The sequence below is a fragment of the Callithrix jacchus genome, chromosome 5 (assembly GCF_049354715.1).
Source record: "Callithrix jacchus isolate 240 chromosome 5, calJac240_pri, whole genome shotgun sequence".
NCBI lineage: Eukaryota > Metazoa > Chordata > Mammalia > Primates > Cebidae > Callithrix > Callithrix jacchus.
Window position 1 is genome coordinate 58241546 of NC_133506.1, and position 69886 is coordinate 58311431.

Consider the following 69886-nt stretch of genomic DNA (forward strand, 5'->3'; position numbering starts at 1 on the left):
AGAGGCTAGCCTCTCCCTTGGGCTTGGCTGCTCTGCTGTGCTGGGCCCTGGATGGGATGCCTGTGCCCTGGTCTTCTGCCCACTGGACTCAGTTTCCCCTGACAGGGGAGCAGGGTGTCTGGGCCTGCCTTCCAGGCATCCTCATTCCCTAGGAGGTGAATGAATGATGGAGGCATCTCCTAAATTCATGACTGTTCCAGGACATTGGGGCAAGTAGCAAAAACCCAAGTGAAACAGCTCCAGAAAATAAATGTTCCATGGGATCGAAAGTCCAGCGGGGAGCAGGGGCTGGCCCAGGCCTCAAATGGTATCCTCAGGAAGCTGCAGGCTCCACTTGGCTCCAGGAATGGTCCCAGGAGGGCAGGGGTCCCCAGAAGGCATGGAGTTCAGACCCAGTGAGGGGCTCCGTAATCAGATGCATGCCTACGGCTTCTCCAATTCCTCTTAGGATCCCAGGTCCCCAGGCAAGCATGTGAGAGGTGGGGCCTTTGGGAGGGTATGTGGTGGTGAAGGTGGGGCCCTCATGAATGAGATTAGTGCCCTTACACAAGGCTCTCCAAGGGAAGAAGGCACCCTCTGTGAACCAGGAAGCAGCCTCCGCAGACCCTGAATCTTCACTTGGTCTTGGCCATGTAGCCCCGGAATGTGAGAAGGGATTTCTGAGGTTTTTGGAGCCACCCAGCCTCGGGGTTCTACGTCTGGAGCACAGTGGACTGAGACAGGCTTCCTCACTTGCTGACCCATTTAAGGTTTTGCTTTTGGAACTCCTAGGAAGCCGCTAGTACGCGGAGATTTTTCCTGTTTCAGTGCATCTAAGCATCTAGGACTCCTGACCGTGGATCCAGGTGCGCACTTTGGATCTCTGAAGATGCAGAAGTCGTGTTTATGAAAACTCCATCCTCAGCCCGAGGAGGAAAGGAGTTTGAAAGACAGAGGGAAGAGATGGCTGAACCCTGCGCCCAGTCCTGCCTCACCCAGAGAGCAGCCTGGCAGAGCAGTGCAGGAGGAGGGGCAAGGCGCAACGAGACCTCAGGCTCCTGCTACAGCCCTGCCTCATGCGTCCCGCACCTCCTCCAGGCTGGGCAGCTGGGCTGAGAATTCACGAGAATCCAAGAGCCGCCCGTCCCTTCCTTCCTGACAATAAACGGAAGGCTAATATCAGCCAAATGTGGCCCTCTTAGCTTTCCATCACTGAGCGTGCTCACAAGCGTGCCTGGAAAGTTCACTGCAAATCAGTACATTTAGATGAGCCATCAGCCTGAAGCTTCTGGGTGAGAGCAGACAGAAGCTGCTTCTCCTATGCAGATGGAGCAGATGGGCTGGCTCGGCCCTCTGCGTGGCGTGTGCTGCCTGTGTTGTCTTTTTCCCAAGAGCAAATTGCAAAAAGAAAATGGCTTTCTTCGGGGGGCGCCGCAGTCAGCAGCCTCCTTCCAGCAGGAGGAGGCAGGAGGGAAAGAGGAGGGTAAAGATGGGGCCGGGGAGGGCGGTGAGGGAAAAGGGAACGGGCATGGGGGTCTGAGGGTTCCTGTTCACCAGTTTCAAACCTTCTGGTCTAGAGACGTCAGTGGGAGCATCACAGGAACTTCTAAGGGCCACCCCTTGTGTCCCCAGGCCAGAAGTTCGAGTCATAGCCAGCCCCTCCCAGGAATGATTTCTAGCAAATGGGGCTACAATGAAACCTGTTTTGGAAATGGGTCTCCCTTCCTCGAAAAGAGAATCAACTGCGTTGCCCATTTCCTCCAGAACATCAGCTCTCTTCGCAGGACTCTTGGCTGATGCCTTTAAAGTCCTTAATAGGTCTCACAATCCAAGGTGACTCAAGGCGTTCTCTGCTTCACCCTTACAAGCCATTCTGCTCAGCAGGCCCGGAGGGTGCACGGCGAGGTTGCCGGGCTGGACATGAGACCGGGCGGTGCTTCCTTGAGGAGTAGTAGTCAGAGCCATGGCGATGAGTCCCTGTTCCCTCCTCCCCTCCTGTCATCCTACTGCGTGTGGCCTCGGAGGGGTCCCAGAGCCACCAGCCCTGACCCAGGGCCCAAGGACGTTGGAGTGCCGGAGGCCGGGGTGCAGGGACATTGGGGTGCAGGATGCCAGGGTGCAGGGACACTTGGGTGCAAGGATATTAGGGTGCAGGGTGCCTGGGTGTGGGGATGTTGGGGTGCAAGGACACTGGGGTACAGGGATGTCGGGGTGCAGGGCCCAAGGACATTGGGGTGCAGGATGCCGGGGTGCAGGTCGTCAGGGTACAGGATGCTGAAGTGCAGGGTGCCAGGATGCAGGATGCCAGTCCTTGCTCCTGTTCACAGTCCAGCAAGCTGGGAAGGGACGTGGAGCCTCGTGGGCAAGGTTTCTCTCTGACTGCCTGGCCCTGCTCCACACGGAGAACCGCTCTCTGGGCCCACCTCCTAGACACCCACCTCCAGGTGTGGAGCAGCTGCAGCCACCTAGACTGTGGCCTCTGCCTGCTCTGTCCTCGTGCTGGGCATGCCTGTCCTGAGAGGCCCCTTCTGTCCTCATGCCCCGCAGCACCATCTGAGACACCAGTGCTGGACAGGAGGAGGGGGAGTGGTCTCTGAGCCATGTGGAGCCAGGCTGTGGTCCTTAGCACCTCCTGCTTGGAGGCGAAGGTCAGCACAGATGCAGCCAGGGTGGGCAGAGGGAGCCTGGGAGACCCTGAGCCCCTCATGCTGTCTTAGGGGGGAGAGGTCTGGCGCATGGCAGGGACTGGGCCCCAGCAGCCTCTTCCACTTCTCCAGCCCACACCTGCCATCCTTCACTCTCTCACCATTCAGTCAGGCTCTCTGGACATGGCCAAGTGTGGAATGCTCATAGCTGGCCTGCTCTGGGGACAGCACCCCAGCTCCCTGAGTGTCCAGTGCACCAAAGATTCTTTTGGAGAAATTTAGGGGACTCCAAGGACAAGCACTGGCTTGGAGCTGTGGGGCCAAAGGCCTGGTTTACAGGGGGGTCCCTTGAGCTCAAGGCTGGATCTCCCAGCACATCCTTGGCACAGGAGGGGGCCAGCGGGTGAGCAGGGAACAGGGAAGGAGTGCAGAAGGAGCCCCCACCCCTCAGACACCCTGGGTGCAGCCAAATTGGAAGGCCCTCAGTGTCTGTGTGGCCACCCTACTCTCCTGCAGGCTGCAGCCCTACACGGTAGCACACTTCAGCCCCCCCACCGCCCGCCTCTCTCCCAGTGCTCCCCTCTCTCCCAGTGCTCCTCTCTCTTAGTGCTCCCCTCTCTCCCAGTGCTCCTCTTGCCTCTGCATCAGGCACTCACTCCAGCCTTCCTGCCAGGTGTCCTCACTCCTGTCCACCGAGCAAATGGACCTGAGCTGGGGCCCTGAGGGGCCACGTCTGCTGCATGCACATGGCTTAGAGCCCCCTGCACAGTGCCATGCTCCCCACTGGGCTCCACGCCTCTTTTTTTTTTTTTGAGACACATTCTCTGCCACCCAGGCTGGAGTGCAGGGGCTCAGTCTCGGCTCACTGCAACCTCCACCTCCTGGGTTCAAGCCATTTTCCAGACTCAGCCTCCTGAGTAGCTGGGACTACAGGCATGCATCATCACTCCCAGCTGATTTTTGTATCTTTAGTAGAGATGGGGCTTCACCATGTTGGCCAGGCTGGTCTCAAACTCCTGACTTCAAGTGTTAGGATGACAGGTGTGAGCCCTGCCCTCGTCTGCACCTCTTGTGAGAGCCTTTGTTCTGACAGCCTGCATGTGCTGCTGCTTTCACGTTTGGAGTGCCACCTGGAGCTCTGTCAGTGCGGCACCCCATCTTCTGCCACTGCTGCAGTGAATTCCATGTGATGAACACCTCGCCACTCTGGAGATCAGGGTCTGAATGGGGCTCCCTGGGCTGAAGCAAAGTGCTCAGCTCCCTCTGGGGCTGCAGAGGAGACCCCGTTCTGTTGCCTTTCCCCTTGTGTAGGGCCCCCTGTATCCCTCAGCATCTGGCCGCCCGTGTGGCTGCTGCTCACCTCTCTCAGGCTGCTATCATTCTGGTTCTCCTTCTGCCTCTCTTCCTCATTTAAGGACTTTTGTGACTTCTCTGGGCCTAGCACGGCCTCCCTATTTCATGGCTGATGAGCTGCCTTAATCCACCTGCCCCCAATCCCCTTTGCCAGGCACCCCAACAATACTCACAGGTTCTGAGGAGTCTGACGTGAACATCCTTGGGGTCCTTACACTCCCCACGGTGTGGGCTGCCCCATCTCATCCACACCCATGAACATTAGGCACAATTAACATCCCCATATTTCAGACGAGGAAACTGAAGCTTGGGGTCACCTAAGGCCACTCACTGTGAAGGTGGCAGAGCCAAGATGTGAAACCCCGGGTCAGACTGCAGATCCCGAGCCCTCTGCCTGGCTGGGTGGAGCAGTTTCATTCATGCTGAGAAAACAGCCCCAAGAGGAGAGGGTCCCAGGAGCTCCAGCCAGGAGACGGGGCTCCGTGCATCTGAGCAGAGAGAACACAAAGCGTGGCAGGGCGGGCGGAGGACACCCTCCTTCCTCCCCGCTGGGCACAGCTTTCTTTGCCAGGTGCATGCCAGCTCTGGGGAGAGGCAGCAGAGCCTCCCATGGGGTCTCAGAGCAAGGACAGGACACAAGACCGGAAAGACCTGCTCCTGCCAGCGGGACCCTTTGAGCCCCTGTGCCTGGGAGCCCAACACACACGCCGGTGTCCACACGTGTGCACACATAGACTATGTGGACAGCAGGCAGCTCACAGGAAGACTTGGGGGTGCTGGTGCCCAGGCAAGGGGAGAGGCTGAGCAGGTGAAGTGCCAGCTGTCCCCTCCAGGTGCTCACGATCTGCTCAACACACCTCCCTATCCACCGGGTACCCAGCCTGTGCCAGATCCCTGCAGAGCCAGGTGGAAGGCAGATGGCTCTTGGGGGCACATGAATTAAGGGAACTTGGCTGCTTCTGCCCACTAGGTGTGAGCCCTTGAGCCAAGGCTCCCTAGGAGGCTCTGGCCTCCAGGCAGATGGCAGACACACTTGTTGATATATGTTTGACGACTGCATGAGTCAGACCATCCTGCTGAATCAGAGCCCAGAGGAAATGTATGATTAAAAAGTGGGCCGGTTACAGAGCAGCCAGCTCTCCACGAGCCATGGTGGGTTTGAACTAGAAGATTCCTGGCTTCTTAGCCATGGGAGGTGAAGGAGCCCTGGATGTTTTGGGATTTGGCAGGAGTGCTGAGACCTGGTCCCAGAGGGGGAGACCTGGGCTGGGAGATCAACAGAGCAGGAGAGAGCACGGGAAGGGAGGGGAGCTACAAGAGCAAGCTCCCACAGCCACGGCCAGGGCCACCGCAGCCCCTCCCACAGCCACTGCCAGGGCCACCTCAGCCCCTCCCACAGCCACTGCCAGGCCACCCTCAGCCCCTCCCACAGCCACAGCCAGGGCCACCTCAGCCCCTCCTACAGCCATGGCCAGGGCCACCTCAGCCTCTCCCACAGCACCCAGCCAGTGCCACCTCAGCCCATCCCTCAGCCACAGCCAGGGCCACCCTCAGCCCCTCCCACAGCACACGGCCAGGGGACCCTCAGCCCCTCCCACAGCACCCAGCCAGGGGACCCTCAGCCCCAGCTGCTTGAGACTGAGAGGGCTCCAGCTTCCAGTCTCTGGACTTTGTCTTAAAACCTTGAAAGTCTGAGGAAAACTAGAGTGAGTTGTTTGTCCTACCCCAAGCCTCCCAGCCTGCCAGTGCCATCTTTCTCAGGTGACCTGGGGGATGGTGGAATGGCCACCCCGGCTTGCCTGAGGCGGGACAGGATCGCTGAGTGTCTGTGACACTGACGGAGACCTCACATAACTCTGGTGGCCGATCACTCTCCATCCTCAGCCAAGCATACCAGACAGCTACCACAGCGTCCGGAACGTGTCCCCACCCGGGCAAAGGCGGAGTGTGGGGCGGCACTCCGGGCCATCCTCCTCCCACACAGCCTCTCCAGCTCCCTGCGGCCACCAGGCTGAGCCCTGGCCTCTGCGGAATGAAGTGTGTGCACACCATGAGATGCTCACTGCAGCCTGCTGACCAAGGGGCCCTGTTGTGCATTTCACATACAGGGAACTGGGGGTCCAGGCCTGGTGAAGCTGGGATTCGAAACCACCTCCTCTCCAGCCTGTCACCCCGACCTGCCCTTGGCATCCCTGGCCTTCCGGGGAACTCTCCCCTGCAGCGGCTGCTGTGCTCATGGGCAGCGCACCTGCTCTGTCTTCTGTTCTCAGAACACAGTTCATGTTTCCAGAAAGCTGGCCGAGGTCCAAGGGGCGACCTGGGGATGTGGGGCACAAGGATGCCGATGACTGGGGCTTGATCCGCCTGTAGGGCAACCGCCAGAATCTGCCAATGGCCCCAGAGATGGCAGGGGTGCAGCCAGCTCGAGGCTGGAAATGGCTCCGCCCTCCTCGCTGGCCTGCTAACAGTTCTCTACGTGAATATATGGGCACCTGTCACTCGATTCTTAAAGATCCTCCTTGGAACACCATGCGTCCTGGAACATGTGCAATTTCCATGCTGTGGGTGGGAAAATCTACAGCCAAACTTTACCGATTATGTATGTTATGTGTCTTCTGTGCCCCTAATTCCCCACCCGCCTTCATCCCCATAGGAAATCGGCTACTGATGAAATAATAGGGCTGGGCGCAGTGGCTCAAGTCTGTAATCCCAGCACTTTGGGAGGCCAAGGCGGGTGGATCACGAGGTCAAGAGATCGAGACCATCCTGGTCAACATGGTGAAACCCCGTCTCTACTAAAAATACAAAAAATTAGCTGGGCATGGTGGTGCGTGCCTGTAATCCCAGCTACTGAGAAGGCTGAGGCAGAATTGCCTGAACCCAGGAGGCGGAGGTTGCGGTGAGCCGAGATCGCACCATTGCACTCCAGCCTGGGTAACAAGAGCGAAACTCCATCTCAAAAAAAAAAGAAAAAGAAATAATAAATGCTTGTGGTTTTCAGCCACTGCTGAAAACAGTGGGGCATTTTGTTACACAGCAATAGATACTGAGAGAGGTGCTACTGTAAACTCACTTAATTTTTTTCAATATAGCAAGAAGGCTTCCTGCTAGCAACAGTGGTTGGGGGCCTGAGAGAAGGGAAGCCTGCTGGTGTGGCCTCGCTCAGTTCACCCTCACATCTTCTCCACGAGTGCAACAGCAACCCACTGAGCGCCAACTACCTACCAGGCAGCGTTGGAGGGACTCAGGGTAAGCTGGTTAACAAAACAAGCAGAGACACCCCCCCCCTCCCCCCCCCCCCCCCCCCCCCCGCTTAGGAGCAGCTCCCAGGGACTGTTCATGTGGTGAATCTTTGGACGTGATTGTCACCCCAGGCACAATGTCATTACTTGCTTGGTAATGAGGACATGGCCTTGCTCATACCACTCGGAGAATCACAGAAAGCCAGAATTGTCCCCTGCATGCTGGCTGCCCCTCGTCAGCACTCCCACTGCACCCTAGAATCTAAACCGTGGTGTCAGCAGGTCTTGGCCCTCGCTGCTCACGGGACCAGCTGGCTCCCCTCCAGCAGGCAGCATTGGGAGTGTTGGGATCGGGGGAGCATATCCCCAAGGCTCTCCAACTTGCAGGAGACACTTGCCCCTGCAGCCCTGCCCCCCACAAGGCCATGCCCAGCTTCACCTGTCAGTGAAGGCATCAGCCTGGCCAAAGGCGTGACTGCATCACCAATGGGCACAACAGGGCCCAGCCTAGCCCTTTGCCTCAGCACAGCATAAGGCTCACCCCACGACCCTATGGGGCCATCAGCCCTACACCAGGTGCCTCACCAGCACTTTCTTTAAAGAGTCTCAGCTGTTTAGGAAGGGCTCCTGTCTGCAGAAATCGGGAGAGAAAGAGGCAAACAACGTGAGGTTAAAAGCTTCCAGCTGCTGAGCCATTCGGCTCGCGCGTGCACAGGAGAGCTCAGAATGGCCGAGCGCGCAGTGTGGCCGCCGGGGACCCTCACCAGGGGCCCACTATACACCTTGTTTAGAGCAAGGCCTTTCAAGTGACATTTTCCTATGTGCTTTTAAGCAAATGCTCCATCACAATATTTGCACTAAGTTGCCTTTTATGATTTTTTAAGCTCCCAGGCTAACTCAAAGATAAATCTTTGAAAATAAGGGCGGCTTAGTCAAAAGGTCAGGGGATTGAAAACCAAACAATGAGCTTTGGCAGAGGGAGGGCACGATTCTGCTGCATCCTGCTCTGGCTGGCAGAGCGACAGACCCCAGTGCCCATTACTGTGGCCTTCCTCTTTGTGGGGGTCTCAACAGAGGCACCTGATGGCCCAACCCATGGTCAGTCCCCAGGGTTATGAAGACAGTGGTGAGTGCCTGGACCTGACACGGTCCAGCCCCTGGACTCCCTAGTGTGGCGTGGACACTAAGGTCCCCTCTGTACGCAACCGGTGAATTGCCTTCCAGAGGACAAATCCAGCCTATGCTAGCCTACAGTGATGGATCACCTCACCTCACACCTGACAACCCATTCAACCTCGTTCATTCCCCATGGAGACCCATCAGGAACAGCCCTGCCCTTCATTCAGCTGCTATTCCCATTTTACAGACAACTCAGTTCAGGCACAGAGCCGCTAAGGACACTCATCCAAATCTGAAGTAGCAGGGCTAGCGTTCAAACCCCATCTGCTGGCTTCTGAGCCTACTGTCCTGGCTTCCAGCAAAGGGACCAGTGGCGTTTCCTTTGATGCCAGGATTTCTAACCTCAGATTTTTGTGAGCTGCAGCTCCCTGAGAAGAGTATCAGCTTTGGTTGAACAGACCAGCCCAAATCGGGGTAAGAACAGAGTCCCGCTGCCAGCCATCAGTTCAGGAGCCTCGAATTCTCCCAGCTGCGCGGGTCTGGGAGGGGGTTTCTCAGCCTCCTGCTTCCCTCAACATCCTGCATCCGCCACACCAGCCTGGCCAGGTCTCCTGCTCCCAGCATAGCAGTTGCAGCCAGCGAAGTCCACGAAGGCCAGGCTGGTTCCTGGGCTGCACCCAAGAAGCCCCTCCAGCCCCTGCACACAGGGAGCAGCAGCTCTATCCAACCTCTCCCCGGGGTTCTGGGAGGAGGGAGCAGGGGAGGGGGCGGGGAGGGCCTAGAGAAGTGACAGTTGGTGCCCTGGGGGCCCCTGGGCAACCCAGACGTGGGGGGCAAGCTTGTGCCTGACCACCTATGCCAGTGCTGCCAGGTGATGGGAAGCAGGTAAAGGACAAGAATCTCACCGTCACCTGGCTCCCAACTGGGGACAGAGGCCACCCTGTGAGGACACTCAGTGGTAGGAAGGGTGTCCGGTGCTGGGACTGCCCCTCCCAAATCCTGCTGGGGCTCGGGCTCTCAGGATGACTTTGATGACAAATCCAGGCAGTAATAAGGGGCCCAGAGGGTGCCCACTCACACCCCATAGCGTCATGAGACCAGCCCAGGGTGCCAGGTGTGGGCCCTGAGTGGGGAGGGTGCTGTTCTGGGTGCCTGCGTTCTGCCTTCCCCCATTCACCCCTCCCCAGACTTTGATGAAACCAGACGTGGCTCCTGCCCTCTGCAGGACCCAGCTGCTCAGCCCCTGCAGGTGTCCTCAGTACTGCCTCAGGCCATGCTGCCCCAGGTGATACCTATGCCCGGAGCCCCCACCATTCCCACTGGGCAGGTCCCAGAGATAATGCATTCACAGACCATGCGTGCCCATGACGCCAGATTTTAAAAGGAATTGCAAGAAATGTAATCTCCAGTGGTCCTAGAGTCCTCCTGGCACCCAGCTTCTGGCACCCTGTGGACACCCAGAAGTGGGGGGTGGCCCAGTCAGCTGTGCAGCCGCCCAGCCCTATCAGCGGGAGCTTCCTCTTTCCCTGCCCTCCGATACACCCTCACTGGCACTGAGCGAGCCCGGGTAGGGGGAGGTGCACAGTTCCCTTCCTGTGGGGAGCGAGAAATTGCGGAGAACAGGGAGGAGGGTGGCGAGAAGGGTCAGGTGCACGGTACCGGCCGCACCCGCCCGGAATTCTGATTCCCTGGAGCGCTCACCCAGCTCGCACTGTCCCAGGGGAGTGCCAGTGGGGGGGGGGTGACTCTCCAGGATGCACCCGGGCGGGATGGGGATGGCTGCGGAGGCTGCCTCCCTCCTCCTCCGCCCCCCATTGTTGGGCGCGGCGCGCGGCCTCGGGCTCCATGGAGACGTGCACAGCCGGGAGGGCGGGGACGCGGCGGGAGGTGTGCGGGGTCCGGGGGCGCGGAGAGCGCGAGGGAGGAGATTGGGAGCGGCGGAGGGAGCGCGCCGGGGCAGCCTTGCGTGCGCTCCTCCCGGCGCCAGCAGCCCGCCCTGTGCAGCCCAAATCGGCCCGGACGCTGCCTCCCGGGGGCCTGGGGATCCGCGGGGTTTGGAGATCCGAGACAGCGCGGAGCCGGCGACCAGCACCGAGCCTGGAGACAGCCTGAGGAACCTCAAGGTCTGGAGCCGGGAGTCCGGAGGAACGCGGAGCCCGAGGCTGCGCGTCTGGGTCTGCGCTTCCCGGCTGGACGGCGCGCCCGCTGTCTTCGCCACGAGCCCTCCCCTGGGCTCCCTCTCCTGGGTCCCCGCCGGAGGCGCGCCCACTCCCGCCCGGACTTCCAGCCCCGGAGGCGCGGGACAGAGCCTCGGACCCCGCCTCCCGATGCACCTCAACAGCTCCACGCCAGGGGTCCCGGGCGCACCGGCCGCCGACCCCTTCCAGCGGGCGCAGGCGGGACTGGAGGCGGCACTCCGGGCCCCGGGCTTCGGCAACGGCTCGGGCAACGCGTCGGAGCGTGTCCTGGAGGCGCCCAGCAGCCATCTGGACGTGAACACCGACATCTACTCCAAGGCGCTGGTAACCGCCGTGTACCTGGCGCTCTTCGCGGTGGGCACGGTGGGCAACGCAGTGACGGCATTCACACTGGCGCGGAAGAAGTCGCTGCAGAGCCTGCAGAGCACCGTGCACTACCACCTGGGCAGCCTGGCGCTGTCGGACCTGCTCACGCTGCTGCTGGCGATGCCCGTGGAGCTGTACAACTTCATCTGGGTGCACCACCCCTGGGCCTTCGGTGACGCTGGCTGCCGCGGCTACTACTTCGTGCGCGACGCCTGCACCTACGCCACCGCCCTCAACGTGGCCAGCCTGAGCGTGGAGCGCTACCTGGCCATCTGCCACCCCTTCAAGGCCAAGACCCTGATGTCCCGAAGCCGCACCAAGAAGTTCATCAGCGCCATCTGGCTGGCCTCGGGCCTGCTGGCGGTGCCCATGCTGTTCACCATGGGCCAGCAGAACCGCAGCGCCGATGGCCAGCACCCTGGGGGCCTGGTGTGCACGCCCACCATCCACACGGCCACGGTCAAGACTGTCATCCAGGTGAGCATGGGTAACCACCCGCCAGAGCCCTCCCTTTTCCCCAAACGCAGTGCCAGTGGCGTGCCTTCTGGGTGCAGGGCATGGGAGAGGTCACAGAGACAGTCTCCTTCTGCGAGGCTGGGAAGGTGGTTGGGGCAACTTGGGGCAGCTCCAGAGTTGCTAGGCTCAGCTCCTGTCTTCTCCCCTCCTGTTGAGGGGATGGAGCCCGTGCCTGTCCCTGGAGTCCATGGCCGGCCTCGGATGTCTCTGAATTCCTTAAGATCTAATGGAAACTCATGTGTGCTGGCACCAGTGTCATGGAAGGAAGAGGCCCCTTTCATCAGCTTCTCAAAAGGCTTTGTGCCCCCAACAGGTGATGTTCCTCTCCTCTGTAGAGTGGCCCCAGACTGGCTCTGCCAGTGCCTCCCAGCTGCCTCCCCTGGCCCAAACATGGGAGTCAGCGGAACCTGATGCCACCTTGGGCCAGTTCCTAGTTTAGCCTCAGCTTTCCAGTCTGCATGATGGGGTAGTCATGGCATTGACTTCAGAAGGTTGAGCATTCAAGAGACAACGTGTGGGAAGTGTTTGCATGGCCCCTGACATGTAGAAGCGCTCACAGGTGCCATTAGTGCTGGATGGTGGGGATGGTATTTCTGCTGGGAAGGTTATGAGGATCTCCATGTAGCGGTGGCATGTGGTAAGGTGCATAAAACTGGAGCCGAGTGGCCAACGGCCCTCCAAGGATCAGAGCAAAGCGCTGTGGGAATGCAGGTGGGAAGCCCCCTTGGGAATCAGTTTGGCTGAGAGGTGCATGGCATGGGGGGTTCCAGCACTGGAGGAGAGGGCTGGTCAAACCAAAGCCCTTAGCAGGAGGCTGATGTCCAGGGAGGAAGTCAGGGCCAGTTGGCACTTTGAATGACATCTTGGACTTGAGCAGCCTTGGAGGTGTGGAGTTTCCTCCATTCTGGGTGGGCTAGGAAGCCACAGGATGAAGGATCCAGGCAGAGTTGCCCACCTCTGCCCAGCTTGGGTGGCTGGCATTTCCCCCAGCTCCCCCGACACCAGCATCGGCAACCTCCCAGCTGACTTTCTGTAGCTGCCTGGGCATCTCACATATGCCAGTTTGCCCAGTGGGGGGAGGAAGCAGTGCCAGGCAGGGCATCACCTGCCTATTACTCACTGGGCCCTAACTGACACCCCACTGGCCACCACCCTGGTGGGCTGGGGGTTGGGGGGTTGGAACTAAGTTCCTAGTTCCCCCAGCTGCATGTAGAACTCGTGGCTATAGGTGTCCCATTGGGGAGGCCTCTCCCACAGGCACTGGTGGGAGCAAGAGTCTGCAGTGAGAGGCCCTCCCCCACCAGAGGCAGCAACAGGCACGGCCCTCGAGGCGAACAGTGAGAAATGACCTCTTGCTCCCCTTGAGCCTTCGTCTGCTCTCCCCAACCAAGCTCCTGTCTTTGGGGTAGCCTCTCCCCAGTGTGCATGGAAGGGCCCCAGGAGCAGCAGCCACTCAGCCCTTCAGACAGTGGGCAGTGGAGGGGTCAGCGCTGTCACTGCTCACCCAGCAGGTGCCCCTGCTCAGACAACCACTCTGCCCTCTCCCCTGGCAAAAGGCCAGGAGCTCACAGGCCTCCTGCAATCCTCAAAAACAGCCGCAAAGCACAGGGGTGTAAGCACAGCTCAGCTCCGCCCCCAGAAAGCGTCCTCCCCTGCGCCCGGCCTCTCTGCCAGCCGGTCACTTGGGACTGGGCACCTACAGGACATCCCTTCACCTCCCAAAGCGCCACCTGCCCAGCCTTATTGCTCAGAGGCTGCGAGGCAGATTGGGCTAAGTCACGCTACGTCCAGCCACAGTCACTCATCAACTCTAAGAGGCCGCATCAACCCTGGGACAGACCCCAGCCCTGCAGACACGGTGCTGGCCGAGCATTGCTGAGTGCTCCTGGCATCCTCCACACCCTTGGAGAACATAGTTTCCATTTTTCTTTAACGGGCTCAGCCGCGTGCCTGGGAGTGGCTGATTACAAGGGCGCTCCTCCATCTGAGGCTGACGGCCAGGGGCTTACCAGGCCCCTGATGCCAGCTGCTATGTGGCTCAAAAAGAACATTCCTCGTCAGAGAGGCCTGGCCTTCTCCACCCCGCCCTGCCATCCGCCATTTTACAAGAGGTTTTTCCGGATGAGGGGGTTTATGTCCCCGCGTGGGCTTCTGGGCCGCTGGCAGATCTGCGTGAACAGCTGCTATTTTCAAACGGTGATATCTGGCTGAAGAGGCCTGGATACCCTCAGGGAAGTGTCTCCCTCTCAGCGACGAATTTGGAAGTGCTGGGGCAGTGGCCAAGCAAACAGCCCTCTTTCCAAAACAGGGGTCCTTTCCTGCCCCGGTGTCTCCGAGGAGTTTTGGCCTGGGCACCTGCAAACAGAAATTGTGTTTGGAAATGAGGCGGCTTCATGAGAACATTCTGGAGCAACAGGATGATCCTCCCTGAAGTTGGCAGGACACTTTCCGAGTGTGTAGCCAGGGACAGGAGTAGATAGTGGAGCTGGGCTCTCAGGCCAGCAGGCAGGACCTGGTGCCCAGGACCCCCCCAAAGGCCCCAGACCTGGCCCCGGTGTAGCAGGGCGACTGGGAGGAGGTGCTGGGGACTCGGGGACCTCCAGGATGCCCGACCCCTTCTCGAACCCACCTGCACACGTGACCCCACACAGGCAGATGGACCTTGCTCCTCCATGGTCCCCCATGGCCTGGGCCCAACCTCCAGCTTTGACCTCAGCTATGAAGGGTCCTAATGGCACGGGCTTTGTGTGACAGGGCTTAGGGCTGATGGCACAGGTTGTGGACCAGCAGAGTCCCACACTCATCTGTCCAGGGAGTGTGTACTGAACGTGTGTGTGCCCAGGACCCACAGTGGCAGGGTCCTGTGAGTTCCGGTGTCAGATTCAAATCCGATGAGATGGCTGCAGCCTTTGAAATGGTTTTAGAGACCCGCCGCCCACCATGGCCACACACAAAAGCAACCCCCCCCCAGCCTCGAAGGCACGAGTCCATTAGACCCTCCTGAGTGGCCATAAGGATGCCTTTCATCATGCTTTCATCACTGCCATTTTCTGCACCAAGGGAGCCCTGTTCCTGCGGGCTCGGCCTCCCTGTCTGCTCCTTTGTTTCCTCAGAAAGCCTCCTTCATACTTACTTAGTACAAACAGGAGTGTTCCTCACTGGCTTAGAGTCAGAGGGCACCCCCTCCCTCAGGGGACGGAGGGGGCCTCCATTCCTGCAGGAGAAACTGGTGACCCACAGCCCCTGCTACGGAGGCGTCCAGGAGCAGACAGATTGCAGGGCAACTGGGCCAACACCCTGGCCGTTCAGGACAGGCAGAACCCTGGGAAAGGAGCAGCACTGAGGCAGGGAAGGAGACGGAGTCCAGTGAACTCTGGCCATGGATTGTTTCAGGGCTCCGTCCCGTGCCCCAGGCTGCACCCAGCAACCTCTGAAGGCAGAACCCTTGTTCTTAGAAAAGATACAGGGGTGTTCAGAGTGTGGAGTCTGCAACTGATTCTCAGATCGTTCAGAAAAAAAGGCCAAGTGAAAGGAGAGCAAGCAGGTAATGAATCAAGTGAGGAGACTGCTCCCGGGGCTACGGGCGTTGGGCTGCAGATCTGCGCGGGGCAGTTGAGGGGTCTTCCTCCTACAATTGTTCTGCAGCAGGAACTTTTTCAAGTTAGAAAGTTGCAGGAAAGGACGGGCGAGGTGGCTCACGCCTGTAATCCCAGCACTTGGGGAGGCCGAGGCGGATAGATCACCTGAGGTCAGGAGTTCGAGACCAGCCTGGCAAACATGGCGAAACCTCATATTTACTAAAAATACAAAAATTGGTTTGGTGTGGTGAAGGACGCCTGTAATCCCAGCTACTCGGGAGGCTGAGGCAGGAGAGTCACTTGAACTCACAGAGGTTGCAGTGAGCCAAGATCGCACCACCACACTCCAGCCTGGACAACAAGAGAAAAACTCAGTCTCAATTAAAAAAAAAGAAAGTTGCAGAAGAAGGAGTTCTTGAAGGGGTCGTTAGGGACAGAGGCGTTTACACCAGGGAACAGCCTGCCCAACTCTGACCTCCCCTAGGGACGGGAAGGAGGACCTACACCATGCAGCCCCGGGCAGCTCCCGCTCTGGCTGTGGCAGCCACAGTGTCCTCATCTCCAGCCCAGGGCATCGAGTGCTGTTGGTGCAGGGCCAAGAGCCACGCACTTCCTCTAGTCTGAAAAGGCCAGGACCCTTTAGAAGAAAAGAAGGGAGGCTGGGCGCGGTGGCTCACGCCTGTAATCCCAGCACTTTGGGAGGCTGAGGCGGGTGGATCATGAGGTCAAGAGATCGAGACCATCATGGTCAACATGGTGAAACCCTGTCTCTACTAAAAATACAAAAAAAAAAATTAGCTGGGCATGGTGGCACGTGCCTGTAATCCCAGCTACTCAGGAGGCTGAGGCAGGAGAATTGCCTGAACCCAGGAGGCGGAGGTTGCAGTGAGCTGAGATCGCGCCATTGCACTCCAGTCTGGGTAACAAGAGCGAAACTCCGTCTCAAAAAAAAAGAAGGGAGCATTTTTCCTGCCTTTTCTATTCAAAAGGTAGTTTAGAGTAACCCAAGAGTAGAGGACGGGCACTGTGTCAGCACAGAAACATCCCAGTCAATACGTGAAGAAGGAGTGGGATATTTATTAGGATACCACCCATCGGGTGCAAGGCTGATACATTAATGGATGCAGCCACCAATTCTTGACAGCCACTACTGTCATGAAGGGGAGAGAGTTAGGCGTGAGGTGAGTCCTGGTGTGCACACACCCCATGACATCCTTGGATCAAAGTCATTGAATCTGATGGAGCCCCTGATGCTGCTGCCACACACAGGACACACCAGAGACAGAGGAACTGGACAAAGGCACCGTTAGGATGCAGCCAGCTAAACCTCCGGACAAACGGTTCATTCTGTCCTACAAACAGTGAGGGAACCGGAGATGGTGGCCTTGAATTTTTAGTTATTTATTTTTTTTGAGATGGAGTCTTGCTCTGTCACCCAGGCTGGCATGTGATGGTGTGATCTCAGCTCACTGCAACCTCCGCCTCCCAGGTTCAACAGATTCTCCTGCCTCAGCCTCTGTAGTAGCTGGGATTACAGGCACCCACCGCCATGCCTGGCTAATTTTTGTATTTTTAGTAGAGACAGAGTTTTCTTATGTTGGCCAGGCTGGTCTTGAACTCCTGACCTCAGGTGATCCACCCATCTCGGCCTCCCAGGCAGCCTTGATTTTTAGCAAAGACTTGGACAAGTCAACCTGTCACACAATCCTGGAACCAAAGCCAGTCATTCTTCATGCCAAAAAGCAGCTAAAGAGTTTGGGGAGTTGAAGTAAATTCTTGTTGTCCAGAGTTATTGTGGGTATGGTTTTCAAAACGGTCCTGATCTCTTAGAGGTACATACGGAAGTGTTTACAGATGAAATGATGCAGTGTCTCAGATTTGCTGAAGCATGATCTGGGGGAACGGGCCCTAGGATGGCCACAGAGGGACAAGATTGGTCTGAAGTCTGTGAGGAAAGTGGGTGTTGATGACATTCTAGGTATATGTTTGAAAAACGTTGTAATTAAAAGTTTTCAAAAGGTTAAGGTGCTATATGTTGGAATAAAGAATTTGGCGTCTGAAATCAGATGTTCAGACTGTGGCTCTGAGGCCTCCGGGAGTAAGAGGCCAGGATGGGACAGGGAGGTGGCCTTGGGCTTGTTCCAGACACCAGACCTGCCCGTTGGGGCCAGGTGGGAGATGGCAGGTGAGGACGTGCAGACGGACCACATGTGTCCCCGTCTGTACCCCGTAACCCCTTTTCCCAGATGAAGCCGAGGACGGACCACCTGTGCACATCACGTGGCTGGAGAGAGACAGGGCCTAGAGGGGCTCTCAGCTGGGGAGGCCTAGGCTGACCCTGAGGTCTCTCCATGGGATGACACTCAGGCTTTTGGGTGTGACAGGCAAGGGTGGGAGAGTGAGGGGCTCAGAGCTGGCCACAGCGGCTCTGAGTGGGCTTGGAGTCCTCGGGAGTGACTTGCTCCAGAGAAGTTCAGGCTCACCTGTTCACAATTCTGCACTGGGACCCAGGGTCAGCTCTCCCGTGCTGTCCTGTACTCAGACTGACAGCATTCTGAGGACATTCAACTCCAGGGACAAATGGGGTCCCGGGGCTGTGCCTGCAGTTCTGTAGGTGCTGAGGGCAGCAAGCAGGTGCGGCCACCTGTACTTGCCACCCCACAGGCGAGGTGAGGCCTCAGGCAGCAGCCCTCAGATCTCCAGGGCTGTTCTCAGAGGTACCGGGGCTCCCATCTGGTCACATCTGCTGATGGGCACAGAGGGCCTAGGCTGAGCAGGGCCCGAGAGGGCGTCCAGCCTGTGCACAAGCCCGGGGCTGCCTTCGTTTTTCTGTCACAGAAATAAATGCCCACATGGTTCTCTAGCAGTTTATATTAAGAGAAGAAAAAGCTTTTCTTTATTTTTAACTCGTGGTGAAACACACATCACATAAAATGTGCCGTCTTACCATTGGTGATGGCACAGTTCAGCGGTGAGGAGCACGTTCACATTGCTGTGCAAACGTCGCCACTATCTGCCTCCAGAACCTTCTCTCTCCCCAAACCGAAACTCTGTCCCCATTAAACCCTGGCCCCCAGCACCTGGTAACCTCTCTTCTGCGTTCCGGCTCAGGGAGGTGACGACTCAGACTGGTGGAATCTGTCCTCCCCGGGTCTCCTTGACGCGGTTCATGAAGGCGCTTTATGTGAAAGACCCCAGACTCCAAGGTGCTGGGTGGTCCAAGCACTTGAAGTTCTGGAAACGGATGAGCCGTTGGGCCGGGGGAGGGTTGGAGGAGGGGTGGGTGGCCACAGGGGCGCTGGGAACTCTGGGGTGACGGAAATGTTCTGTATCTTGGTTGAGGCTCAAAGCTCATGGAGCCGTAGATTGAGGGTGGATCTCAGTGAATGTTAGCCCTGCCTCCCTGAGTCTGTGAGAAACAACAGCAGCAGAGAGTGGCCGAGCTGCTGTCACTCAAGGCTGTTTCGGGCGGCCGGGTCCTCCCTCCCGCAGGCCTGTGTGTGCTCCAGGCCTTCCTCCCCCGGACGGCCACAAAGGGCTTTAAGGCCCAAAAGAAGCAGAGGAATCGTGGGGAGCATGAGTTCCCCACTCTGCACCCCCTCACGCACTGACCAGGCTGCTGCCCACGCAATGCCAGCTCTGCAAGGGAGGCACAGAGGGGAATGGAGATCCTGGTTCCTGGCACTTAGGTCACAGCTGCGGAGTCTGCCTGCCCCCGAGACCCTCACTGTTCCCCAGCCACGCCCTGGCATTTGATCTTGTCACCACCAGTGAAGGTGCAGTGGCCAAGGGGCTGGTCCCATCCATGTGGCATCCCAAGGGGAATGCACAGCTCTGGAGAGGGACCCTGGGCTCTGCAGCATCAATGAAGACACTGAGGCCCAGAGAAGGCCGAGGCACCTACCCCACCTCGGTGCCCACTGCTCTTCCCAAAAGCATCACCAGTGGGGTACCACCACCCACCCCAGGAGGCCAAGGAGAGATCCCTGGGTCTGGAGTGCCATGTGGACCTGGCACAGGTTGGAGAGCCTGGTGTGCTGACCCCTCCCCCCAAAGCCACCTGTACCTGCGGGGCTGCGTCCTCACACCCAGAGCTGGTTCCTGAAGGCAGGCAGGTCAGGAAGGTCTCATGTGGACCCTGCAGGAGTGCTCCTGCGGGCATCGGGGAAGATGCCAGGTGTGGGAACAGCAGGTGCAAAGGCCCTGGGACAGGCACATGCTGGGTGTGCTGGAGGAGCAGCACTGGCCTGGCCGCCGGGGTGACAGAGCGCAAGCAGAGGGCCATGCCAGAAGCCACGGCAGACCACGAGGGCCTCATAGCCCTCACCATGGCTTTTATTCTAGAAAAAGGGAGTGGCCGTGGGAGAGTCTGGGCAGAGCTGCCATACGACTTACATGTTAAAGAGCAGTTCTGACTGCTTTGCTGAGAACGCATTTAGGGGTCAGGGGGATGGTTGGGAAGCTTCGGCCAGATGCCCAGCAGTGAGCAAGGTGACCTGGACCAGGGTGGGGGTGGAGAAGGTGGTGAAGAGTGGCCAGACACCAGAGATGGGTTTTCTTGGTTCTTACTTCATTTTCTCATTGACATGCAGTGTGATTCCCCTCTGTGCTTGCTCGCACCTGTGAGCTTCGATAAATGCCATCACGTATCCCCACTTCAGAAGACAGAGACCAGCCTCATCCCCTCAGCCCCAGCCCGTCACCCTGTGGCCCACCCGCCCCCATGCCGGCCCCTCCACCAGCTGTCCACTCTCCTTCCCTTTTCTGGGATGTCGTGAGTGGAGCCAGCTGGGAAGTGGCCTCTGGAGCCAGCCTTCCTTCATTCCATCCTCGGGGCTGTTGCCTGCATTGACGGGCGTTCCTCATTACTGCAGAGTCGGGTCCGTTGTGCAGATGGACATTTTGTTGATGCGTTTGCCCACCAAGGACACCTGGGTTGCTTGAGGTTTGGGTGCTGATGAATAAAGCAGCTACACATATTCACACACGATGATGTTGTGTGAATATACATTTTCGTTTCTCGTGAGTAAATACATAGGTTTCAGATTGCTGGGTCATAGAGAAAGCGTGTGCTGGCCGGTGGAAAGCATGTGCAAACCAGAGAGACACACTGTTCTGCACGTCCCTTGCCCTCACCCACACGGAAGCCCTGCTCACTCTGCATCCTGGCTGGCTCTCAGTCTTGCCTCACTGCTCTGGCTATAACTTTTTTTTTTTTTTTTTTGAGACGGAGTTTCGCTCTTGTTTACCCAGGCTGGAGAGCAATGGCGTGATCTCGGCTCACCGCAACCTCCGCCTCCCAGGTTCAGGCAATTCTCCTGCCTCAGCCTCCCGAGTAGCTGGGATTACAGGCACGCGCCACAGTGCCCAGCCAATTTTCTGCATTTTTAGCAGAGACGGGGTTTCACCATTGCCGACCAGGATGGTCTCGATCTCTTGACCTCGTGATCCACCCACCTCGGCCTCCCAAAGTGCTGGGATTACAGGCGTGAGCCACCGCTCCCGGCCCGGCTATGACTTACAGTACGGTGGTGAATAGGAGTGGTGAGAGCAGACATCCTTGCCTTGCTCCCAATCCTTTTCTTTTTCCTTTCAAGACAGGGTCTCCCTTTGTCGCCCAGGCTGGAGTGCAGTGGTGCAATCTCAGCTCACTGCAACCTCTGCCTCCCAGGCTCAAGCAATTCTCCTGCCTCAGCCTCCTGAGTAATTGGGATTACAGGCACCTGCCACCATGCCCAGCTAATTTTTTTTGTATTTTTTGTGGAGATAAGGTCTTCCCACGTTGCCCAGGCTGGTCTCAAACCCCTGGATTCAAGCGATCTTTTTACCTTGGCCTCCCAAAGTGTTAGGATTACAGGTGTGGGCCACCAAACCCACCGGCTCCCAGTCTCAGGCAGAAAGTCTTCAGTCTTTCTAATTCAGTGTGAAGTTTTTACTGTTTAGCTTTTGGGCAGTTGTTTTGTTTTCATTTACCCATTCTAATAGGAGAGTATCTTGTTGTGGTTTCACTGCATTTCTCTAGTGACTGATGATGTGAAGCATCTTTTCCTGTGCTTACGTGGCATTTACATACCCTCTTTGGTAAAATGTCTGTTCTAATTGTTTGCCATTTTAAAAAATTGGGTTGTTTTCTTACGGTTCAGTTTTGAGAGTTTTAAAAATACATTCTGTGCATAAGACCTTTGTCGGATACGTGATTTGCAACTGTCCTCCCACGTGGCTTTCTTCACCTCCTAACATTGTATTTCACAGTGAAAAGGTGTAGTTTTGGTAAAGTCCAACATATCGTAATTTTACAGATCACTGTTGTTTTGTGTCTGAGAATTCAGTGCCTAACCCAAGGCCACGAGGATTTTTTTCTGTACCATCTTCTAGAAGTTGTATAGTTTTACATTTAGGTTTATCAGCCATCTTGAGCTCATTTTTCTATAAGGTGTGAGGCACAAGTCCTCTTTTACATATGAATATGCAAATGTGCCGGCATCCGGTGACAAGATGACCCTTTTTCCATGGAAGTTTCTTTGTGCCCTGGTCAAGATAAGTAAACAGATCACATCTGTGGGGTCTACATCTACTTTCTTTTCATTATTATTATCACTTTTTTGAAACTGAGTCTTGCTCTGTCGCCCAGGTTGAAGTGCAGTGCGTGATCTCACTTCACGGCAACCTCCGCCTCCCAGGTTCAGGAGATTCAATCCTACACTCTCTTAATTGCCTTTGCTTTATAGTAAGTCTTTCAAGCAGCATGAGTCCTCCAACTTTGTTCTCTTTTTCAGAATTCTTTTGGTTTATTCTAGTTCCTTTGCTTTCTGTGGAAATTTTAGAATCAGCTTGCTAATAGCTACAAAAAAAGCCTGCCGGGATTTTGACCGGGATTTTGTCAACGTGTAGGGGGATTTGGCATCTCTATTTATCTGGGTCTTCTTTGATTTATTTTATGAGTAGTCAGTTTTCAGCAGGTAGCTCCTACTCATTTTTTTAGATTTATGACTGAGTAGTCATGGTTTTGGTGCTATTGCACATGGTACCCTTCTTGAAATTTTCTATTTTCAATTTTTCATGGCTAGTACATATAAAAATAATTAGTTTTGTACATTGACTTTGTATTTTGCATCCTTAATAAATAAACTCATTAATTCTAATTTTTTTTGTAAGTTACTTGGCATTTCCACGTAGACAGTCATGTTGCCTGTGAATAAAGAAAGTTTCTCTTTTTGTTTTGTTTTGTTTTGAGACAAAGTCTCGCTCTGTCGCCCAGGCTAGAGTGCAGTGGTGCAATCTTAGCTCACTGCCACCTTCACCTCCTGGGCCCAAGAGATTCTGCTGCCTCAGCCTCCTGAGTAGCTGGGATTACAGGCACATGCCTCCACGCCTGGCTAATTTTTTGTATTTTAGTAGAGACAGGGTTTCACCATGTCACCCAGGCTGGTCTCAAAGTCCTGAGCTCAGGCAATCCATCCACCTTGGCCTCGCAAAGTGCTGAGATTATAGAGGTGAGCTACCACGCCCAGCAGAGAGGTTTTCTGCTTAATTGCCAAAGAATGTTAAATTTTGTGCACTGATTTTTCTGTCTCGTCATGTGGTAAGATCATGTATTAGTCAGTTAATATGGTGAATTATATCGATTACTTTCCAGTTGTGGTAAAATGTACATCACATAAAATTTATCACTTGAATCATTGTAAGAGCATGGTTCTGTGGCACCAAGTGCATCATCAGGCGACCGTCACCACCCTCCCTCTCCAGGCTCTTTTCATCTCCCCAAACTAAAGCTCTGCACCTGTTAAATACTCGATCCCCACTTCCTCCTCCCACCATCCGACTTTTGTGTCTGTGAGTTTGACCATTCCAGGTGCCTAATATAAGTGGAAAGCCTTGGTTAATTTTCGAATGTTGAATCAGCCTCACTGTACTGGAACAAACCTCATTTGGTCATGTATTAGCTGGTTTTGACTTGCTAGTATTTTGTTGAGAATTTTTGTGTCTATGCTCTTGAGAAATATTGGTCTATAACTCTATTTTCTTGGGTTATCTTCATCTGGATCTGGTATCAGAACAATATTGGCCTCATAAAGTGAGTTGGGAAGTTCTTGTTCCTTTCATGTTTCTGTAAGAGGTTGTGCAGAATTGGCATTATTTCTTCTTTAAAGCTTTGGTACATTCTCTAGCAAAACCATCTGGGCCTGGAGTTTTGTAAGAAGGCTATGAATTCAACTATTTTAAAAGAGAATGGGCACAGTGGTTCACGCCTATAATCCCAGCACTGTGGGAGGCTGAGGAGGGCAGATCACCTGAGGTCTGGAGTTTGAGACCAGCTTGGCCAACATGGTGAAACCCTGTCTCTACTAAAAACACAAAAATTAAAGGAGTGTGGTGGTGTGTGCCTGTAGTCCCAGTTACTCAGGTGGCTGAAGCAGGAGAATCAGTTGAGCCTGGGAGTCAGATGTTGCAGTGAGCCGAGATCACGCACTATACACCAGCCTGGGTGGCAGAGTGAGACTCCATCTCAAAAATATATATATTTTATAATATAAAGGAATATTCCCATTCTATATTTCTCCTTGAGTAAGTGTTAGTAATTTGTGTCTTTTGAGGAATTGGTCCATATAATCTTTTGTCAAATTTTAGCACATACATTTATGTGTAGCATTCTCTCATCAGCTTTTTAGTGATTGTAGGGTCAATAACAGTGTCTCCTTTTTCATTTCTAATCTCAGTAATCTGTGCCTTCTCTTTCTGCTCCTTGGTCAATATGGCTGCGATTTTATCAATATTATCATTCTTTTTCAAGAATGAGCTTTTGGTTGCGTGGATTTTTTGGTTGTGTGGATTTTTTGGTTGTGTGGATTGTTTCTATTTCTTTCTTCATTTCCTTTTTCCGCTTGCTCTTCTTTTCCTAGATATCTAAGGTGGAAGCTTAGATTATTGATTTAAGGTCTTTATTGTTTTCTACTGTAAACACAAAATGCTATAAACATCCTCCTAATTACTGCTTTAGTGGCAACTCAAAAATTTTTTAACATTGTTTTCTAATTTAGATCAAAATATTTCCTCATATCTCTTGAGGCTCCCTCTTTAAACTCTGAGTTATTTAGAAGTGTGTTGTTTAGTTTCCAAGTGTTTGGGATTTTCTAGATGTCATTTTGTTATCCATTTCTAAATTAACCCTGTTATGTTTAGAGAACAAACTTGCATGATTTAAATTCTTAAATTTGTGAATTCTTGCTTCATGGTTTAGGTAATGGTCTATGCTGTTGACTATTACATGCACACTTGAGCACGTGTGTTGTGCTACAGTTGCTGGGTATATTATTCTAGGAACGTCAATTTGTTTGACGGTGTTATAGTATTTAATTCTAGAATTTTTTTGTTTTTTGTTTTTTATTTTTTGGTTTTTTTGTTTTTAATTCTAGAATTTTTATTGGTTCTTTTAATATAGTTTCTTTTTCTCTTTTAAGCACTTTCATTTTGCCATTTATTTCAAGAGAGTTACCTTTATATCAAGGAGCATGGTTACAATGCCTGCTTCAAAGTCTCTGTCTGGTCGTCGGCACGATGTCCTCTGGGTCATCTCGAGGGTGGCATGTGTTGATGACCTTGTCCTTGAGCATTAGTCCCACTTTCATGGTTCTTTTTGTGTTAGGGAATTTCGAATCACCTCCTGAAGTTTGAATTTTGCTGTAGCTCCTTGGGTCATGTTGACTCCTCTGGAAAGGCAGCTGCAGCTTTCCTGTGTCACCATCTGTCTGCGGAGGTTTCGATGTCAGGCCTGTTTTCAGGTCTTTTGCTGGGCTGCCTGGCCATTCCACATGCAAGTGCCATTTGGGGCAGGCTTGGAACTTGGAGATGGCTTATGTCATAGTGGTTTCAAGCCCTGGACTATAATTGTTTGGGTATGTTCCTCATATACAGCAACCCCAGGACTTGGGCTGACTCATACACAGCACTGGGGGTTCCCTTGTTCAGCTCTGTCCTCTCTGAGATTTCCCCCTACTCTCTGGTTTCCAGGGATCCTCCTCTTAGTCCTCCATCCAGGAAGCCAGCGTATTCCACGTTATGTCCTCTACCAAATTCTTCAGATCCATCTCTCTGTATTTGCTCTTGGAATGGTTGCTCAGGACTATCAGTAAGCCTCTGAGTGGTCAGAGTCTGATCAGAGTTCAGTCGTGCTGATTTACACCTGGCACTTCCTGCTTCTCGCCATCCACCTTGAGGTCTGTTTCCATTGACTCATTTTTTTCTGGTCAGTGGGTCACACTTTCCTTCCTTTCTTTATCTAATAATTCTTTGATCTATGCTAGACCTTGTAGACCACACACTGAAGAGACTGGACTGTGTTGTGTTCCTCTGGGGTATGGTGATTCTCATTTTAGCAGGCAGTGCAGGGGCAGACTCATCCTCTTGAACTTGGGTCAGCTTGCTCTCATACTTAGTTTAGTCAACTACGGAAAGCCCAAGGCATGTTCCAATCACTTCTCACTTGGAATAACTCAGCGTGTACTTCAGTCTCCTCTGTGGATTTTGTCTGTTTGGTTTTAGGCTTAGCTGGGGTGGGTTCAGAGGCCTCACTCAAGGCTTATCCTTCCACAGGAGGAAGGCTTCCTGGCATCTCTGTTGGTGCTCAGTGTGTTCATGAGATTTCTTCCCTCCAGCTCTACCAGAATGCCAGCCGCCCTCCGATAAGCCTTTCGTGGTCTTGTTCTGTACACGCTGGGCCGGCACATAGCCCATAGGAAAGCCTGTAGGCTTCCAAGGACCTTCACCATGCAGTCTCCCTCTCCAGCACCGGGGGCTCTGCAGATGTAGCCTTGGCTGCAGCCCCATCTCTGACCTCTGCCTCCTTGGCTCAGATAGTAGCATTCTGCCTGGACCTCAGCTCTTCCGTCTCCATCAGGAAGCTGTCCCCAAGCAGAGATATGGTGATGACGGGCTCACTTTGCTAGTATCCCTGCTCTCAGGGGATACAGTCCTGAGGCTTGTCCAGTGTCTGAAAACAGTTGCCTGATACATCGTGTACAATTTTATGGTTGTTTATGGCAGGAGAGCTAGTCCAGTACCCCTAGTGAAAGTCCTCCGTAGATTTTAAACACTGCTTACTTTCAAAAGATCTGAGGCAGCTATGATAAAAGACCTGGGCTCAAAGGGATTATTAAAACAATGTTGCAGAAGAACACATAACAAAGAAATAGTTATCCAAGAAGCGAGGCTGAGGACAGCCACTGTGTTTGGGTAAATCTTACACTGAAGCTAATGAAACAGAGCAACATTATTTGGACTTAAACATTTATAGCCTGTTGTCTGTGAAAAGGTAAACATATTGTAAATTTCAGTAACTCTCCTTTGACATATTCAAAGGTTAAGATAATTCTTTTGAGAGCCTTGTTTTCTTATAACTCAAAAATGGTTCCTCTACTTAAAAACACAGGCTTCCAGACTCAGCATTCAGAGAGTACAGGGGTTGTTTAGGAATCATTCCTGCTCGGAATTACTCAGTGGTAACTGCTCACACCAGCCACGGGACGCTGTTGCCCAGGGTGTCCCTTCACAGTTGTTTGGCAGAACCACGAAGTCCCCGGCTTCTGGGCAGGGAGAAACCACAAGTGTGTCTGGGCCGTGTCACTCCGGAGCCGCACCAGAAGCTGTCCAGGATGTCTGGTCAGGAGCCAGAGCAAGGAGCCCTCATTTGTCCACCTGTCGGCCTCAGGCCGCGTGCCCAGCAGGATGTACACAGTAGGAAGCAGCTGTCAGGGGTCACTATTTATTGCCTGCAGATGAGGGATAAGCCGTTCCATCTGGGATGACCCCACAGTGGAAGACCAGATCCAGGCTCCCTGGACCAGGGCTCCCCAGCAATTCCCATCACCGCCGTCCCGCCCTGCACCCTTAAAGCACAGAATTGGCCAGCAGGGGCAGGGGTCTTTCCAGCAGCCTGAAGCTCCCCTCTCTGGAGTGTCCTCAGCACAGGGAGCCCCCAAGCACAGCCCCTTGGTTTCCCGTGCCTGTGATGGGCTGGGGGAGGCAGGACAGAGCACAGGAAACACTGTGGTTGCTTTGAAGCCGGCTTCAGATGAACACACCTGATCCTGGGTGGTCTCCAGGTGGTCTTCATGTGGCAGCAGGTCAGATAGAGGCAGCAGCATCTGGAGCAGGAGGCAGAGAAGACAGGGGCCGTGGACAAGGGGTCTGGCAGCTCTGTGTCTGCCCAGTGTCTTCAGCCAGCTTGTAGGAGGCAGGGGGAGTGGTCGCTCAAAAGGCCCCTCTGTCCCCACAGGCCTGGTACAGGGTTGAGGGTCCGAGATTCTACCCTGCTCGGAAGTCCCCGTCCTCTCAGGGGACCTGAGCTGTGGCCTCCCAAGTCCTGGGAGGGGCCGAGAGGACCCTTGCTGTACCCAGGCCCAGCTCGCAAGGGAGCCCCGGGACAGTGGGGCCCCTGCAACCCCAGAGGCCCAGAAGGTCAGGGACAAACACTCAGATGTGGGTGCAGTGACCCAGAAGCATGCCCCAAACCTAAGGAAGCATGCCTGGAACAGTGAGGGCCTCCAAGGCCCCGACCCTGGCGAGCTTGCCACAGACTCCAAGCAGGCAACTGCAGGGCACTTGGACGAGATGAACATTAAGCTTCCTGGAGTGGATTTTCCTGACAGTGTCTTTAAAACGAGCCCACCTGGCCAGGCGCAGTGGCTCACGCCTGTAATCCCAGCACTTTGGGAGGCTGAGGCGGGCAAAGTACAAGCTCAGGAGTTCAAGACCAGCCAACATGGTGAACCCTGTCTCTACAAATATACAAAAAAAAAAGGAACCCATCTAATGTACAAAACATACCTGCATTTGTGTCTGATCAGCACGGACATGCTCAGAAAGCCTCCAGCTAAAACCACCAGGGCGGAGAACTGCGTGTTGACAGCTCCAAACCCAAACACCTTTCCTGCTTCTGCCTGTCATGCAGAGCAGCGGAGACCTCCGAGGGTCTCCTGTGCAGGATGGTCTCTTGGGGCTGCCATAGCAAAAAGCTGTAGGCTCAAAACACAGGAGTGTGTCCTGTGAGCTCTGGAGGCCAGAGGCCCGAAATCAGGGCTCTGGGCCCACAGTCCCCAGGAGCTCTCAGGGAGGACCCTCCTGCCTCCTGCAGCTCCTGATGACTCCTGGATTCCTTGGCTTGTGGCCGAATCGATCACGTCTCTGCCTCTGTCTCCACGTGGCTTCTCTCTGTGTGTCTCTGTGTCATCTAAGGATGCTGGTCATGAGATTTAGAGCCTACTCTAATCCGGGGTGACCTCATCTCACACAGTCCTGAGCTACATCTGCACACTCTTTTCCCAAATAAGGTCACACAGGTTCCAATGGACATATCCTTTCGGAGCCACCAATGACTCCATGACACCACAATTCAAGGGGACAGGCGGGGGGCACCAGGCCCCTCTCCCGGCACACGAGACTCACTGTGGGAGCTGCTCCCTGGGGCACGGGATGGGTTCCCGTGGTTCCTGGTGGAGAGCCAGCAGAAGAGCCCCAGATAAGTGCAAGGGGAGAAACAGGAAGGGGCCAGGGTGGTGCCCCCAGCTCCCAGCCCCAGCTCAATTGCCTAGAACATTCCCGAGACCAGCATCACTCTGGCCTCACTGAAAGGGGGAAGGAAGAGGGGCAGGGGCAGGTGTGACCTCTCACAGTGGGAGGTGGGAAGGAGTGGGCTCGGAGTTTGCTGCCCTCTGCCTGCTATGCGGGAGGCCCGGTCTCCCCTCGGCTGCCTCTCGGGTCCGTCACAGCCCACTCCTCTTGCTCCCTGGGGGATTATGTGGAATGAGGTACCCTGGATTCAAGTCTCAGAACCCTGCAGGCCACCCAACCAGCCACCCCATCTATCCACGCCTCATCGCTGTCCCTGAGCTCAGTGTCTTCCAGTTGCTGGTTGGAGGTGCCAGCTGGTTCCTGCTGGGTCCGTCCAACAGTGGCACAGGGAGATTCTGGTGGGCACAGGCACCGCCGCCTAAGCTCTGAGTGTTATTGATTGGTATCACCCCCCACCCCCCGCCTTGAACCCCACCAAGCCTGGAGGAAGGACGAGGGAGGAAAGAGGGAGGAGGAGAAAGGGGGAAGGAGAGGGAAAGAGTGGGAGGGAAGGAGAGAAAGGAAGGAGGGAGGGGGAGGGAGGAAAGAGGGAGGGGGTAAGAGAAGCAAGGGAGCGGGGAGGAGGAGGGAGGAAGGAGGAAGGGGGAGAAGGAAGGGAAGGAGAGGGAGGCCGGTGGTGGTCAGGATGACCTGACCCAGGAAGAGCCTGGAAAGGAGGTCGGCCCTGGCTCGGGGATTGGGGGACTCTCGGTGGCTCTGCCCACCAACTGCCTGGGCCAAGAGATCTGCTGCCCTGTCCCTGCCCTGGGGGCTTGGCCAGAATGTGGGGGCAGCATTTGGGGTAGAATAAAATGGACATGCCCACCTGCCCTTGGGGCAGCTCCATCCCAGCCTGAGGGTGAGCAGCCATTCTGAACTGTCTCAGTCCTTCCTGTGGGACCACCGTTCTCTTGATCTCTCCCCAAAATTATTCAGCTGGGATCACCTTTCGGAAATCGCAGTTAAAACCCCAGCGCAGGACTCCGAGGAGAGGGATCTCCCGAGAGGCTCAGTCTCCAGGAGCCGGAAGATCAGCCTGCGTCTGTCAAGGGAACTGCAGCGACGATTTTTCCATAAATAAAACCTGTTTTCACTTCTCCTGCCCTCAAGAAATTGCTGCTATCCAAGACCAGACCCAGGACAGTGGGCTGCCTGCGAAGGAAACCCAAGGGGCACCCGCAGGACCTTGCTTGGCCCTGCACCCCACTGTCCCCGGGAGAATCAGCCATCCGGGCGCAGCAGGCTGGAGGACGCTGGGATTGTCGGGACTGCTGGCGCTGCCTGTGGCCCTGCTCAGGAGGCTGAGGCAAGAGAATTGATTGAGCCTGGGAGGTCGAGGCTGCAGCGAGCCATGATAGCACCATTGCTCTCCAGCCTGGATGACAGAGCGAGACCCTGTCTCAAAACAAACACAAAAAAGACCCTGAGCATAGCTTCGGAAATGTGGACAGTGTTTTTCACGTACCAGGTGGGCTGGAACAGCACTGAAGGCAAGCCTGGCCCTGGCCACATGGGTAGAGAAGGCTGCAGATGGCCAAGATGCTCACAGGCCAGGTACTTCCTGCCTGGGGTTCGGATGTGGCCCCATCCACACTGGGATGGTTTTTGAACCACATGACGGCACGTGCACCTGTCCCTCTGAACCCCACCTGAAAACTGCTTTTTGGACAGCCGTGGCCTTGGATGAAAGGGATTCTGGCAAGAGCTTGCCGGGGTGCAAAGCCAGAGGGAGAAACCTTCCTGCGTCACCTGTTTTCTTTGGTTCCAAGGCTCAAGGCGTGCCTGGGGTCCCTGAGAGACCACCTCGTCCACCTGGGAAGCAGGTTGCCCGTGTAAGCCAGGATGGGATGCATCAGTCCCACACAGGAGCCCATGAGGCTCCCCACTGCCCCCATCCTGAGCTGGGCTCCTGCAGGCTCCCAGCCCCATAGACCTGTCACCGTGTGGATGTGCTCTCTGCGATCAGCGGCACGTGCACAAGGTCATCTGGATAACCCAGCCAGGTGCCCACCCAGCTTCTGTCACCTGCACCCAGAACCAGCCCTCAGTGGAGCCCTCACTCCAGACAGAGGGCCCTCGGGAAGCCACGAAGGATCTTGGGGCAGATTCTTTTCTGAAGGAAACTGGAGATGCTGAGTCGGAAAGGGACCCTAAGACTGTCCCCTGCCCCCACCTAGCCCTTCCAGCGACACTCAGAAAAAGCTACCGGCAAGAGCCAAGATGTGGACATCCAGTCCTCAGTCTGTGCACACCAGAGGGGCTGGTGGCCTGCAGGGAGCTGACCCTGAGATTGAAGCTGTGCCCAGACATGCTCACACCATGTCCCAAATGCCAGCCCTTTATGGGTCCACCCAAGTCTGCTTCTCTGCTGTGCCTGCAGCCCCCAGGAGTGGCCATCTGGGTGGTCAAAGCTGCTCCTCCCAACTTGGGAGCTCCGGGAGGAGGGCAGGAGGGCAAGGAGGGGGGCAGGGATTTAGGTGCAGGTGACGGATGGAGGGTGGGGCCTCAGGGGAGGGGAGGGAAACACCACTATAGTTCGGAGCCTTACAGGCGCAGGAATCTCCCCCAGGGGTGCTTCCAGAATGCAGACCCCAAGGCGCACCCCAGACCAACCGGATCAGAATCTCTAGGGCAAGGACCTGGAGCTTGGGGTTTGGGGTTTCTAATTTTTTTTTTTTTCCGAGATGGAGTCTCACTCTGTCACCCAGGCTGGAGTGCAGTGGCACGATCTCAGATCTCCACCTCCCGGGTTCAAGCAATTCTTCTGCCTCAACCTCCTGAGTAGCTGGGATTACAGGCACCCACTGCCACGCCTGGCTAATTTTTTATATTTTTGGTAGAGATGGGGTTTCACCGTGTTGGCCAGGCTGGTCTTGAACTCCTGACCTCAAATGATCACCTGCCTCGGCCTCCCAAAGTGCTGGGATGACAGGCATGGCATTGAGTTCACAGCACAGCGCTCCCTGGTGCCTCCCAGTGTCTCTGGGGTACATTGTTACAATTAATGAGCCAATGTTGATATATTATTAAGGAAAGTACACAGTTTATATTAGGGTTCCCTCAGTCTTGTGCCTTCTGTGGGTTGGACAAATGTGCCATGTCTTGTATCTACCATTCCAGGATCCTGCAGAAGACTTTCATTGCCCTAAAAAATCCTCTGAGCTCCACCTGTTCACCCTTCCCTCCCACAACCCCTGGCAACCACCAGCCCTTTTACTGTCTCTGCAGTTTGCATCTTCTAGAATGCCGTGCAGCTGGGATTATACAGCATGTGCCTTTTCAGACTTCTGATGTCTTTCCCTTCGCAGTATGGAGTTAAGGTTTCTGTGTTTTCACGACTTCCTAGCTTGTTCTTTTTTTACGGCTAATATTCCATTACCTGGATGTACTGCAGCTTGTTTACTCACCTATCGGAGGACATCTTGGTTTCTGGCATTTATGGATAAGGCTGCTATAAACTTATATGTGCAGGTTTTTGTATGGTTTTCTTCTCCTTTCAAGGAGGGTGATTGTCGGAACATATGGTAAAAATATGTTTCACTTGGTAAGAAGTTGCCAAACTGCCTTCCGGTGCGGCTCCCCCCCGAGAGTTCCCGGCAGCCACGGATGAGGGGCGTTCTGCTGCTCCGCAGCCTCACCAGCTTTTGCTGTTGTCAGGGCCTCGGTTTGGGTTTTTGTAGCCATTCTCATCGCATCTCATTGTTGCTTTGACATTTCTCTGATGACATGTGATGTGGCACATGTTTTCCTAAGCTTATTTTTCCCTTGGTGTATCTTTTTTGATGAGGTGTCTATTTAGATATTTTGCCCATTTTTTAACGTTTGTTTCCCTATTGTTGAGTTTTAAGAGTTCTTTATATATTTTAGATAACAGTCCTTTATCAGATATGTCTTTTGCCAACATTTTCTCCCAGGCTGTATCTTGTCTTCTCATTTAACAGTGTCATTTTTAGAGCATAATTTTTTAATTTTAAAAGTTTAGCTTATTCATTTTTCCCTTTTGTGCATTATGCTTTTGAGGTTGTATCTAAAAATTCATTGCCAAACCCAAGATACCTAGATTATCTAAAAAATTTTATTATCTTGCATTTTATATCAAATAAAATGTGTTATCTAGAAGTCGTACTATCTCACATTTTCTATTAAGGTATGTGATGCCTTTTGAGTTAATTATCCTGCAAAGTGTAAGACCCACTTCTTTCTACACGTTCCAGCACCATTTGTTGAAAACAGCCTTTCAGCATCAATAACCTTTGCTTCTTTCTCAGAGGTCTTTGCTCATGCACGTGTCCATCCTCTGCTGGGTGCTCTCTTCTGTTCCATTGGAACAGCTATCTGTTCTTTAGCCAAAATTAAACTTCACTAGCCAGGTGTGCTGGCTCACGCCTGTAATCCCAGTACTTTGGGAGGCTGAGGTGGCTGGATCACTTGAAGTCAGGGGCTCAAGACTTACCCGGCCAACATTGTGAAACCCCGTCTCTACTAAAAATACAAACATTAGCTTGGTGTGGTGGTGGGCACCTGAAATCCTAGTTACTCAAGAGGCTGGGGCAGGAGAATCTCTTGAAACTGGGAGGTAGAGGTTGCAGTGAGCTAAGATCACATCACAACACTCTAGCCTGGGCAACAGAGTGAGGTTCTGTTTCAAAAAAAAAATGATTACAGTGTACTGATTACTGGGGCTTTGTAGCAAGTGTTGAAATCAGGTAGTGTCCATCCTCTGAACTCACAGTATGATGTTAAGTGGGAGTGGGGATAGGAGACCTCCTTGCCTTCTTCCCCATCTTAGGAAGAGAAGCTTCAAGTTTCTCGCCATTAAGTATGATATGGGCTGTAGGGTTTTCGTAGATGTTCTTTACCAAGTTGAGGGAGTTCCCCTGTATTCCTGGCTTGTGAGAGGTTTTCTCACGGACGGGTGCTGGGTTTTGTCACATGATTCCTGTTGCCGTGATGGATTGCCTGCGGCAGCCTCACATACCCGGAATAAATCATGTGGTGCGTGATTCTCAGTATGTAGTGCTGGAAGTGATTTGCTGATATTTTGCTGAGGGTTTTTGTGCTCATGAGACATCTTGACCTGCGTTTTCCTTCCTTGTAATGTCCTTGGTTTTGTCATTGGGTTAATGCTGGCCTCGTAGAGTAAGATATAGTGTTCCCCCTGCTTCTGTTTTCTGCACGAGACTGTAGAGAATGTCTGCCTTCGGTTCCTTAAATGCTTGGTGGATTCTGCATGAGTGTCCCTGTGTGGCTCTGTGCTTCCTCTTCCTTGGGTTCCCCCTGCCCAGTGGGCAGAAGGGGTGGCCCAGGCTGAGAATCAACAGCACTGACATCATCTAACAGGGGTGCCTGGCTGGCAGCCTCCAGGTGCTGGGACGTTCGTCGAGGAGCCACCGAGGGAGTCTGTGGGCTTGTCAGTTCACCCGGAGGCCCCATGGCCACGCATCCCAGCAGTGGGCTTGTCACTTCACCCGGAGGCATGGCCCCACGGCCACGAATCCCAGCAGCAGCGCGGGGCATATCCATGCCGGCTCTGGACTTGCAAATTTTGAGGAAGTAAATGTCATCCGCAGCGTGTGAATGGCTTTCTTTCCTTTCCTTCAGGAGAAGATCTGCAAACAAGCCAATCAGCCCAACAGAGAAATGTGCATCCCGATTCCCACGGGGCCACCCTGGAGGCACCTCTGCGCCTCCCAGCAGCAGCTCTGGGGAGGCTGAAAACACCAATTAGGGGAGAATAAAGCACTTGGTTGCCTCTGCTGAGCTCCTTTCTGGGGGCAAATGAGCATTTCGTGGGACACTTGTGTTTCCTTTGGGCAGGGAGCCACTGGCAGCTCCCCAGTGGGAATCACACCTTCTAGTCCAGATTTCCACTTTGGAAAGAGAAGGTCCTAGAAAGTTCTAGAAAGCTTGGGTGTGGCTGACTCCTGGCTCAGGACTCAGGCCTATCTCACCTAGCAATGCGGGGTGAGCCACTGGGAATGGGGAGGAGAGAGACAGAGAGACACACAGAGAGAAACAGGGAGATAAGGAGAGAGAGAGACCCAAAGAGAGGAGAGAGACAGACTCCGAGAGAAAGGGAAGGGCACAGGAGAGAGAGGGGAGGAGGGGGAGGGAGACGGCCCCTCTGCTCCTCACCCTTGCCTGGGGTCTGGGCTGGTGAGGGAGGGAAGGCTGTGTGCTGGGAAGGAGGCCTGGGGACGGGGGGAGCAGTGACATGAACACATGATGGCAGGCCCCTGGCAGGCTCTCGTCTTTAATGACAGTTTTGGGCACTGAGCCAGTCCAGCTAGGAGGGGGTTTTGGTGGGGAGGACTTTGAGCAGCCCATTTCACAGATGAGGAGCTGGAGGCTGTGGGGAAGCCTCGTGCTCAGGTGCACACAGCTGGGGCGGGGCGGGCGGGGACTTGCCCGACCTCAGGTCTGTGCTTCTCACCCCAGAAGTGGCCGCCTGGTTCCCTCTGCAGCCTCCCTCCCTGGTTCAGCCATGCCGGTGGCTACTGAGCTCACTCTTCAGCCCTGGTGGGGGACAAAGAAGAGAGCAGGTGCGCAGGGCAGGCGGAGGCAGCGAGGCCTGGGCTGAGAGCTTTTCTGGATCCTTCCCTGGAGTGTGGCTCCTTCCCCCAAAGTCTCTTGGTTCAGCTCTTGGGGTTTCATGAAGCAGGGACTTTATGGCCGATGCAAAGGAGGCCGACCCGTGCTCCAGGAAGGACGTGGCCCCACTCACCCTGCCCAGGCTTCATTTTGGGGCCATCTTTTAGGTGGTTAAAAATGAGTAACTCCTTGACTTTGTGCAATGCTCTCGCCCTCTGTCCGGGAGGCCCCGGGTTTTCTGCTGAGCAGAGCAGGTCCCAAGACCACACCGGGAGTGACGAGCAGACGCTGGTATGCCTGGCCCAGGGGGCTTCCCATAAAAGCTGCAGGCAGCCCTGTCTAATGTGGCAGCCCTGGGCCACATGGGGCCACTGAGCATGGAAATGTGGCTGGTCTGAGTGCAGGTGAGCTTTGCCATGAAACCCCGGGTTTTGGAGAGTTAATGCAGAAAGGTGGGGTACAACAGCTCATTGATACTGTCGCACGTTGAAAGGATATTTTGAATACATTAAATAATATACCATATTAAAATGATCGTTCCTGTTTCTTTCCACTTTTGTAATGTAGCTACTGGCTCATTTCAGCCTCACGTGGCCTGCGTCCTATTTCCAAGGGGCTGTGCTGCCCTTGCCCCTCCCGGCCGATGAGAAGCCCTGGGTGATCTCGAGGTGTTTCCAGAGCCTGTGCAGCCTCCCCTCGGGGTGCGGTGCTGCCTGCTGGGTGCCAGGCTCCCGATAGCTGAGGCCTCATGTGGAGGCTCCCCTGTGTGATGGGCAGCAACCAGCAGGTGACATCATGGGCGGTGACTGCACACTAAAGAAAGACACCCAGCTGCCTCTTCCCTGCTCTGCCTGGCTGCCAGCTCAGTGCCAAAACCCTGGGCAGGGGGTGGGGGGCGGTGAGCGCTCTCAGGGAGCTACCAGGCCAGGCCCTCGGGGTCCTTGGCAGAGGAGCGGTGCCCAGCACTGGGAGAAGACTGTGCGGGAAGGTCAGCCCGTCACCACAGCCAGGGAGGCCACGAGGGGCTCTGGGGTAGCCCCATTCATAGCTGTTTGAATTTCTGAGATGGAGGCAGGCGGAAGAGGTGGGACCACGAGGGAAGGCAGGGGCCCCGCAGGGAGCGAGTGGGCGCCTCCTCTACTTTCCTCAAAGCCTGACAGCCTTGTAGCAACACCGCCTCTCTCTACAACAAAGAGCCAGCGCTGCTGCGTATGCGGAGCCTCACAGAGGAGCAATATGTCTCTGTGACAAATACATGATCACCAGTGAGATGAATTCCTTATGTGGGGGTGATGATTCAGAAAGTGGCATCCCAGCCCCAGGAACAGCTCCCCTCAGGGTGACCTCAGCCTCCCCCATGCTTCCCAGGTGGCCACTCCCTGGCTTGGGGTGTGGGTGACACAGGAGTCCCCCACACTGCAAGGCAAGCCCACCTCCCAAGGCTGCAGTGCAGGGAAGGAGGAAAGGGCACCTACCGAGATGCAGGGACAGGGAGGGGCTTTCGCACTGTGACCTGTGGGGCTGTGCAGGGGCGGGAGCAGCCCCCAAAACCCGAAGGCAAATGGGAAAGGAGTTGCGGAGGATGTGAGGACAGGCCCCCCTCATCCCCTCCAATTCCTGATGGGTCCAGCACCGTCTCAGGGGGTCTGGTCTGAATCCCAAATTCAGATTCTGTATTTGACCGTTCCCTTCATTGCAAAAAACACTTTTCAGAGCCCAGTAATTCCCGTTGAAATTTGTTAATTTTCATCCCTCAATAGAAACCAGTGTGTGGGGATTACAAAAGCTGGGTATTCGCCCACCCGGTGGACAGTTGGTTCTGGAACTTGTCCCTTCAGGGCAGGGCCTGGGGTCGGTCCGGAGCCTGGGCTGCCTCGGGCAGGGGCATCGTGGCTGTGGGTTCTCTGCACTTGCCCCGTGGAGCAGGGCAGGAGGGGCAGCCAGGCTTCCTTCCCATCTGGGGCTGCTGCCCTTGGCAGCTGAGGAGACCCTGGACCCCAGAGGCAGAGCCCCCCTCCCTGCACCCTCAGCCGCAGTCCCCAGAAAGACAGACCCACTTCATCTTCAGAAAGGCAGGGACCAAACCCCTCTCACGGTTCCGCTCCAGAGGCTTCCCGGAGACGCAGAATCTCCTTCCTGGATCACTCCAACTGGGGAACCAGGAGGAGGGTTTGGGAGAGGAGGGAAGTGGCTTCCACCTGCTGGCAGGGCCGAGAGAGGGCACCCAGCCAGGCAGGGTGGGCCTGACCTACCTGGAGAGCCATTTTTCCAGGGAGGCTTCCGAGGCCCTGGCCTGTGGCTCCCAGGGAACAGCCTGGACCCTCAGCAAAGGACCCGCAAGCTGAGACCCTACTGTTTTATTGCTTCTTTTCCATCTGTGGCCAGGGCCCACGGGCACACGCCTTGCCTAGGAGTCACTTAGTGAGTGGGTCAGCTGTGTCCCTGCCCAAACTCTCCTCTTGGACCATAATTCCCATAATCCACACACATCAAGGGCGGGACCAGGTGGAAGTAGTTGGATCACAGCCGTTCCCCCAGGCTGTTTCTGTGAGAGTGAGTTCTCGGGAGATCTGACGGTTGATAAGCATCTGGCATTTGCCCTGCTCTCACTTACTCCGTTTTGCTTCCTTTGGAGAAGGTGCCTGCTTCCCCTTCCCCCATGATCGAAAGTTCCTGAGGCCTCCCAGCCCTGCAGAACTGTGAGTCCGTTCAACCTCTTTCCTTTATAAATTCCAAAGTCTCAGGCAGTTGTGCAGCAGTGTGAGGGTGCACTCCTATGCCCGGCTTGGGCCCAGTCTTTCTCAGACACATGGTGTGATGAGCAGCAGGGCTGGCACGCCCTGTGGTCGTGAGGACGGGGCAACCCAGCCCCACCTAGAGTTGTAGATAAACTTTCACCAGCACTCAGCCCCGCCTGCTCATTGACGTAGTGCCATGGTTGCGGACGCCACGGTGGCCACAGTGAGTGGTTCCGCTCAAAAGTTGTGGCCCACAAAGCCACAGCGATTCACTCTCTGGACCTTCGCAGAAAGTGTCCCCCGCCCTGGCCTCGGATGCGTGTCCAGAGCTGGAATGGCACCCTCTGCTCATAGGGCACAATGGCAGGCATGTGACCCCTGTGGGGCTGCTTGTCGTGCTTGCAGTGAGGGGCCGAGCATGGGACACAGCATTCAAGCCTGCACTTAAACAGGGCCTCTGTGGCCTTGCCCGCTCAAGGGCTGAGGAGAGCCCAGAGAGAGATGCCGGCCCTGCATGGCCATCATGATCCTCCTTCCCACTGGCCCTCACCCCTACAGCGGCCCATCATCAGGCCCCACCCCAGATGCCAGCCATGCCTGGGTCCCTCCCTGGCTCCAACCCTGAGAGCAAACCCAAAATGCAGACGTGGCTGCAGCGGTCTCCCATGTTACCTCCTGCTGCTGCTTCCAGCTCTGAGCAGCTCCCTTGATGAGCTGACCCCAGCCCCTGGTCCTCCCCACCTGCCACACCCCTGCACCACCTCACAGACTCTTATCTCCTTCCTCCCGGCCCTCGGGTGCCCCTCAGCCCTGGAGCCTCTGTGTAAAGCTCCCTCCTCCAGAAAATGGCCCCTTGTCTTCCCCCAGACCACTTTGTGTGCCCCCTGGCCCTCCTCCACAGCCACATCCCTTTCCCTGCCATGCCCATCTGCCCACCTCTGCCGCCCCTCCTGTCCCCCTCCTCTGCCTCAGATGCATCCAGAGCACTGTCCTGACTTGTGAAGGCTCTGCGAGGTGGGCCTACTTGAGGTGCATGCAGAGGGTGCTGAAGGGTGCAGATGGCCGGCCTGGTTGCATGCAGGGAGAGCGGCAGACACAGGTGCAGCCACTGGGTTCTGGAACATTCCAAGAAGAGTCAGGTGAGCTACTCCCTGCTCAGGTCTGCAGCCTGGCTTGGGGAGAAGCCTGCAGCCATGGGTTAGCCTCCAGCTGCCAGCAGTAATAGCCCTAGCCACGGAGAGGCCCGAGAGGCAAGGCCTCATTTCCAAAAATGGCCTCAGCTGCTGCTGCATTCCTGCAGGGTGGAAGGACAGGCTGATGAGCACCAGCAAAGCATCAGGAAAATCTCTCACAAGCCTGTGAGCTGTGCATCTGGCTCAAGAGAGAGAGAGAGAGGCTTCTCCTGGAGCCAGTCATTCCCCTCTGGCTTTCCCGGGCTCACAATGTTAACACCTTGCAAGGCGGCCGTGGGCCTGAGCCAGGCCTGCGTCTGTGGGGAGCCCATTGCAGGGCCTCCCTTCTGCCCGTGGGGAGGCTGGGAACGCATCCTGGCTCACACTGGTCCTCTCCATGGCTCCAGCCTTGGCCGATCTTAGCAGCAGAGTTGGCGGAGGTTCTGGGTCTCAAGCCAGAGGTCTCCAAGGTGGACCAGCCCACCCGCTTCCTTCCTGAGGAGGAGTCAGGGCCAGCAAGAAAAGGGAATCGCTCAGGGTGACTCAGTGAGGCCAGAATCCTGGGCTGCCTTGTTCTTGATGCTAAGATCTAGAAGCAGGGAAGATCTGGGACTTCACGCGCTGAGCCATCCGTAAAGCAGAAAGCCAAGCCTGGTCACTGTTGTAAAGGAAAGCCCTGGGTGGCTGTGAGGGAGACACATGTGAATCCAATGTCTTGTGGTGTCGCTGGGGCCTGCTGGGTTCTGGAGACTGACGTGGGAGGAATGGTGTTGACCGAGAGGCTGCCCCACACTCCACTGGGTGGCAGCCCCCTCTGGCTGTGCTTGGCCCTGGCCCCTGGGCACTCAGTTCACTGAGTCTCCTGTGTCCCATGCTCTTGAGATCCAGACTCTGCATTGGATGGGCTGCCCTGGGTCCTGCTGCTGTTCCAGAGCACTGCCCTTCCCCTCGGGCATGCAGGGCCGAGGCTGGCATCCCTGGAATTGCACGGGAGGGGCCTGGCTGAAGCAGAGGGCAGAGATCCAGGATGAAGCCAGAGCCTGGGGCCCCTCTGAGTCCAGGGGCTGGGCAGCTGGGGACAAAGAGAGCCAGGTATCACTGAGTTAGTCCCTCCCATGCAGGGACTGGGGGGGAGGGGCGGCCCCGGCCCTCCTCCCTCAGCCCTGCAGCCTCTTCCAGCGGGTGAGGACACCTGGCTCTGTCCACCACAATCAGATTCAGCACAGCAGGGCAGAACACGCATTCCGCTGACATGGCCAAGATGCTGTGTAGAGCCAGATGTCCACGGGACGAGGTGGCCAGCTTTGCCAGATCATGGCCCTTAGGCGCTGGGAGGGGCAGGATGTGCCTGAGCTGGCCTTGTGGCTGCATTGCAGAAAGGCACACTGGGAACTGTGGGGCTGGAGATGCAACAGCTGGTGAGGGCCAGGACTAGAGAACAGGTGAGGCTGGGCGCAGGATGCATCCTGCACACCCAGCCGGGGATTGGGCTGTCCTGCAGGCAGCTGGGAGTGCTGGCTCTTTTCCAGATGTGCATGCCGAAATGGAAAGTTAAATCCTGCTGGTCCCACTGGACCCCAGGGCACCCCCTCGTCCCCGGCTGCCGGTCTTCCCACTTCCTCACGGCAGCTCCTCCTTGGTCACAGCAGGTGGCTTTGCACAAACTCCCCAGAAATCCATGGTGGTGTCTGCAGATCTCCAGAGCTTTTCCTGCGTGGAAATTTTCTGGACAGTGAGGCTTTTGTCACAGGACCAGGCTCCAGAACGCTCTGTGCAGAGTGTGTTGGCCCCACTTCTGATCTATCGGGTTAGTGCCAGGCACATTAGAAAAATGCAAAGAAAAGGCTTAGCAAACCTTATCAAACTGGTTCATCCTTGGTCACGGGGAGCAGCAGGCAGGTCTCACAAGCCGTGCAGGCCAGAAGGAGCAAGCTCGTGCCAAGTCTGAAGCGGGAGAGCGGAGCTGTGGACTCAAGCCCAGGGGAGCCCTTCAGGGCCATGGTTTCCTAGTCTGAGAAACAGGAGTGCTGGCCCCACCAGGGCTCCTTCCCGCTCAGATCCCCACAGAGGAGGGGGCCATGACCGGGGCCAGAATCCCACCCCGACTCACTGCTCTGCGTAGCCTCCTATGCTTATCAAGAGTTTTGAAAGCCCCATTGTTGCTTCCTGGCAGAGGCCTGGTGGTTGTGAGGGTTCTCACGGGCTTGAAGCTGGCAGATACTTCAAACCAGGCAGAGACCCGCAGCCCACAGCACTGCCTCCGGTTTCCTCTTGAGCAGTGCTGGAGCAGCTGAAAAGCAAACTCACCACCCCAGCACCGTCCTCAGTGGCTAATGGGGTACCCCCTCCCTCAGCTGTTGCTGAGGGTCCTGGGCCCCAGCCAGGCTGAGTGAGGGGAGGGCCATTCTTGGGTCTGAGGGCTGGGGGCCTCCCCTCCTCCTGTCCTGGAGGGCGCCAGCCTAGCACAGGTGGAGGAGGAGGGGTGTCAGGAAGGCCCATACCCTAATCTGACTGAGGGTCTCTGGGCTAAGTCAGTGGCCTCCTGGCAGCCAGCCTGGTGCCAGTCTGGCAGCTCAGCTGGGCACAGACAGGATGTGTCACTGGGGGCTTCTGTTCTGCCAAGTCCCCACTTAACAGTGGCCTCTATGGCTCCAGCAATCAGGAGAGAAAAGATTCCAACTCCCACACCCAGGGTTTCCTGCTGCCTGGCAGAGGAGAAGAGGGCACACCTCTTGCAGAGGTGATCAGTGACTCACCTGCCCCACTCAGAGGAGGGGTCTGCAGGCGGCCAGAGTTCTCCTGATGGGGTTCCTGCCCCGAGCTGGCTTGGGGGTCCCCACACCGGCCCCCGTCCCACATCTGTGGCCCCTTCGATGGTGTCTGGGTACTGTCCGTGGTGCTGAAACCCGAGGCTCCTGGGGCTCTGCATTCTCCTCTTGAGCCTCTCCCAGAAATTCCAAAGCAGAAGAAAAGTGCAGGGAGCGGAGTGGAGGAGCCGTGGACAGGGGCTGCATGGCAGTGTCAGTCCCTGAGAGGTCGCCAAGGAGCTGGAGCGGAGTGGAAGAGCCATGGACAGGGGCTGCATGGCAGTGTCAGTCCCTGAGAGGTCGCCAAGGAGCTGCGGCCTTTGAACTAGATGTTCTCAAAACCTGGAAGTGGCACAGAGAAGGCATCTGCTCAGCAAGGCACACACCTCACCAGCGGGGATGAGGACGCCGCTCATGATGTTGCAGGATGTGAGAGCTCAGGCCATGGGTTCAGGCCCCTGGGTTCACAGCTGTGCCCGGGTTTCTTTACAAAATGAGGCTGGCAGCAGCCTGTGCCTCACAAATGAGACATGTGTGCCTGAGGTCGTGCACGTCGAGTGCGTGTAGACCCCAGGACAGTCGGCTGGAGGGCGCAACGTCAGCTAGAAAGTGGAGGTCAGAGGAATTCAAACCGTCAGTTTTTTCTTTTTTTGAGATGGAGTTTCACTGTTGTTACCCAGGCTGGAGTACAATGGCACAATCTCGGCTCACCGCAACCTCCGCCTTCTGGGTTCAAGCAATTCTCCTGCCTCAGCCTCCCAAGTAGCTGGGATTACAGGCACGCGCCACCATGCCCAGCTAATTTTTGTATTTTTAGTAGAGACTGGGTTTTACCATGTTGACCAAGATGGTCTCGATCTCTTGACCTCGTGATCCATCCGCCTTGGCCTCCCAAAGTGCTGGGACAAACCGTCAGTTTTAACACTGAGCCAAAACCTGTGTGTTGGAGTGCTCTGATGGAGGCACGGACAGGGTCATGATGGGCCAAGTTCTAGCCAGCAGCTGCACTGTCCGTTTCACCCCCTCCCACAGTGGTCCTACAGACACCAAGGTGGCTCGCACACCCCTTCTGCGACACAGCCCTGGTCCTGCGCTCAGGACTCAGAAACTGGCCGCTCCACATGGCAATGCGGCTCAATGTCCCCTGTGGGTCAGGCGTGTACCCCCTGGCCAGCAAGTCCCACGGCTTGGCATTCCTGATACAAGCAGCATCTTGAGCTGGGCCTGGTACTGCTTAGATGCCTGGGAGGGTGACTGAGGGATGGCACAATGTCCCAAGCTGGCCACCACCAGAACCTTCTAGAACAAGGTCACACTACCAGTCCTTTATGCCTTCATTCCTCTCTCCCAGACACCTGCTCACACATAGCCCCGGGTCTCAGGAGTCCTGCGGTGGCCCCAGGCAGCCACTGCTTTTCCCCCTCTCTGGGTCCCTGCACCGTGTCTCCTCTGAGCACAGCTGCTGGCCAGGGCCTCCTGGACAACCTCACTCCTGGAAAGCGCTGGGCTCTGTCACCTTAAGGACCCCCTTGCTCTCTCTGCTCTGGCACCCCACCTCTGGCACAAGGAGCAGGGACCCGCCCACTAGCACTCCCATCCCTTCCCCGCCCAGTGCTTCTCCAGCTCCAGGGCTGTGAGGCAGCCACAGTGGCCTTGGTGTGGCTGTGGGGTTCCCATTCATCTCAGGGCACCTGTCATGGGATACATCTGCAGGACAGGCAGGTGGAATGTTCTGAGTTTCAGCTTTGTGTGTTTAAGTAGTTCACTGTGGGGCTCTAGCTTTTGAGGGACATACCTGAGACCCTCCCAGCTGCCCTGCCCTCTCCCCAAATCAGCCCAAGGTCTCCAGTCCAGAGAGCCAGACTGGGAGGGGAGCACGGAGCTGTCCCCTGCTGGATGTGTGCCCACCATCTCAGGCCCACCCGTTGCCTCATCCCCAGCCCCACCCAGTCAGCTGAGTGCCCTGTGGTATGGGTGTGTCATGACATCGTGGCCAGCCTTTGAGTTGTTCCCCAGGCTTTGGTGTTTTGAACAAGCCTATACTGACAGCCTGGCTCACAGCGTTTCTGAATTAATTCTGCCATTGCTCCTGGCCTCAGCCATGGTGGGGAAGGCAAGTTGGGGTGTGAGAACCCTGGGAGTTGCCCCCAAGTCAGCGTTTGCTTGTTCAGGCGGGAGGCCTCTCCACCTGGAATCTGTACAGGAGGTTAGAAGAGATTGCCCCAAGCCTGGGCCCTGCTGGGGCTGGTCATGCCCTCAGGGAGGGGGCGATCCCCTGCCAGCCCAGCAAGGCCACTCCAGCAGTCCCCACCTGGGGAGGGCGTGGACAGGAGCCTCCCCTCCCAGCCTCCCTGCGCTCTGCCTCGTCCTACAAAGCTCTGGGTTCTGCAAAGCAGAAGCATTTTGCCGAGCAGAGCATTTTCCCCTTCCCACTCGACACAGCCTGGTGGCAGAGACAAGGAGCAGCTGCCAGTCTGGAGCTGTCTCTTGAGCTAAACACAATGGGATTAATTAGAAAGGCCCAGCACAAAACAGGCGACTGCTATGGAAGGGTGGAGCAAGGTGAGAACACCCTGCCTGAGGTCGGGGCCGAGGCCGTCTGTCCTGTGTCAGGGGTGCCCTCACCTGTGGGCAGCGTAGCTTGTGACCCCTCCCTCCTGCCCACTCTCCACAGCAGAACTCAGACCAGCCACCCCAAGGCTGCACCCCAGTCCAGATCCCCTAACCCACCAGCTGTTTCATTGTCTAACCCTTCACTCGCCTCCCTCCTCCCCAGCAAAATCACAAACTCAAGGGGGCAGAGGCCAGGCTGCTGGAGTCCCTTCCACAGGCCCGGCCCCACCTGCTGTCTCCCGAGTGTCCCATCCCAGCCTCCCAAGCCCTGTACCCCCAGTTTGCTCCCTTTCCTGTGCCCGAGGCAGCAGCACCTCCAGGCTCGCTCTTTTAGGAATGAGGCTGAGATCGGGAGGACCAGCCGAGCTCACAGCTGGCTGGGAAACAAGCCAGGCAACCTGTCCTGGCACCAAGCCTCAGGCGCTCAGCTGCTTCCCAACTGGCCACTCAAATACCATCCCCCCTACCCAGATGAGGCTGAGAGGCAGCGGGTGGTGGCCGAGCGCTGTGCATGGCAGAGGATGCTGCCTGAAACATGAGAGGCCCCTGGAGGCAGCCCCCCGTCCAGACCACCATGACTGTCACCCGCCAAGACCCTTTGCTCCAGGACATCCACCCAAACCTCAGAGACCCAGCCACTGAGGTCATAGCCCTGCTGCCCAGCTGGCTCCAGGGAGGGTGGCCCAGCCAGTTCCTGCCACCTGAGGGTGTTGGTATACACACCAGACTCAGAGGGAGACCCAGACAGCAACACACAGACGGAGAGGAAAACAGAGACACAGGGAGACACTGAGAGACACAGCAATACAGAGACACAAACAGACACAGAGGCACCGAACAGAGACAGACACAGAGGAGACACAGATGTACAGAGAGAGACACAAGGAGGAAAATAGATACAAGGAGAGACATACAGACAGGAGAAAGACACACAGAGAGAGACACAGCTAGCCACACTCTGTCTCGCCTCCGAATCCAGCTGGGGCATGGACCCCGCTGGACTGGACCCCTTCCCTGCAGCTGCTGGACAGCCTCGCCATCCCCAGCGCTTCCCTGCTCTTGGCCACGACCTTCCTGTGCTGCTTGGAATTGCAAACCCAGGTGGTCTGGGAGTCGCCGCCACCACGTGTCCCCCAGAATATTCATGGGTCCCTGCTCTCTTTAGAGACAAAAGCCACCAGGGGGTGGTAGCACCAGTGGCGCTCAGGCGTCCTCTGGCCAGCCCTGCGTGACCTTCAGCCTGGTTGAGTCCACTAGACAAAGTCCCTCAAGGATGCCTAGGTGGCCAGGGCTGAGACACCTAAAGAGGTAGACACTCAGCCTGGGCAGGGGGTGGGGGCCACACCTAGCAGGGGCCAGGTCAAGGCTACCACCCAGGAGGTCACCACCAGGCCCCCACACTACCCCGGCCTGGCCGCCTGCTTCCTGTTCCATTCTCACCCCGAGTTCTCAGGCCCATGAGTTTGCCTGACCCTCTGCCAGGACAGTGCAGGCTCCCTGCAGGCTCCTGAGCACCATAAGGTCAGAGATGAGAAGTCACCCCCTGGCAGAGGCCTTCCCCGAACCCCTAGCACCACCGCAGCCAGGCTGCCTCCAGCGTCGCTGTGTCTGTCGCTCTTATTGGCCCTGCAGTCACTGCAGGTGGTGATTTCCGTAATGTCTCCTCTCCAGAGCCCAAGACCCCTGACGGCAGGGGCTCCTGTGTCCTCTCCAAGGCAGTGATGTTTGTGGGAGGGGAGAGAAGGAGGAAGGGAGAAAGGTGGAGGGAAGATAGACTAACCAAGAAAAAAGAAGACGTAGCTAAGATCAGAAATGAAAGAGGAGACCTTACAAGATGCCGCAGAAATCAAAAGCGTTGCAATAAACTATTAATGGTTTTATACAAATGACTGGACAGGCTGAAGAAATGGATACATTCCCAGAAACTCACAAAGCTTCCCAGAGTGAATCGTAAGAAATGGAGAATCTGAAAGGACCAACAACAAAGGAGGAGATTGAATCATCGAAAACCTCCCCAAAAAAAAAAAAACCCAGGGCAGGGCCAGGTGCTTCACTGATGGATGCTATAAATGTTTAGAGAATTAAAGCCAGTCCTTATACAATTCCAAAAGTGTGAAGAGGAAGGAACTTTCTAACTCATCTTACGCGGTCAGCATTACCCTAATACCAAAGCCAGAGGTGGATGCTGTGACTCTGCCCTCGTGAATAGATTCATTCATTCACAAATAGACAAGTTACTGGAGGAAGGTATCGCACAAGGGGAGCCGTTGGCTTTGTGAGAAGAGGAAGAGGGACCTGAGCTAGCATGCTCAGCCCCCTCTGCACGGAGGCCCCACGCCACTGCAGAACTTTTCCTGAAAGTCTCCACCAGCAAGAAGGCTCTTGCCAGTTGCATCTGCTGGGCCTTGGACTTCCCAGCCTCCATAACCTTAATAAATACATGCCTTTTCTTTATAAATCACCCAATTTTGGGTCTTCTGTTATAAGCAACATAAAATGGACTTGGACACAAGGGCACCAATACACAGTGAGGAGAAAGCAGCCTCTTCAATAAACGGCAATGGGAAAACTCATGTCCACGTGCAAAACAATGGAATTGTACCCTTATCTCACACCATGAAAAAAATAGGCTTAAAATTGATTAAAACTCTAAGCATAAAACCTGAAACTATAACACTGCTAGCAGAAAACACAGAAGAAAAGCTTCTTGACTTTGGTCTTGACAATGATTTCCTATGACAGCAAAAATGCGGACAGCGAAAGCAGCATGAATGAGACCACGTTTCATCGAAAGTCTCTGCACAGCAAAGAAACAACATGAAAAGCCAGGGTACAAAATGGAAGAAAGATAACCAGTCTAAAAATGGGCAAGGTGCCTGAGTAACGTTTTTCCAAGGAAGACCTGCAGATGGCCAGCGGGTTTACAAAGAGGTGCTCAACGTCACTAGTCCGGAAACTGCAAAACCACAGGGAGCTGTCACCGCACACCCATTAGGGTGGCTGCCATCAAAAAGCCCACAGGCAGCTAGTGTTTGGGGACACTGAGGAGAAAAGGGAATCTTTGTGAGTCGGTGGGAATATATTAAACTGGTACAGCCATTATGGAAGGCAGTGTGGGGGCTCCTCAGAAAAGCTAAGGATAGGGCCACCATAGCATCTGGCAATCCCAGTTGTGTTTATGCAACCGAGTGGAATCCGGGTCTCGAAAAGATTCCTGCACGCCCATGTCCACTGCAGCACTGCTCACAATAGCCAGGATGCGGAATCAACCCCAAGGTCCCTCAACAGACCAGCAGATGGAGAAGACGTGTGGACGCACCTGGGAGAGTGGCTCAGTCTTGAAACATAATCAGATCTTGTCATTTGCTGTGACCGCAGTGACCTGCGGACCTTATGCTGAGTGAAATAAGCCAAGCGCAGAAAGACAAATGCTGTGTGATCTCGCTTATGCGTGGAATCTGAAAAAGCAAACTCGTGAAAAAGCAGAACACAGGGCTGGGGGAGGGGAGTGAGGAACGGGGAGGGGTCGGTCAAGGGTTGCCACGTTTTGGTTATAAGGCGAGTAAGTTCTGGAGCTTTGAGGACCAGTGTTAACGATACGGCATTGCACACTCAACATTTCCTAGGAGAATAAATCTTGTGTTCTCACTACAAAAAAGGGGCTATGTGAGGTGATGGATGTGCTCATGGGCTTGACAGTGGCAATCCTTTCACAATGTACACGGCAAATAGATACAAATGTTTTGAGATGGGCGTCTTGCTCTGCTACCCAGGCTGGAGTGCAGTGGCAGTCATAGCTCACCATAGCCTCTACTTGCTGGGCCCAAGTGATCCTCCCACCTCAGCCTCCCAAGTCAATGGCACTATAGGCATACGCCACCATGCCTGGCTGTTTTTTTTAGTTTTTGTAGAGACGGGGATCTCACTATGTTGCCCAGGCTGGTCTCAAACTCCTGGCCTCAAGGGGTCTTCCTGCCTCAGCCTCCCAAAATACTGGGCTTATAGGAATGAGCCACGGCACCCAGTCAATAGATACAATTTTTATTTGTCAATTATGCCTCAATAAGGCCGCGGAAAAGGTTAAAAATATATACATTTAAATGTAAAACTTCCGTGATTTCTTTTAGTAATGTTACGGTTTTTGGTTTTAGGTTTTTTTAATCTTCTGAACCTCTGGAATTATTCTGATGTGAGATCTCTGTGAGTTAGGGTACCAGTTCCAGGAGCTAAGTCAAAGTGTCTTATCCCTTGAGAAAAGGAAGATTTCTTTCCCTCAAGATACACTGAAAGTCCAAGAGTAACAGCTGAAGGCACACCTTGGCCCAGGAGCACAGAGACGTCCTGGGGTGCTCTCTTTCACCCGTGTTGGCTTCATTCTTAGGCAGGTCTTCCCTAAAAGGTAGGAAAATGGCACCCGCAGCCACAGATGCCCTTTCCTGCTCAGTGAGCCCAGGCAAAGCTAGTGTCTGGCAAGGTCCTGGGGTGGCCCGCATCAGACCACTGAGATTGGTGCAGGGATGGATCTTTGGCTGATCTGTTCAATGAAGGCCCCCCAAGCCTTTTGGGATGTGGTCACATGCCAGTGAAATGGAGAGTGCACAGGTCCCCAGGAGAAGGACGTGAATGGGACAGGGGCCCTGAGGACCCAGCTTCCTGTGGTCCAGTCTGCCAGCTGTCCAACACCGTGCCTGGGTGGCCAGTCCTCTCCTGATGATTTGGATGCTGTGTCCATCACAGGCCGAGCTTCTGTCTGACCGGGCTCTGTGGATGCTGAATTCTCCTCATTAACGTCATTCTCGGTGCATGCCAGTGGCTGGCAAGACTGAGGCTCCTGCGTCCAAGCGACCTGCCACGCTTTCTTTAAAGAACCTTCCCGGCCATTCTGAGACTGTTTCCCACTTAAGTTGTGGAGCTGTATGTCTACCATGATAGCTCTGGTGTTTTACGGGAACTAGATGTACAGACATGATCTCAGTGGGTCCTTCTGCCCAGGGAGGGCCTGTCCTGCGCCTGGCTTAGTCCTCCAAGCTCCCAGCACCACGGCAGCCTTTCCTCTGAGCCTCGCGCTGCTCACTGATGCTCCCTTTGCTTGTCATAGGGGGCAGCCAGCTCCTTCCACAGAGGAGGAGAGACGACAGGAAGAGTGGCGCCGGCCAAAACCCCCGCTTCCAGCTGTGGTCTGGGAAGAGAAGGCTGACTCCAGGAGTAGGGGCATTCCCCTCAGCCCCCAATCCTACTCGGCCTCAGCCTCCAGGGTGGGCAGGAGCCGGAGGCAGGGAAGGGCCACACTCCCTCTGGAAGGCAGGGCTGCACCCCCTCTGTCTGCACACGTGACCCCTCGCTGGCCTCTGCTTGGGTGCTGCAGGGGAGGGGCCTCCTCTCCCTACCTCTGGGAACTGCAGGACCCAGGGTCTGATTTCCTCCAATGGGGCAGCCAGAGGGCTGGGGCCAGACCCTGCAGCCCACCAGCCCCTGAGGCAGCTATTTTTGCTGCCTGTGTTGGTGAGGTTGTTATTTTAAATGTTTTGACATTTAAAATCTGTGTTGGATATATTGGTGTTTAAACTATGCCGGGGCTGTGGTGACTCACAGAATCGGTTTGTCTCCTGAGGCTGGGCCAGCCACCCCCGCCCCTCCCAGCAGTCTCCCAGCGGGGAGAGGCACTTTTTACCCGCCCCCAGCCTGGTTGGCACCTTGTCATCCTGCAGAAGTTGGACTTCAGCCAGAGCAGCAGAACGCAGGGTACGTGGGGTGGCCCCAGATCCCAACGCCCACGCAGGGGAGGGCAGAACGGACCTGCCACCCAGCAGGGTCAGTGGCGGTGGTGGTGGCTCTCAGGAGCCCACCAGGCAGCAGGAGCAAAAGGTGCTGCCTCCCAGGGGTTTGCGTCTTCTTCCCTCCACGAATGTCCTCTGAGCCATTTAGCAGATCTTTGTTCAAATTGAACCTGAGGGTGAACTTGGGCCATCTCCTCCCTGAAGGTCTCTGAGTGCTTCTGAGTGGAGCCTGGCGCTTCGGTGGGAGCAGGAAGGACCGTCAGAGGTACCTCAGCCAGTGCCCAGAGCGGGCCAGGGAGAAAACCTGCACGCCGACATTCCCGCCTCTCAGAGGCTGCCCTGTCCCGTGGCCACTGCTGCCTTCGTTAGTGGGACTAGGCGAGGATTGTCCTCACTGGGGCCATCCTGACCTGAACTGTTGAGGCCACACAGCTCTGCTCTCCCTGGAGAGAGGAGGTCAGGAGGGAGGAAGTCCCTCCAGCCCAGCCGAGGGAATCCCGTGGCAGATATTCCTGGACTTCCTATGGAAATCATAGCCACCAGCCGCACAGCCAGCGCAGGCCACTTCTCCAACACACCCAAAAGCTGCTTGGAATCAGCAATTCAGCATGAGGGTCCCGGGCAGCCTGACAGAGAGGAGCAGCCCTCATCCCCAGAACAAGATAGAATGGTCCCGGGCAGCCTGGCAGAGAGGGACAGCCCTCGTCCCCAGAGCAAGATGGAGCCTGCAAGTACAGAAGCCAGAGGCCAATATCTGGCTTGCGGGGAAGAGCATCTTACAAAGAATCCAAGGCCAAGGACACTCTTCAAGCCACTGATGGCTGTCATTCCACCCCCCATGGAGGAGCTGGTTTCTCCATCAGAAGCTGGGCCAAGCCCGCCCTGGCTCATTCCGGCTCGTTCCGCTGCTGCACGTCCACAGATGTGTCCCCTTCCCACTCTGAGCAGCAGCTCTGGCTGGGGGGGAGACTGGGCCACTGCCCCATCTGGGGAAGCCACAGCCACCTGGCCAGTGCCTGTAAAGTCAAGACTCAGCCAGGAGTCGCAGAAGGAGCAGGACTTAGCTCAGGCCAGGCTCAAATCCCGGCACAGCCCCTCCCGCGCCGGAGTCTCTGAGCAGACCTCTAGCCTGTCCAGGGCGTGGATCAGGTGGAGTGGCAGTGGTGGCCCAGCCTCGTGGGTGGATGTGGAAGCTGGCGGGGTGCAGGCAGTGGGGGCTAAGGTGCTAATAAGAGGAGCCCTGTACCTTTCAGTGCTCTGAGAGGTAGCTGGGGTAGGCGGGAGGAAGGGGCTTCTGTTAGCGTGAGCTGTCAGGACCTGCGAGAACCGCCTGTACACAGCTGCAAGGCCGGGGCTCGGCCATCCTTCGAGACTGGCCTCAGGCAGGGCAGCTACCTGCTTGGGGGCCTCAGGCACAGATGCAACATGCCCAGACCTGGGAACCTAGAGCCCAGGGCCTTTGCCACAGCGACACCCCAGCATGTGCTCCTTGCCGTATCCAGGCGGGACCCTCGGGAGGGCCTCATGAAGGTGGGGGAGTTTGCAAACTTCTTTCTAGTCAGAGGCAGAGTCGGGGCAGGCTGGGAGTGAGCTTAGAACTATAGCCAGGGTGGCCATGTCTACGGGCAGCCGGGATAGGACTGGACCTCCTGAATTGGTGGCAATTGAGGGCCTCCAAGCGTGCAGACCTGACACCCTGGCCAGCACGAGTCCCGCTGCCAGCTGTGACATCCCACCCTTCCTCTCCCACAGGTCAACACCTTCATGTCCTTCATATTCCCCATGGTGGTCATCTCCGTCCTGAACACCATCATTGCCAACAAGCTGACAGTCATGGTCCGCCAGGCGGCTGAGCAGGGCCAGGTGTGCACGGTGGGGGACCAGCACAGCACATTCAGCATGGCCATCGAGCCCGGCAGGGTCCAGGCCCTGCGGCATGGTGTACACGTCCTACGTACGTACCTCTGGGCCCTCTGGGGTGGGAGGTGGGCCAGGGCCAGCAAAGGCAGGCAGCATGGAACCACCCCAAGCCTGGTCAAGGTTTAAAGACATGGGGATGAAGCTGTCAGGCCAAGACCCAAGGGTGCCAACTGCCCCCAGGGATGAGTGCCATTCTACACTCCATCCATCCATCCTTCCATCCGTCCTTCTCTCCAGCCTTCCCTCCCTCCATCAATCCCTTCCTCCTCCTATCCATCCATCCTCCCTTCATCCCTCCCTCCATTCACTCCTCCACCTCTCCCTCCCTCCTCCCTCCATCCTTTGTTCCATTCCTCCATTCATTCATCCCTCTCTCCATGCATCCCTCCCTCCCTCCGTCCATTCGTCCACTTGCTCGTGTGCTCACTCATTCATTTGCTCTGCAGTCTACTGAATGCCCAGCCTGGGTCTCACTCATTCTTGCTCACAGGTGTGGAGGTAGCATAGGCAGGAGCAACCCTGTACTCTAGGAGAGCAGGGGCTCCACCTAGGAAGCAAACCAGGCACCTTCAGACATGAGCTGAGCATGATGAAAAAAATACCATGCCCACCACTACATCTGGCAACTGGGAGGGGCTCTCAGAGCAGGTGGCATTCTGCAAGTCCCAAGGACCAGGAGCCTGTCTGGGCAACAGAGCTGTGGTGAGGAGTTGGCTGGAGCAAAGGCCCTGTGGAGGGGGAGATGCTTGGCAAGAAGGCAGGGGCAGGGGCAGGGTGGACGCTTCCATCTACACAGGCCTTGGAGAGTGTGATGGGAACTGGAGAGAATGAAACCTTTTCACACCCGACACCCAGGTCTTCAGTTGCTTTGCCTGAAGTATTTGGCTTGAGTCCTCCCTGGTGCTGGCCCATTTTCAGGGCTTGTTCGAGGGTGTGGCCAGCCACAGGAGAGGCCCACAGCTAAGCACATCAGCCTGAGAGAGCCTGGCTCTGGGCTCGGCCTTCCCTGCCCTTCCCTGGGGAACCACCCAGGGCTTTGGACACAGAGAGCTCGGGGCTGGTGACACCCCCAGCAGGGCAGGGCCCATCCTATCAGAACCCTGAGGACCAGCGCCAGCATGCCAGGCTGGCTGGCCTGCCATCCTCTGAGGTGTGACCTGGGCCCGGTGTGGCCTGATTTTTTAGTAGTAGCCGTCCTAATAGATTTGAGGTGGCATCTCGTTGTGGTTTTGAGCTGCATTTGTCCAGTGATTTATGATGAATGATCGATAACATCTTTTCACATGCTTGTCAACCTTTGACGTCTTCTTTGGAGAACTGTCTAAGTCCTTTGCCCATGTTTGAATTGGATTGTTTGTTTTTATGTTGAGCTTTAGGAGTTCTGCTCTTGGTCTTAACTCATTATCAGATGTAATTTGCAAATATTTCCTCCCTTTCTGTGAGCCGACTTCCACTATCCTGATTATACCCTTTGACACACAGAAATTTAATTTTTATGTTGTTCAATGTATCTACTTTTTCCTTTTGTGACCTGTGCTTTTGGTGTCATACCTAAGAAATCATTGCCAAACTCAATGCTGTGAAGTCAGCATGTTTTCTCCTAGGAGTTTTATAGTTTCAGACCTTTTTTTTTTTGAGGAGTTCGGCTCTTGTTGCCCAGGCTGGAGTACAATGGCTACATCTCAGCTCACTGCAACCTCCTGGATTCAAGCAATTCTCCTGCCTCAGCTTCCCAAGTAACTAGGGATTATAGGCACCTGCCACCATGCCTGGTTAATTTTTGTATTTTTAGTAGAGACAGGGTTTCACCATGTTGGCCAGGCTGGTCTCAAACTCCTGACCTCAGGTGATCCACCCACCTTGGCCTCTGAAAGTGCTGGGATTAAAAGCATGAGCCACCATGCCCAGCCTATAATTTCAGATCTCACGTTTAGGTCTTTCATCCACTTAAAGTTCATTTTTGCATATGGTGTTAGGTAAGGGTCCATCCTCATGCAACTGGGTGTCCCGTTTTCTAACTCCTTTTGCTGAATAGACTGTCCTTTCCCCACTGACTGGCCTGGTTGAAGATCACTTGACCATAAGCTAAGGGTTTGTTTCTGGGCTTTTTATTCTATTCCCTAGGTCTATTTGTCTGCCTGTATGCCACCACCACACTGTAACTTCGTAGTAAGTTTTCAAATCAAGAAGTGTAAGATCTCCAACTTTATTTTTTTACAAGATTGTTTTGGCTATCCAGGATCACTTGAGATTTCACATAAATTTTAGGATAGATTTTTCTATTTCCACAAAAAGCATTATTGAAATTTGGTAGGGATTGCATTGACTCTGTAGAGTGCTTTGGGTAGCACTGACAACTTAACAATACTAAGTCTTCCAATCCATGAACATGGTATATCTCCCTGCATTCTCCCTTAGGCCATGTCTTTCTCTGAGGCCATATCCTTGTGTCTCTGAGCCCATATGTCTGTCTCTGAGCCCCCATCTCTCCCTCTCTGAGCCTGTGTCCTGTCTCTGAGCCCATCTCTCCCTCTCTGAGCCTGAGTCCTATCTCTGAGCCTGAGTCCTGTCTCTGAGTCTGTGTCCTATCTCTGAGCCCGTGTTCTGTCTCTGAGTCTGTGTTCTGTCTCTGAGTCCGTGTCCTGTCTCTGAGCGCGAGTCCTGTCTCTGAGCCCGAGTCCTGCCTCTGAGCCCAAGTCCTGTCTCTGAGTCTGTGTCCTATCTCTGAGCCCATGTCCTATCTCTGAGCCCGTGTCCTGTCTCTGAGCCTGAGTCCTGCCTCTGAGCCTGAGTCCTGCCTCTGAGCCTGAGTCCTGCCTCTGAGCCTATGTCCTGACTCTGAGCCCATGTCTCCCCACTGAGCCCACATCTCTGTGTTTCAGGTGCAGTGGTCATTGCCTTTGTGGTCTGCTGGCTGCCCTATCACGTGCGGCGCCTCATGTTCTGCTACATTTCGGATGAGCAGTGGACTCCGTGAGTACTGGGAGGTCGGGTGCTGGGCAAGTGCTCCCCAAAATAGATGGTGGGTGTGGCAGGCACTGCTGAGAGGACCCGAACAGGGCAGGGGTGTGGTAAGTCCCCTGGTGACCCCCTGGGCAGGGGTGTGCTGTGACTGGGGCTAGGAGGAGGCCATGGAGGGACAGGTTCAGGGCAGGGGCTGAGTAGGCCAGTCTGGAGCAGAGAGGGAAAGTTGGTCCTAGGAACTGGCCCAGGCAGTTTCCTGAAGGCCTAAAGAGAGACATCTCTGGCTCCACCAGGGACATGGTGGGGGTGTCACCTCCCCATATGGCAGCTGTCAGAGCCCCAAGGCCACCCAGGTTGGACCCACAGGGCTCAGCCTGCAGTTACACTCAGGGCTGTGACTTATCCCAGAAAGAGCTGCAATACTGACAAGGCTTTGCTTTGCTAATACAGCAGAGTCAGCAAAGGGAGAAGATACACAAAGTGGGGTCAGGGGGAGACCAGATGCAGCTTCCGGGGCCCCTCCCAGAGGAGCCGCACAGGACGATGTGGGGGCCGATCACAGGGCCACCCACTGCCTGGCATGCAACAAGAGTCCAGAGTCTCAGAAGAGAAACCAGGTGTTCAGCAAAACCCCCACTGTTTGCATCAAGAGTTCAGGTGCAGGGAGCCCCTCTCATCAGGAAATGGCAGGAGCCTTCTCAAAATCCAAGACCCCAGGCGCCAGCTAGAGGCCAGCCTTGCCAGCTGGCTATCCTGAGATGGCAGCTTTGGGCCTACTTTTCTGCACAGCAGGGCTGCCAGGTCCCAGGATAAAAGGTTCCTCCCAGTGGCAGCCACTGGGGAGGGCATGCCTAGGACCCAGGAGCTGGTAGAGGCACAGGGAGCAGAGTTCGGCCCCCAGAAAAGCTTCTGAAACTCAGGGCTGCCTGCTGGTAATTGAGCTGCCTGGTGAGGGAGTGAGATCTCTGTGGGTGGAGGCGACACATTGAGGGCAAGGTATGTGGCTGCTGGGGAGGCATGGACGGGGTTCCCACCCTGGCTGTTTGGTTAGGCTGGAGACCAGCCACGCCCTGGACCCTTGGAGGCACAGGACTTCAAAAGGCAATGCAGGCAGCTCAAGGAGAGGCAGGGGGAAGCTCAGGGAGAGGCAGGGGTGGAGGAGCAGAGCCCAGGCCCCACCTAAAGAAGCCCTGGCCGGGGGAGTGGGCGGGGAGCACAACCAGAACTTCCGCTGCTCAGGAGAGGCCACACCCTGGAGCTAGTTATGAAATGTCCCCATACACCACCACTCCCAAGTGGTGTTTTAATTAGCATCTGAGCCACCACGTCCTGTGGCCACTGTGGCCCCGGCTGTAACTCTGTGGCCCTGCCTTGGGACCCCAGGAGTTCCGTCTGGGGTCTCAGTGCCTCTCCCCCAGGTTGCCCTGGAGGATCCCGTCCAGGGTCTGAGTGCATCTCTCCCCCAGGTTTCTCTATGACTTCTATCACTACTTCTACATGGTTACCAACGTGCTCTTCTACGTCAGCTCCACCATCAACCCCATCCTGTACAACCTCGTCTCCGCCAACTTCCGCCACATCTTCCTGGCCACGCTGGCCTGCCTCTGCCCCGTGTGGCCTCGAAGGAGGAAGAGACCGGCCTTCTTGAGGAAGGCCAACAGCATGTCCAGCAACCACACCCTCTCCAGCAATGCCACCCGCGAGACGCTGTACTAGGCTCTGCTCCGGGGGCAGTGGCCAGGAGGAGCCCGGCCATGGGTCCTTGCCCCCGACAGAGCAGCCCCCACTGGGGAGCCTTAATCGGGGTCAGGCAGAGGCCAGCCAGTGCTGGAGTCTGAGGCCTGGAACCCCCTCCCACCCCCAGCCCCCATTTCCCATTTCTCATCCGTGTCTCCTGGGCCGGTCCCCTGGGCCTTTCCCCAACCCCTCCCCCATCTCCTCTGAAAGCCAGAACTAGAGAGTGCTCCTCTCCCACATCAGAAAAGGGCCTCTAACGAGGAGAAATTAGTGTGCCACAAAAGGCGGTTTTCTTTGTTCCCAGACTAATGGATGGTTCCAGAGAAGGAAATGAAAGGTGCTGGGTGGAGCCAGGCCTTGGGCAGCTGAGCTGCTGTTCCCATGCCCACATCCGTGAGACCCTTTGTCTAGCTGGGGAGTCCCTCCCCCATCCCCCATCTGTGAGACCCACACCCCTCTGTCTAGCTGGGGAGTCCTGCCCCCATCCCCCATCTGTGAGACCCACACCCCTCTGTCTAGCTGGGGAGTCCTGCCCCCATCCCCCATCTGTGAGACCCATACCCCTCTGTCTAGCTTGGGGAGTCCCTCCCCTGTCCCGCATCTGTGAGACCTGCACCCCTCTGTCTAGCTGGGGGATCCTGCACCCATCCCCCATTTGTGAGACCCGCACCCCTCTGTCTAGCTTGGGGAGTCCCTCCCCTGTTTCACATCTGTGAGACCTGCACCCCTCTGTCTAGCTGGGGAGTCCTGCCCCCGTCCCGCAGGCTCCATGGCTTTAGGCCTCTCTCGCCAACCCTGCCACTCAGACCCATGCCCCACCTTCCCCAGGCAGTTCCAAGGATGCTCCCTGACTCGCCCCTGTGGGCCTGGCCAGCTGGGGGCCCACAACTGGGGCCAGGGGGTCCCTCCCACCACCCTCGTCACAGGCAGCTGCAGCCCCCAGAGGGACCCATGTGCCCAAAAAGGACAAAAATGGGGTCAGCCTGGAATTGCCCAGAGCCTGCCTCCCTTCCTGCCTCCTGTCCTCACCCAGGCCAAGGCCAGGATACTGCATGGGAGGAGGCTCAGGTCTCAGCCTCACGGTCTTCAGCTGTGGCCTCTGGGGCTGGGCAGAAGGGACGCCGGATCAGGGGCCTGGCCTCCCGCACCCGCCCAGGTGGCCATGGCCAGGATGGGGTGCAGCCTTCATGTGCTCTGCTTCTGGCTGTGCAGACTGATGTCTGGCAGCCAGGCCTGGAGCTGGCTTCAAGGTGGGTGCCTGGAGAAGAGGAATGTGGGACAGGGGCCATGGTGCCTGGTCCCTGAGCAAGACACCAGGTCCCAGGGACTCAGGCCTCAGGTGAGAAGGGGAGCAGTGCACCCAGGCACCATGGCCAGCAGCCCTGGACTGAGGCACAGACTCATGTGTCACCCTCTGGCGACAGCAGCCCTGGCCCCAGCCTCCAGATGGTTGGAAAGCTGGTGCCTCCCTGGTCTCTAGGATCCAGGCTCCATAGAGGACAAGGCTGGCCGGGCCCCTGGCTCGGGAAGGTTGCCTGAGCCCGAGAGAAGACAGTCCCAGGAGAAGCTGGCGGGGGAAGCCGGGAGCTGGGAGCCACAGAAAGCAATGCTCAGCCATTTCGAGGATCTCCCTGTCTCAGAGCAGCCTCTGCCCAGGGGACGTGGGCTCTGAGCAGGCTGCCTGCATAGCCCGTGGGGACTCCAGACTCAGTTTCCCCATCTATGAGAGTCTAATGCTACAGTATCTGCAGTGACTTGGATCTGGCTGTTGAGTTGATGGGTTACTTGAACCCCACAAAATCCCTCTCCAACCACAGGACCCTTTGGCTCACCAAGACCGGGGCACAGGGAATACCAGCCCATTCACTGAGCTTTCTGCCAAACCTCGCCTCCCCACCCCGGAGGGCCACCAACCCCAGGAAGATAGGGCCAGCACAGAGGGAGCTCACTCCCCAGCAGAGCTCCCATGACACGGTCTGCTCTGGGTAGGGAAGCTTTGCCTTTGCCGCCAGCCAGGGGGTCCAGAGGTCAGCCCAACCCCTACCCCTGCTCGGGAGTGGGCTCAGAGTCTAGCAAATGCTAAGGCCCCCTCAGGCCGGGCTCTGGACGAGGACATGGACTCGAAGCCAGACACTGCAGCCTCAGACCCTCCTCTGGGGCTCCTTGACCTTGGGCCATAATTTTTGAGCCTCAGTTTCTTCATCTAAGAGTGTGCGGTCATTCTACCCTCTCAGCTGGATGGTTCTGCCCTGGAGGAACCCTCCAGAATAGGCAGAATGGATGGTACCTTGAGAGGGGGCAGACCCTCAGTAGACACAGGGTTTCCGGGGCGAGGTCTGTGGCTGCCACTGAAGCTGGCTTTTCCTGTTAGTGTCTTTACGCTCCTATCTGCATTTGCTGTGGATAGGGATACATGTGCACACGCCACGGACACAGCCACTACACCCGATCTCGCCTCATTAGCTCGAGGCCAGGCTATGATGTGACCCCAGAAGCCAGCCCCACGTGCCATGAGTGCATTGGTCATGGAGTCCGGAGCCCCTGAGCTGGCCCCCAGTGATGATGCAGCCCCCAGAGCTCAAACGCCCACCCCGGCCCCCGCTTTCTGCAGCTGACGAAAACCCCTGTATCTCTCAGTAAAGGTGGCCAAGGGCCCTCCATGTGGACTCGAGTGTTGAGGGCCTGCATGTGCCCACCCACTCAGTCACTCACTCACTCAGTCACTCAGTCACTCACTCAGTCACTCACTCACTCACTCACTCACTCACTCACTCACTCACTCACTCATTCACTCACTCAGTCACTCAGTCACTCACTCACTCACTCACTCAGTCACTCAGTCACTCAGTCACTCATTCACTCACTCACTCACTCAGTCACTCACCCATCCACTCACTCACCCACCCACTCAGTCACTCACTCACTCAGTCACTCAGTCACTCACTCACTCACCCACTCAGTCACTCATTCACCCACTCAGTCACTCATTCACTCACTCATTCACTCAGTCACTCACTCAGTCACTCAGTCACTCACCCACTCATTCACTAGGGCTTCCAGCAGCACAGCCCCCTGCAGGGCCTCTGATCTCTGAGGGTCCTGTGTGGGCAAGTTCTCACCCCCGCCCCCCGAGCTTCAGTTTCCTGATCTGTGAGCTGGGCACAGAGGAGGCTCAGTGAAGGGGGCCCCAGGGTCCCACGACCACTCAGCTCAGATCTCCATGGGGCCCTCTAGTCAGCCAGGGATCCTGTGGTTGGGAGGTCCGTGGCCCCATCGAGGCCTCAGCGGTGGACGGATAGGCCCAGCTGTAGTACCAAGCCCCTGGCCTGGGCCCAGCCCCATGCCAGCCACTGAGGAGACAGAAGTTGTGGCTGAATCCCCACCCCAGGGCTTCTGCTCTGAAAATGATGGTTCCCAGGCATCTCCCAGACCCACCGTTTCAGACTCTCCCCCACCAAGCCCCAGGGCACTCCACGTCCCTGGGCTGGGGGCTCGGGCTCTTCACTGTGCTCCTTTTCTCCTGCTTGCCTGAGCCACAGGAGGCCAGTGAGAGCAGAGTCTGCAGGGTGGGGTCTTTCTCACAAGCCTCCTGGGCATCAGGATTAGGAGTGCTGGGCTCACCCTGTGGAGCGCAGCAAAAGAAGCATTTGCTTGGGCTTAAACAGTCCAGGAAGGCTGCCTGGAGGAGGAGGCAGGTGAGCCAGTGGGAGGCAGAGCCTGAGCAAGGGAGAGTTCAGGAGTAAGTGGTCTCCCCAGGGACATGAGGGGCCCAGGGTGGCTGGAGAGGAGAAGGGCAGGTACTGGGGGAGCAGCAGGGGAGTAAGAAGGTGGGTCAGGGGCTTGAGGAATTTGAGTGTCCATGGAGGGGCTGAGTAGGGGTCTGTGGGGAGGCAGAGGGGAGGTGCCTTGGGGCCCCTGTGCTCAGGAGCCTGCCATGGTTCCTGGGTCCTGGTGGCAGGGAGCACCCCTTCCTGAGGGTCCTCTTGGCCACCCTGGGCATCCCCAGCCCTGCTTGCCCCTCCCTGCAGCACTGGGCACTCTGAGAGTCTCTACGTGGTGTTGCCCTGTGCTCAGGACTCCTCCTTTCAGGGCAGTCGGGTGGCACAGGGCAGGAGGCGTCTGGGTGAGAGTGCAAAAGATGAACTGTAGCTCTAATCATCTAAAGGGGTTTTGGCACATGCTGCTGAGTCCCTCCCTCCCAGCACCCAGCACCCAGCACCCACCTTCACCTGCCCTCCCATGGGGCACTGCCCCTGCCCTGCCCCAGATCCCCACCAGGCTCAGCCTGTCCCTATCCGTGCTAAAGTGTTAGCAGCCACAGCATCTCCTGGTAACAAAGATCCCCACACCTTAACCCAAAGGACAGAAGATAAGCTCCCTCCCACTAGGGGCATGGTCCCCCTACCTTCCCCCCACCCATGCCGTGGCTGCCCAGCTTGGAAGTGGTGATAGCTGGAGAGAGGACCCCTGGGACCCTGATTCAGAAGAGGCTGCAGCGCCTCTGGGAAGACCCTCTTAACCCACAGCAGCTCTCCCAGGAAGCCTTAAGTGCCCTGACAGAGGGAAGCCCAGAGCCAGGCGGAGGATGGGGCGAGGAGAGCCTGCGCCTCGGCCTCCCCTTCCCGTTGCTGTTACTACCACGAGGGGGCACAGGGAGAGGCCACCCACCATGTGGAGCCTCGGGGGGCCCAGGTTGTGAACCCAGAGGCTGCGTGGCGATCATTGGGTGAAGAGTGGATGCCAGCGCTTCCCCAGGTGGCACAGCACAGCCATGAGGGTGCCGGGGCAGATGCCCATGGTCCTGGGCTGGACTCCAGCTCTGCCGTGAGCTAGGACCTGGGATAATGCAGAAGTCAGCACTCAGGGCCCTGCCCCAAGCACCAAGGCTGGCCCCATCAGGGGGCCCAGGAGGGAGGAGGCCTGGGGGGAGGCAGAGGCTGCCTTCCTTGGCTTCTGGCCTTGGCAGCCAGGCCAGTGTCCCTCCTGGCCCAGAGCGGGGCCCAGGCCCTGGACCTCTGCCTCTCCAAAATGGACATCAACCGTCGCCGCTACCCAGCCCATCTGGCCCGCAGCTCTTCCCGCAAGTATACAGAATTGCCCCACGGGACCATCTCTGAAGACCAGGCTATGGGGCCCTCAGATCTTCCCTGTGACTCCACGGGCCAGGCCTCAACCTAGAAAGATGGCCATAGGACTTGCAACTTAGGGTAGTGTCTGAAGAACAGAGGGTGGCTTGACTCTGGAGCCTTTTTCTAGTCTTTTCTGAAGAGCTCCCTGCCCACTCTGTCCACACCCCTGAGCCTTCAGGGGAGGACCATGGCCCGAATCATCCGCAGGCTTTGACACTCCTTGTTGTTTAAGGTTAAGGAACCAGCATCATTCATGCCTAGCCGCCCAGCTCCTTCTCTGTCCCACCCTGGCCTAGTCTGAGCCCCTCCACCAACAGGTAGGTGCCACCCTCCTATCACTCTGGAGGTGTCCAGGGCATGGCACTGCCTCAACCTGTTCTGCTCTCCACTCCAAGCCTCTCCTCTCACCTCTCTGAACCTCTCATCTCCTCTCCCCACCAAGTCTCTCCTCTCTCTCCTCCCTCTGAGGCTCTTCCCCCTCCTCTCCTCCCTCCAAACCTCCCCCCACTCTCTCCCCATTCTGAGCCTCTCCTCCCTCCCCCACCTCGGAGCCTCCCCCCACTCCTCTCCTCCCTCTGAGCCTCTCCTCCCCTCCTCCCTGAGGCTGGGGGCTGTCTCTCTGGAGGAGGAGGAAGATGATTGGGAGAGAAGGACTTTAGGGGCAGATGTCTGCCAGGCACTGCTGGGAGCCCTGGCTGAACCCAGCTTGTGCAGGAGCCTCCAGCCGCCCTGGAGTTCAGGGTCCTTAGGTCATTGTCCCCATTTGACTGGCCAAGGAAGCCAAGGCGTTATTAATCTGCCAGGGACCCACAGCCTCCTGAGCTTGGGGACCATGGCCCTAGCAACCCTTGTGTGCCCCTGGTTACCCACCCTGCATGCCCACCAGCCGGGAGACTAGGGACAGGGAGGCTACCCAGCGCTGGTGTTGGCTCTGCCCTCACCATTGTGGGACTTTCAGAAGACCCCATCTCCCATGGACCATGACCAGCAGAAGGGCACCCCTCCTCCTCCGCAGGAGCTGCCAGGCCAGAACAGCCCCCAGCCTCCAGCACACCAGGACCCGGGAGCAGTGAGAGGGCAGAGCCAGGCTGCTTCTCCAGGGTCTGGTGGGGGCCGCTGGTGCCAGTGGCAGGAGGAAGATCCAGGCTGCGGGGCTCAGAGAGGGATGAGGGACAGGGCGTGGGTGGCTTTACCCCCAAATCAGAGATGCTCACCTGACAGGAGGCCCTGCACCCGCCCGGGCTCTGCCACCTCAGCCTCAGACGCCACACTGTCTAGACGCTCCGCCCGGGCTGCACCCAGAGCCTCCTGGGGTCTGCTTCCGCCTCCAGGAGCCATCTGGCTCCTCTCTTCCCCTGGTGGGGGCATGGGAGAGCATGCCGGGGAGGACTGCCGGTCGGGCAGCCAGGCAGAGCAGGGTGTGGTGGGCTGTGGCCCCAAGCAGGTTGACCAGAAGGGCGGCCGCGTGGGCTCTGCAGGAGACCCCCTAGGACACAGGTGGGCTCTGCAGGAGACCCCTAGGATGCAGGTCACACTCAGGGGCAGGGCTGGGGTGCAGGTGTGGGGGGCAGAGGTGGAGGATCGAACATAAGGCCTGGGGGCATCTGGGGGTCTCGAATGAAGGGTGCCCTCCCCTACCTGCCTGGTCAGACCTTCGTGCCCGTTCCCCACGCACACTTTCACACAGGCTGTTAGCCAACAGTGGTGCCAACAGCAGTGCCAGTGGTGATGCCAATGGCAATTTTTTAACCCTGGCTACATTTTTTAAGTAAAATTCTTGGATTCAGACAACATGATTCTCCTTAAAGTAAGAAAGTCTGCTCATGGCCGGGAGGAATAGTTACTGTTTGGTAGTGAGTTTCAGTGTCACCCCAATAAATCATGGGGTGCTGCGTGGCATGGAGGCAAACCCAGATCAACAAACAAGAGAACACAGGGCTGCTCCATCCACAGTCACCACCCCTCCTCCCCTCCAGGCTTCTCGCTGAGCCCCTCACTTTCTGCCTGGAGGTCCCCCAGCCCCACAGCCCTTCCCTTTCTCCGGGGTCTTTGTTACATTAACCACCAGCCCGACTGGCTTCTCTTTGGTTTCTCTCGGCTTTCAGCACACCCAGGGCTCTCCACAACCAAGACCCAGCGCAGGGGAGTTGCCCAGCAAGTGGGAGTGGCCTGAGGTCCCCGAGGCCTTACCAGTTCTGCCTCTCTCTAGGGATCCCTAGGTTCAGTGCCAAGGAGGGAAGAGTGGGAGCATCCAGGGAACAAGGTCGGCCTCCTCCCAGGCTCAGCAGGTGGGCGCATCGGGAAGGCTCGTGGGGACTGGGGACATACCCAGTGTCCTCCGTAAACACACAGTGGGGTTCTCAGCCACACGAATGCCAGCGTTTAAAGAACTAAAAACAGCCAGGGGCGTTGGCTCATGCCTGTCCTCCCAGCACTTTGGGAGGCTGAGGCGGGAGGATCACTTGAAGGAGTTTTTGAGACCAGCCTGGCCAACATGGTGAAACTCTGTCTCTACTAAAAATATAAAAATTAGCCGGGCATGGTGGCGGGCACCTGTAGACTGAACTACTGGGGAGGCTGAGGCAGGAGAATTGCTTGAACCCAGGAGGCAGAGGCTGCAGTGAGCCAAGATCACACCACTGCACTCCAGCCTGGGTGACAGAATGAGAACTCCATGAAGAAGAAAGAAAGAGAGAAAGGAAGAGAGAGAGAGAAAAAGAACGAAAAAAAAGAAAGAAAGGATGAAAACCCAGCTACCATCTGCTTCTGAGCTGATGAGGATGCCCCCACAGGAGGACACCCCCATGAAAGAGCACCCACCACAGGAGGACATCCCCATGCGAGGATGAGAGAACACCCCCACAGGAGGACCCACAAGGGCTGACAGCCTCCAGAAGTACCTTCTGCACCAAGGGTATCCCTGCCTCATCCACCTGTTGCCTCCCTACCTTTGCCTCCATCTCGCATACCAGGGTGCCTCAGGGCCCCCACCCAGCCACAAGCCACCGGGGCAGAGCCAGGGCCTTGTCGACAGCCAAATGCTGTCCTCTGGGGAACAAAGAGGAAAGCCCCTTTCCCAACCACCAGCCTTCAGCACTCCCGCTGCCACAGCCCCTGTGTCTCCTGGGCAGGCAGACACAGAACCACTGGGAAACCTATTCCAGACCAGCTTCCCAGACCCCAGCTGAGCCCCAGGCGATCAGAAGCTGTGGTGGCCTGGGAATCTGCATGTTAATAACCTCTCCAGGAGAGTCAGATGCACCCTGGGGTGGGAGAGCTACCTCCCTATACCTTCTCCATCATTCCGTCCCTTCATTCATTCATTCATCTGTTCAGTGCTCCTCCAGACCTGGCTGACTTGGCATCCCCTGGCTGGGCACAGAAAGGAGGGTGTGGGGCTCTGCTGCCCCAGCCCCTGCAGGGAATTCTCACAATCCCCGTTCACTCAGGGCATTGGGGATCACTGTGCCTCAACCCGAGGTTCACTGACATTGACGAGAACATGGTAAGAATGGAAATATGGTCGTGGAATTCCAGCCCAGTCATGGAGTGGGAGATGTGGGGACACTGGCCAGGCAGCCTGCCCCAGGCACCCTTGAATGCCAGTCCCACAGCCACTGTCCCATGAAGCCAGAACCCCTGTCAAGCCCCTCCCCACCCAGCAGGTCTGCTGAGCTCCACCCTGTTCCAGCACAGAGACAGACGCCTGTGGGCTATGAGACCCCCACAGGAGGACAATACCAGCCCGTTGTCTTTGCTAGGTAACAGAGAGCTCTGGAAGAGAATTCTATGCACTCTAAATACCTTTGAAGGAAGAAAAACCAGCCACAGCCACTGAGACCTGAGCTTCCTGTACAGAAAAGGGTCCCTCCCGCCTCCTCCCCTCTCCCAGCTCCCCTACTCACTGCAATTATGACTGGAATTCCAGATTTTATCAGAGTGCCATGGAAACCACGGCCAGGCTGAATTTATGAAATGAATGACGCCAAGCAGAGAGAGAACCAGTGAGGGGAAGGCAGGGAGCCAAGGCAGGGCATCGAGTGCAAGGCGGACGAGGAGGAACTGGCACTCGCCCAGCACCTGCAGCACACGATGAATGGGCCCTCCCCAGCACATATGCACATACATGTACCCACACACACAGCACATGCACATGCATGCACCCACACACACAGCACATGCACATGCATGCACCCACACAGAGAACACACACATGCACATGCATGCACCCACCCACACAGCCTGCACACATGCACACACATCACACACATGCACACAGCACACACATGCACATGCATGCACCACACGTGCACACAGCATGTACACATGCACATACATGCACCCCACGCACATGCACACAGCACATACACATTCACATACACACACCCCACGCACACGAATGCAGCATGCACACATGCAAGCACATGCACACCCATGCACACACATCATGCACATGTGCCACCATGTGCTTACACACACAACACACTCGTGCACACACACAACACACTCGTGCACACACACATGCACCCTTGTGCACATACATGCACCCATGTGTACATGCATCATGGCGACATCCACACATTGACACTCAGCACGCACACACAGGCACAAGGGCATATACACATTGCCTGCACGCGCACACAGGCATGGCAGGTAAACATGAATGTGCACACACGCACAAAAGTGCTTACACTGGGGCACACTCAGCCTGCACAGGGCCTCCCATCTCAAAAGGAAGGGCTCGTTCCTTGGGTCTGTGAGACCTGCTGCTTCTCATCCTACCAGGACAACTAACCAGGTGACTAGCAGAGCCACTGGGGACCCCCCCAGCCAGGCCCAGAACCCCAGCCAATTACCCAGGGCCTGGGGCAAGGCCCTGTCAGCTCAACCCTCACCACCTGACCTGGTTCAAGACCCATGGCCACCGAGGGTCAGTCTGCAGCTGGTCAAAGGGGCAGGCACTGGGGTCCTGAGAAGGGGTCAGAGCCTCCCTCACTGCAGGCACTGGGGCCCTCAGGGTCAGCAGCTGTGTCTAGAGCTCACTGGACAAAGGCCAGGCCAGGAACACTTCAGAAAGCACCTGCCTCCCACCCACTCCCAGTCGGTCCCCCACCCCAGGCACCACGCAGCACTGAGGTCTCATCTCGGGCCCCAGTGCCAGTTCTGTCAGGATGGGGCAGAACCCTGGGGAAGGGGGGTCCTGTGGCTGGGCCTCCATGCTGCCAGTACAGCAGATGACTGCCAGGAAAGGACACTGGTAGCAATCTGGGGCTCTGCCCAGGGCGCTCTCCCTGGGTTTGGGGAGACTGGATGCCGGGCACTTGTACCCTCACACTGGCGGCAATGCCAGACTCTGCCCAGGGCTCTCTGCCTGGGCCAGGGCAGGCTGGGTGCTGGGCAGTTGACATCTCTGGAGCGGCCCTCGTTTGTCCTCCCCACAGGCAGGAGTTGGATAAATACCCAGCCTCCTCCCCACCCCAGGAGAGTCACTGGAGAGTGCCCAGCAGGGGCACTAGGCCATCAGCCCTCACTGGTACCCCCTTCCCCACTCCCTGCCTTCCCGGGTCACCTCCAAAATAAATGAACGGCTTCCATGTCAACCCTGGTCTCACATTCTTCCAGAAAAAGTCAGCCAAAAACATCGGGCGACAGCCATGGTGTGGGGGGAGTGAGGACGGGACCCAGACGCCAGCACTCCAGCCCAGATGCCCATGGGGAGCGTGAGGACCCAGACCAGACACCAGCACTCCAGCCTGGATGCCCACGGGGAGCGTGAGGATGGGACCCAGACACCGGCACTGCAGCACTCCAGACAGAGGCTCCTGGGCCTGCACGAACCACAGCTCCAGACTCCCCACCCTGGAGACCCGCACACTCCAACAGGGCCCATCCCCACATCCACCCTGGGCCAGAGGCTCTCACCCACGCAGCCTCGTAGAGAAAGGCCACCCCTGAGTCACACCCGCAGAGGCGCCCGGTGGGGTGCCGCCTTCCCAGGGACAGCGAGTCACCTTGCCCACCCACAGGAGCCACGGGAGCTTTGTCCTCCTAAAAATCATGTTGGTGGAAGACCAGGGCCTTTGGGGGCTTAGTTATGCTCCAAGGGTCCTAAAGCCACGTGAGGGTAACTAAGACCACCACGGCCCCCCACTCGGGGGAGGGGGAGAATGACATTGAAGGTGGCAAACAAGGAAGGGGGGTCTCTGCCCTCTCAGGGGTCTCTGCACTGTCATCTGCGATACCGTGATTTCACCGGGCCTGGTGCTGCTGAAATACTCAGAACCTCTTGAATGAATGAATGTCCACCTCCTTGACCAGCTCTGTGCTGGGGAAGGAGCAGGGCCTGCATCTGATCAGGAGCCGCTCCCCTGGGGCCCAGCCTGGAGCCCCTAATAGTGATCAGGAAACAGCCTGAAGGACGGCGCTGGGCTGTTTCTAGTCTCTTGCTTTTCCCAGCGTGCACCGTGGGCACCTCTTTCCTTCTTCTCTGGGCAAACCCCCACGGCATCAGCTCCTACCGTAAAATTGGTGTTTCTGGGGCACAGGGCTTGTGACTTTGTGATTTTGTTGCTATTGCCAAATACCCTGTGCAGAATTGTGCCAAGGCGCCTCCCTGTCTGCCTGAGCATCGGCAATGAAACACTTAGCTCTCCTTTGACACTCTGGCAGCACATCCCACGACACGGTCTCTCTGCCACATTAATCACCAGGAGCTCAGAGGAAAACTTGAACTTCAGGCTGAGCCATTTCCTGCAATCAGAAAAATGGATGTGGCCTTCGGACATGGGGTGGTCCCTTGCCAGGGACTGGATGGTTCACATCCCTGCTCCTGGGCTTCCCGGTGTGTGACATGAGCCGCACTCACCCCAGGGTGGCTAGGAAAAATCACTGGTCCACTCTGAGCGTTTGTTTCGATGATGGCCACTCTTGTCAATGTGAGACGTGCCAACTCTAAAATACTAAATTGTGGGCCAGAGCTTCGAGGAAACTGCACCTGGGAAGGGCCAGGTTCCAGGTTGCCTAAGACTACCCTGAGTCCCCAGGGACCCCAGTCCAACCCAGCCCTGCACCTGCAGGGGGGTTTCCAGCTGCAAAAGGGCTCTGGGTGCCTTGTCTCATCCTTTGCTTGATAATAAACCACCTCTGCCAAGTGCCACCTGCACTGTGCACCTGCAGCTCCACACCTTTACCCATCAGTCCCTCCACGCTTTGACCTCTTTGACAGGGAACCCAGAGGGGACAGTGGAGCAGGCGTGGGCTGTTCCAGGCTGCAAGGGACACCCGGGCCAGCTTCCCCACCACCTACCCTCCCTGGCCTACCAACTTGCTGTGTGCACGTTAACAACACGGACAGTCTTTTTCTTTTAGTGAAAAAGTGTAAAAGTGATTCATTCTCTCATGAAAATTTAAATATGAAAGAGTGTATCGTACAAAGTGAAGTCTGCTAATCCACCCAGGGATGACTACGGCGACAGATGGGCAGGCGTGGCGCTCAGCACTGCCAGCAGCCTCGGGTCCTCATATATCCCGAGCTCGCTCACACGACACCGCCCTGCGGCTCCGTCAGCTAGTGCCATCCTCTGCAGCACCTGGGGCCCTTCCTCCTTCCTTTGCATGCGCAACCTCAAGGCCATTTTTCCAGGGCTCGGCATTAGGATGTTTTTCTGACACTAGATGCCTCTGAAGCACACAGGGGCCTGTCCCCACAGTGTCCGAGCAGAGGCTGACGTCCTTCCCTGAGGGAGGTGACCAGGGTGCAGCTGGGCTGGCAGGAGGCATGGAGGCTGAGTCCCCTTCCTCACTGCTCTCTACCTGGAGCAGAAACCACGAGACAGTG

General features: G+C 56.2%; 1 protein-coding gene across 1 annotated transcript; it reads left to right on the forward strand.

Moving 5' to 3' along the window:
* The first annotated feature begins 10261 nt into the window (after window positions 1-10261).
* Window positions 10262-58680, forward strand: NTSR1 (neurotensin receptor 1). Its single transcript, XM_002747747.6, has 4 exons — window positions 10262-11379; window positions 52052-52253; window positions 55102-55192; window positions 56650-58680. The coding sequence occupies exons 1-4, from the start codon at window positions 10666-10668 to the stop codon at window positions 56897-56899; spliced, it is 1257 nt and encodes a 418-aa protein (XP_002747793.4). The 5' UTR covers window positions 10262-10665; the 3' UTR covers window positions 56900-58680.
* Window positions 58681-69886: the final 11206 nt, after the last annotated feature.

What these genes read in the sequence shown, in the direction of transcription:
- NTSR1 (XM_002747747.6), top strand. Translation starts at nt 10,666, where the DNA reads ATGCACCTCAACAGCTCCACGCCAGGGGTCCCGGGCGCACCGGCCGCC. An exon ending in CGGTCAAGACTGTCATCCAG is followed by an intron (nt 11,380 to 52,051) that starts GTGAGCATGGGT and finishes CCTCTCCCACAG; the next exon opens with GTCAACACCTTCATGTCCTT. An exon ending in TCGGATGAGCAGTGGACTCC is followed by an intron (nt 55,193 to 56,649) that starts GTGAGTACTGGG and finishes TCTCTCCCCCAG; the next exon opens with GTTTCTCTATGACTTCTATC.